This window comes from Bidens hawaiensis, unplaced genomic scaffold, assembly GCF_021521415.1.
Source record: "Bidens hawaiensis isolate Kalapana, Puna unplaced genomic scaffold, B.hawaiensis_p1.1 tig00020642_1, whole genome shotgun sequence".
Lineage (NCBI taxonomy): Eukaryota > Viridiplantae > Streptophyta > Magnoliopsida > Asterales > Asteraceae > Bidens > Bidens hawaiensis.
Window position 1 is genome coordinate 103,245 of NW_027493157.1, and position 72,089 is coordinate 175,333.

General features: G+C 35.7%; 4 protein-coding genes across 4 annotated transcripts; 2 read left to right on the forward strand and 2 right to left on the reverse strand.

Moving 5' to 3' along the window:
* Positions 1 to 21,899: 21,899 nt before the first annotated feature.
* On the forward strand, positions 21,900 to 22,580 carry LOC143561214 (uncharacterized). Its single transcript, XM_077049342.1, has one exon. It carries the CDS (start codon positions 21,900 to 21,902, stop codon positions 22,578 to 22,580), a length of 681 nt encoding a protein of 226 aa, XP_076905457.1.
* A 4,164-nt stretch (positions 22,581 to 26,744) lies between these two features.
* LOC143561215 (uncharacterized) lies at positions 26,745 to 27,384 on the reverse strand. Its single transcript, XM_077049343.1, has 2 exons — positions 27,339 to 27,384; positions 26,745 to 27,217 (listed from the first exon to the last, which is right to left on the reverse strand). Exons 1-2 carry the CDS (start codon positions 27,382 to 27,384, stop codon positions 26,745 to 26,747), a joined length of 519 nt encoding a protein of 172 aa, XP_076905458.1.
* Positions 27,385 to 29,754: 2,370 nt separating this feature from the next.
* Positions 29,755 to 33,833, reverse strand: LOC143561212 (protein NUCLEAR FUSION DEFECTIVE 4-like). Its single transcript, XM_077049340.1, has 3 exons — positions 33,501 to 33,833; positions 32,577 to 33,427; positions 29,755 to 30,420 (listed from the first exon to the last, which is right to left on the reverse strand). The coding sequence occupies exons 1-3, from the start codon at positions 33,828 to 33,830 to the stop codon at positions 29,943 to 29,945; spliced, it is 1,659 nt and encodes a 552-aa protein (XP_076905455.1). The 5' UTR covers positions 33,831 to 33,833; the 3' UTR covers positions 29,755 to 29,942.
* Positions 33,834 to 69,160: 35,327 nt separating this feature from the next.
* Positions 69,161 to 71,636, forward strand: LOC143561216 (uncharacterized). The gene is made up of 3 exons (XM_077049344.1): positions 69,161 to 70,020; positions 70,913 to 71,299; positions 71,414 to 71,636. The coding sequence occupies exons 1-3, from the start codon at positions 69,161 to 69,163 to the stop codon at positions 71,634 to 71,636; spliced, it is 1,470 nt and encodes a 489-aa protein (XP_076905459.1).
* Positions 71,637 to 72,089: the final 453 nt, after the last annotated feature.

The following is a 72,089-nucleotide window of genomic DNA, read 5'->3' on the forward strand; positions in this document are numbered from 1 at the left end:
CGGCAAACCATGGATGGTTATGAAGTATAAACCAGTCCGTAATTTAAAAGAAGTGCCGATGAAGGTGATGCCCAAGAATGTCTTAAAAGATTTGAAATGGTGGTACGTGGACTGTGAGACTGCTGAAGCAGTCATGGAGGATGAAGATGAGCAAGAGATTATGAGGGTGTATGATCCTATGCACTTAGTCAATCTGTCTCAAGCTGACTTGCAGGTACTACACGCTAAGAAGATTTTCTACATTCCTGCTTGGAAAGAGGAAGCTAAGAAGTACCAGAAGCTGGTCTCTGTATGTGTTAGACAGGGAGTGCATGCTTGAGGGGATGCAGAGAGAAGACGAGAGATTACAAGACACAAGCTATGAAGATCAAGATATGAAGCTACTGCCAAGGGGGAGTCTGTTGGTACATAGATGTCAGTAGTTCATAGTCTAGCGTTTGTAATCGAGTCTGTAATGTAATTGTGTTTAAGTTTATCTTTATGTATGTAAGCGAAGTTGTCAACAAGTTCGCTTAGGCGAACTTGTTGAACAAGCGAAGTTGTTGACAAGTTCGCCTAGGCGAACTTGTTCAACGAGCGAAGTTATTGACAACTTCGCCTGAGGCGAAGTTGTCGTGTATTTAAGTAACCTACGGGTTACTGTTTAGAGTTCGGTTTTTCTGGAGAGTTTGTTTGAGAGTTCGTGATAGTTGTGATCATTTCACGTGTCAAGTGTCGGTAATAGACGTGGTTCGAGTTATAATATAACGTGGTTTCGTTTGTATCGTGTGTTCGTGTTTTACGTATTCTACGCTCGTAACTACCTACGCAGGGATTCCGCACCTGCGTAGATAGCGATATCCCGTGTAAGATCCGTCCGGGAACCTACAATTACAAATTATAACAAAGTGGGTTTAATATACAAGTTATATTAACAAATTAAACAAAAAAATTAAATAAATACCCCCCCCTCCTTCCTTTGAGCGTCCCAAACAGCCTTGAAAATGACAAAAGTTATGTTGTGTGTTGTTGGAAGAGTAGTACACCCACTTGTCCATTTGTTATTGCATGAAAGACATTTGTCACAAATGTCTCATTATCATCATCCTTAGTCACCTACACACTCCACCTATCTCTTTCTTTCCCTCTCCCCAACACAAACCACCACCCACTCCTCCTCCCCCCTCTCCTTCTCTCGGCCGAATACACACACACAGACACACCTTTCTCTTTCTCTCTTACACCAAACAACCCATATACACCAAAAACCCTAAGTTTGAATCCAAGAAGATGAAGTAGGAGCTTAATAAGAAGGATTGAAGCATAAAAACTTACTTAGAAGCCAACAAGATTACCCTCTTTCATCTCCCTCCTAAACCCTTAGGTAAAAATCCGAACCTTAACATTGTTCATCAAGATTTGGATACAAAAAATTGTTCTTGCACCTTGAAAGGGTTCACACAAGCTACTAAACCATAAACTTATGTAAAAACGGAAGATTGAAACTCTAGAGTTTATGTGTGTATGTGGAATCCGAAACCCACATGCACAAGCAAACACACATGCATACCAAGCCATTTTCATCTTTGTTAAACTTGGTTTAGTGATTTAAAGACATAAAATATTTAAAAATAGAACTAAAGATGGAATAGGAAGGAGATGGAGAGAGAGAGAGCCGTGAGGAAGAGAGAGAGAGTATGAATATGTATGTGTATTGCATGCATGTATGTATCATGTTAATTTATGTCTAGTAATTGAATGCATGCATAAGAAATTGTAACATGAACATGGATCTTAAAGATGAGTTAATGTCACCATAATATTAATAAAAGAGTCACTTAGATTCATATAAAACCATATGGAAACACCTAATATATTCATGCATATCATACAACAAAAGAAATTACAAGCATGCATTATAAAAATTATACATGTAATGAATATTAAAGAATTTTTGAAAAGTAAAAATATAATAAGTGCATGAAGAATAAAATCTGAAATTTTCAAGGATATTAAATGTTTTAAATTATTGGAAGATGATATCTTAAGTATAGGTTTAAATGGATGACAAAAAGGAATGTTAAGGAAAATTTAATGCATGTTTATAATTAATGAAAATACAAATATAAGTAATAATTATAAATCTGAAAATTTGTAGATATTTATATGTTAGAGAAATTAGATTTAGTATATAATATGATTTACATGCTTTATTTGGTTCAAGACGAGTATCGGTTGCTTAACTAGTCGAAAAATCGGCTGTTTAACGTAAACCGACAAGGATTTTAAGAGCTGAAACAAAACAGCCCCTAAAATCCAAAATCTCAAATATATTACACAATATATTAAGTATAATAAGGCCAAGATGGTAAGACTTGGCAATAAGCGATTCGTGTCGCGAAAGACGACGCGAAAAAACGCTAAAAACGCTCGTTTTGTTAATAGTTGAACACAACCGACAAGAATACATTTTTACAAACTAACTTGTAATATATATATATATACACACTTTAACCATAAAGACTAAAGTTTTGCTTAAAAAAGATTGAAATATAATAAAAACATTGACCGAATTAACGTTTAACGAAAAACCGGCAAAAACGGTAAAATATCTTGAAAAACTTAAAGAACTATAAGTTTTGAAAAGACTTAATTAAATAAGTAAAGTAAAAAAGGTAATTCCATCATGTTCAAACTTAAAATATTATATTAATATTTAATAAGCAATTTTGAGGGAATTTGCTTAAGTATCTTAAATGCAAAAATTAATGCTAAGTACATTTAAGTGAATGTGATAATATAGAGACATATGCATATATACTTTCATATATATATATATATGAAAGTATATATGCATATGTCTCTATATTATCACATTCACTTAATATATGAAAGTGTATATGCATATGTCTCTATATTATCACATTCACTTAAATGTACTTAGCATTAATTTTTGCATATAAGATACTTAAGCAAAATTCCCTCAAAATTGCTTATTAAATATTAATATATACTAGGTTATAAACCCGTGCGATACACAGGATTGGGTACAAAAAAGCTTAACTTAACAACACCAATTATGTGTTAAATACATTGGCAAAAACAAACAATAAAAAATCTTGAAATTAGCAAAATGCAAATATGCCCATCGCCAGTACAAAATAGACGTGGGTGCAAAATAGACATTGCGGCAAAAAATGACACCATATCTAATACTTAGCATTTCTTGTAAATTTAGAAAAACATACCATATTTTTGTAAAACTCGAAAATATTTTCACGTATCGCTTAAAACATTTCCAATAAGTGTTTTGTTGGTCTTTTTCAGCTTGACAAATGATACAATGCTTGTTTTGGAACTATTCTTCGCGTTTAACGTCATAGCGGGTAGTTAAATAAGTATGTTTTCGTTTAACTGGTTTGCTATTTTTCTAAGACTATAATATCAATATGTTGGCTTATATTAAATGTATATCAATTATATATGCGCCCCTGAGATATCTGGGTCATAACCAGACCTGTTTGATTAATCGTTTGTTCGATACGCAATAAGCGGTTAATCGCTCAATCGTCATGTAAATACTGAGGTGTATCCAGTTTTGTCACAATGCTACATATATCTATATTAAAAGCCCCCCAACTTCAATAATTTTTATCACTCTAATTGCATAATATCAGCGCTGTATACAGACTAAATTCAAATGAGCAGAAGTAAACGCCTAATTTCCTATCATAACATAATCAAAACAACATAACTTTATCATATAAACATAATATTAAATATTAATCAAAATAAGAAAACTAACCTAGATGAAGGTCCACCAGAGAAGGCCACAAGGACTTTATCAGTGAGTGAAATCATAGCATTGAAAATAACAAGAAGCTTAAACTTCCCATACAGGTTACTCCGGAAGCAATCGGCCAGAATCTGCCACCACTGTCTTCGCATTTTCGATCAAAACCTGCAACCAGGAGGATTAGGGTTAATAAACCTGCAATCAAGATGATTAGGGTTAATCAAATAGATTGTCTATACTAAAAAAGGACTATATCAATATGTCATTCAGAAACACACAATAATTGATATTAACCCTAAAATAAACCTAAATTCAACAATAAATCCTAGATTAATCACTTAATTCACCGCAATTTATTAACAACATACAAGACCCTAGATAAAAAATCATAGATCAATCACTTAATTGACCTTATATTAATAATTAATTCGCAAAATCGTATGAAAAAATCGGTAATTAAAGTACGATAGTGGAGTAATAATGATGAATTGATTGATTACTTGTTACGGCGATGGTTGTTTCTGTTTGTAGAAGGTTTAATTGAACTGTAAGATGAATGTTGAAGAAGATTAATTAATGAAACCCTAAAAAGTAAGACCTGATGGAGGCTTTAGGGTTTTGAACAACAGGAGGTATAGGAAGGAGGGGTGCCGATGAAAAACATATGGATGTAATGGCATGAGAGGTTCTAACCCGTTTTGAACATATGGATGTAAGGACTATATCAATATGTCATACAGAAACACATAATAATTGATATTAACCCTAAAATAGACCTAAATTCAACAATAAATCCTAGATTAATCACTTAATTCACTGCAATTTATTAACAACATACAAGACACTAGATAAAAAAATCATAGATAAATCACTTAATTGACCTTATATTAATAATTAATTCGCAAAATCGTATGAAAAAATCGGTAATTAAAGTACGATAGCGGAGTAATAATGATGAATTGATTGATTACTTGTTAACGGCGATGGTTGTTTCTATTTGTAGAAGGTTTAATTGAACTGTAAGATGAATGTTGAAGAAGATTAAATTAATGAAATCCTAAAAAGTAAGACCTGATGGAGGCTTTAGGATTTTGAACAACAGGAGGTATAGGAAGGAGGGGTGCCGATGAAAAACATATGGATGTAATGGCATGAGAGGTTCTAACCCGTTTTTCTAATCTAGGTACCAAGACCCGTGGATACCACCCATAACCCATGAATTTTTTTTGAATTAAATCAATGAGAAACCATCATTTTCAAATGGAACAATCTAGTGACACGGGGGGGGGGGGGGGGGTGGCATGAGGGCTCCACATGTAGACAATTATATATATATATATATATATATATATATATATATATATATATATATTGGTTGATATATATTAAAAGGGGATTTTTTTCCCCTCAAACTACTATTCTCCTTTTTTTACTATTAAGTTTTAAGTCCCTTTCTTTTTACATATATTTGTCGGTTAAAATTTTCTTAATATTTACTTTCGTATTTATTATTGTTGGTCCTTAAAATGACCAAAACTTTTTTCATGATTTCAAATTACCAAAACTTTTTTCATGATTTAAAATTATCCCATAGTCACATGTTTTTATATCTGCGTTTCGATGTTTGATACCACACTCTTAAAATATGATGTTTTGGCTTACTAATTTATGTTTACCAATTTGTGCTGGTATTGCCGATATTATCTGAATTTGCATCGCTTCGTAACTGTAACGTGCACATTTTTGTTCTCAAATATGATAATTTTTTGTGTTTCGACATTTACAGGTTTATTTATATTGTTTAGTTTCAATGTCCTAACCCGATACAGACTGATTTCGCATCGACTCACAGAACGTTCGTTGTTTAACATTTTTACGCATATTTTTTTGTTCGGTTTAATGGTTACATAGCGTAGCGCGGGGTCCTAAATCTAGTTTAAGATTATGATGAGATAAGATATGATATTTTAAACAACATTATTTAAGATATTTAATGGCATTACATTGCATCATTATATCTATAATTATTTTTGCTTGGAACTTTTTCAACCTGTTCTAAATATGATTTCATCTTTTTTCTTAATAAATAAGTATGCAAACTTAAATTTAACAAACACAAAATTTAATTATGTACTGGTCCCCGAACTTGGGTATCTTACCGAACGTTGGATTTACTCTTAAATAAAGTTCTAGAAATCAATGTTGATAAAAATTTTAGCGGAATACTTAAATTTCAGTCATTCATTAAACATAACCATTAAAATTTACAAATATAAAGAATTCCTTGATTTAACATTTCAAACTGTAATTGATAAATCTTCATCTTCATTTGCCAAACATTTCATTCCTTATCGGTGTGCCCCTCAAGTAAGTTGTTTCATCCTATTTGTATGTATGCATATTAAAAGTCAGCTACATTGAATGAGTTCTAGTTTAACAGGCAATGTGTTACACATTCACATTCATTTACATTTATATCCGAAGATATACATTCCACACTTTAACATGTTATTCTTTCATTTATATGTACATACATACTTACTTTCTTATCATTCTTATTGTACTTAGCACTACTTATTCACAAATATTATAACGGTCTGTCACCCTAGCATACACATATATTATAAGGGTCCGTCACCCTAACATTCACATATATTATTAGGGTCTGTCATCTTAACATTCATGCATGCATTCAATATATAAAATATTTAACATTCAACATACCTTATGCATTAATAATTAAGTGATGTATAATAATTTATACATCTTTTTAGCACTAATATCTCCAAATAAGCGTAATATTGGCAATTATTAGAAAAATAATCATTAATGTTTATAATTTTTATCTATAGGTAAATATAGCCATAAAGAATAAAACGAGCTAATATACGAAAAATAACGAAGATAAACTATGAAAAACAGCAACACACCACATGGTGAATTAAGGCATGGTCATGTTAAGAACATACGAAGACAAATCAAAAATTAAGAATACATAAAATGACCATTATCAACACACCCCGTGTTAAAAGTACAAAAGGAAAAAGACAAAATAGAAGATTCTAAAGCTTAACATGGCCCATATCCAACCTAAGCACGCCCATGTTGAAAGTACAAGAGAAAAGACAAAAAAGGATATTTCTAGACTCACCAAGGTCGTGTTCAGAGGTCAGCACGGCTGTGTTCTCTCTCCTGATGTACCACCTGACAACGAGCAATTAATACAATACGGAAAACTGATCAACACGGCTGTGCCTAGCTCAGCATATAAATACCATGCCATTCTTCATTAAGTGCATGCCCATCTACACTTTCAATCACATTAAATTCTCTTTAACTACCTCCTTTCTCCAACATTAGTAAGGGTATTATCCTAATCATCCAATCTTTAAAGATCAAGGAGATTAAGCTCTTGATAAAAGTCATTAGTATCAAAGATTAGTCATCCAAATTGGTTAGATTATTCTAATTTGATCATGTTTGTATCTATTATTTGATGTATAACATTATGCTTACTATTGGCTAAACTTTCATAGTATCATATTGGTTCATAATGAATTTTAATTGAAGTTTAATAATATTGGTTAAACATGTGATCTGTTTATAACAAGTAAAGGTTATGTTGTAATTATCACTTTGTTTTGGTAAAAAATTGACAATGGTAATTTCGTAACCAAATTAGTAATTGGGACTAGGTGCTTGTATAAAATTAAAAGTGCTTGAACACAAGGATTTGTTGCGATGAAAAAACCTGTTATCCTTAGGATAACAAGAAAAAAACCCCGGGCGGTGAAAACTATCACCACCGATTTATTAATAATAAGGGCGATTACAATGGTGGAGCTCAAACTTGATCGTGATTACAGAGAGTGCGAGTACTAGTAAGTCTCGTGTGTCTAGAGTGTGTGTTTGATCCTTTGTTTTGAGCTCTATTTATAACAAATTAAGTCTAACAACAAATCCTATATTTAAGGAAACTCCTAGACTAAATCAATTAGTCATTAATTCTTCTTATCAGCACGTTTCCTTATTGGTCACGTTCTAATAACAGCAAGTGCGAGTTCTCGGGTGATCAAGCAACCGTCTTTGACCTGGTAAACATGGAAAGTAGCAAAGATCGTGTTAGTTATATAATGTAATTAGGATACCTGTACCTTGGAGGATACCGCATCTTGAATCTGCTTTGAACATAACCTTTGCTGAGGATACTGAAAATCCGTGTCCTAACAATTGTCCCCAAATTTTAATAGGTGTAGATAAGGATTATAGCTGTAAAATTTTTGAATTTTGAATTTGAAATTTCTACATGTGCGGTTGATTGCTGATGCACGTGTCATTCGTCCGTCCTTTGAGTAAACCCTAGGCCGTCCTTATAATTACCTGGATAAATAATATTTCTATCTGTCTTTCCTTCTATCCAGGTAAACTCTTTCTTCTTCTTCTTTATTCTAGAAATCATGGGTCCGAAGCTTCACCCCTCCGGCATTGAGGATTTCGTTTCACAGAATCTCCTTGCTAGTCCTGCAAGTGAAATATGCATTTTTGGTGATGCAAACATCGCCAACTTGAGGTCTCGAGGATGTTCTCCTCCGCGAACAGTTTTTAGGCCTTTTGACGCCATCCTATCTTCTGACCATGTTTCAAAAACCTGGATCTGTTTTCCTTTTTTGCCATTCAAAATTGGTTTTTCCTATCCATTTCCTGCCTTTACCACTGAGTTCTTTTCAAGAACTGGTCTTGGCTATGCCAAACCATGCCCATGGTTTGGAGTGTTGGGACTTATATTTTAAACCGACGCATCGAATTATTATTTTTATGGGTGAAAAATAATTAATATTGTTGGTCTCAACCAAGGGTGGATGGCTTGAAGACCAAGACATGCTAGACTAGTATAAATAGATGTATTTGCTAATTTGTCTAGTATGTGTGTATTGTGTATCTGGTGAGATCTAGGGTTTTATCCCTATGAGAGACCTGCCGCCTCCGGGATGAGCTCTTCCGGAGGTGGATGATCTTTCTTGTATGTATGAGTGTTCTTTGTGACAATCTTTGACTAATGAAATCATACTACCACTTCTTTATTTGTGTTTGATTACATGTTCATATACCATTCATGAGTGAGTACGATTCGATCCTTGCTCAGATCCGAGCTCCACCGTTAATAACGACCATTATTCACGCTTCCGCACCGGGGCTTGGTTTTCAAAAGTGGTATCAGAGCGAGGTTACCGAATCGTTCAGACTAACTGCTGAATCTGATTCAATTCGCTCTTGAATCCGCCATGGATGTTAAACTTGAAGTTCGTTGAAGTTTTGTGGGTTTTTGCATGGATTTGGATGAAGTTTGATGATTCGGAGATGATTTATGTGAATTGACGCTTGGGTTGATGATTAGTTCGGTGATTCAACATCAATTTCACGTCTATTAGTTCAAATTCGTCCAGATCTACAGTTTTCTGTTCGTTTTAGGTCGAACTCATTTTTATTCGATGTTCTTGATCTGAAAGTTTGATGAAATTGATGAGATATTGTTGATAGATTGATGTTTGTGAGATGTTTTGATGAGATTTCGAGGTTCAATTTCAGGTAATTTGTGCTTAATTTCAAATCTAAGAATTTAGGGTTTATTAGTTCAAATTTGGGAAAAGTGTTTCGAAGTGTTCGGGCTTGCAGATTCATGTTAGTTGCTGATATGTTATTAATCTCGAGTAGCAAATGATATAATATGTTGTTCATGGGTACATATTTGGGGTTCAAAAAGATGCATATGATGATTATGTGTTCGGGCATCTTCGGTTTTAAACAGTTTGCAACTGCTGACACACACTGCTTATTCACGAGTATTTGCACTGACTTGATACGAACAGATTTTTTATGTTTGCTGCTGCTGCAAAATTAAAATAAGGGCAGATTTGGAATTTGGTTGCTGTTGATATGAATTTGTGTGTTCAAACAGTTGTGGAATAGTCTCGAGTACCTGTTGGTTATTATCCCAATTAGTTGCTGATGTTATACGTGTTTGAACGATATGCTAAACCAGCGACAGTTTAGGCATTTATGTGACTGAGTTAACTTGTTTTCTGAGTATAAACAGTAGATTCTGCATAATGCTGATTCAACTCACTACCACTGCTGATTTTAGTGCTAAGTTTGTAATGGTTGCTGGTGTAGGGGCAGAATGGTACTTAACAGGGGTTGCATCGGCATTTCAGTAATTATTGCTGCTGGTATGCTGATTTGAAACGAGTAATTTGCTGCTGCAGCTGCTGTTTAGTTTCGAGGATATGATATACGTGAGCTTTTATATTTGCTGTACTATCTTACGTGTTTGTAGCTGATATGTGTATGGTTGCTGCACTATTTTACAAGCTGATATGCTGATAATGGGCCAAACACTTACGAGCACAAGTACTCAGTTGCAAATGACAATTATTTACGAGTAAAGATGGTCTCGAACAGATGCCACAGATGGGTAGATTTGGGTATTTATATCAACTTGCTGCTGAGGTGAACAGTTGTTGATCCTTTTGAGCAGCTTTTGATATGAAATTAACTAGGGGCTGTTCGGTAATTTGTATTTGCGGATATGAAAAGTTGCTGAATTGTTTGAGTAGTTGCAGCAGTTATTCACGAACACATAAAGTGGCTGCTATGATATTTTTTTTGGGAGTTTTACCGCTGAGTGCAGCTGCTGAACGGGCCAAAACACATCAGAGTTCGAGTACTCAGCTGCTGATCGAAAATTGTACAGCCTGTGTGCTGCTGATGCGATTTCCTGCAGGGGTACTTTAGACCTTTTGCAGCTGAAAATTCAAGTGTAATGCAAAAATGTTGTCTTTTGATGCTCCAAGCACATGATTTTGTTCCCGAGCACACCTTGTTTATTCGAGCACACTTTGTATTCGAGCACACTTTGGCTCCTGAGCATGCCCATGAAAAGAAGAAAAAGACAAGTGTTTTCGAGCACACTTTTGCTTTTGAGCATGCTCAGGAAAAGAGAAAAACTAAGTATTTTTGAGCATGCTCGATGACAGAGAAAGTATTTTGATGGCTAAAGAGGCGAAGGATGCTGGTCTGGACACTCCTTTCTGGGATGTAGCTGGTTGGGAGAAGATACTGGCTGAGCTTGGTGGGGAGAATGTGGAGGATGCTGGTCCTAGTGGAGCGGAGAAGGTTGCAGAAGAGGCTGCGGAGGTGGCTATCAAGGGTGCAGTGAAGGCGGTTGGTGAAGAGGTGCAATTGGGCGATGATAGCAGTAAAGAAAAGGCTTGAGCCCAATTTTTTATGTGTTTCTGTTTGTTGGTCTAATGTTGGGTTGTAATGGCTGTTGAACAATTTACTTTTTTCTGTCTTGAACAATGATATGTTTAGGATACTAGGATACATTGGTGGAGGGATCTTGACTTTCCAAGATGAAGCCCATGTAATCTTAACTTTTGAACATCTGGCAGTACTTGGGTGGAGGGATCTTGGTTTGTCCAGACGAAACCCGGGTATTGCCTTTCTAATTTTCTGCACTTATGATTAGTAATAGTATAACCTTTTGGCTTTAAGCATTATGTTCAATAACTTGTAATTTTTAGTTGGAATATTATATGTCTTTAGTTTTCTGAGACAAATTATTTTGATAATAATGTATCCTGAAAACATGGTTCTTAAACCCTTTGAGGATTATATATCTTTAAGACTTTTAATAAAACATTTTGAGAATAATGTATCATGATCAAGAAATGTTTTACTGATTACAAGTCTTTAGAAAACATAATCAAAAGGATTATTAAGAACCGATAAAAAATATCTTAGGGATATGTATTCTTACGCCCTGTGTGAGTTATCACAATCAAACCAAAAGATCATACCTTGAAATAAAAATTGTGTAATAAAACTAAGTGTAAAGAGTACCTTTGTGGAGATTATCCATAAATTTGATAGGCTTACATGTGATGTCCCAAATCGTTGACCTTTTTAAGTATCAAGCTTCTGGGATTTTGTTAAGTTAAAAAACAATTTAGTAACCTTCTTAGCAATCTGTCGAAACAAAGTTACACAATTCTGGCGACAAGGCTCATTAACTGGCGATAAAGCTTTTTTACTCGCGACTAGGCCTTTACTTAAGAGACATGAAAATGTCTAATCTTGAGATAAAACTGGGGAAGGTCCCAAACGCATGGGCATGATTATGCCAAGACTTTAGATAACACGAAAGTGTTATAAACCTTAGATAACATGAAAATGTTATAAACCGTTTGTGTGACACGTCTGCCACTTATCTTAAGGATTCGGTATATAGCCAACAATAGACGGATTGTCAGCTGGTCTGGTCAGCCTGCCTCGAAGTATACCCGAATCATCGTGCGCTCCAGGCGTCGTTAGAAAGGTGAAGACCTTTAAACCGTTTTAGATATCCGGGATATCTTATTCGTGCGCCCCTGGCGTTCCTTGGAAAGGTGAAGACCTTTAAACCTTGAGGGATATCAAGGATATCATATTCGTTTGGGTGATGATCAACCTCTAACTGTTGTCGAGATAACACATCCTTAGGATAACTGCAAAACACTAAGCTCTTGATGAGGGGTGGGTATTAGCCTGGCTAACACCCCTCCGATGCTTAATTCAGTAAACTTGATTTAGAAATAATAGAGTTAAAAAATGTAAAAATAGATAAGGAAACATACCTTCCTCTTGAGGATACCAACATACTAGTTAAGTATACTAACAGAAATACACCTTGAGGTGGATAGCATTCCAGGCTCTTGGTATAGGAACACCTTCCATAGTGATTAACCTGTAGGCCCCTTTACCTGCTTCTAAATCGATTAGGTAAGGGCCTTCCCACTTTGGAGCTAACTTTCCATCTGCTGGGTTAGTGGTATTCTGGAATGCCTTTCTTAACACCATGTCTCCTACTTGAAATCTTTGAATTTTGATATTATTGTTGTAGGACATGGCTATTTTTTGTTGGTATGCAGCCATTCTGATTCTAGCGAGATCTCTAAATTCATCAATGATATCCAAATCTTCGGTAAGATTTTTGTTGTTGGACTCAGTATCCTAGATGTTGGTTCTTGCTGTGGGGATCACCATTTCTGTTCAGATAACAGCTTCGGCCCCAAACAACAAGGAGAAGGGTGTTTGTCCCGTTGCATTTTTTGAAGTGGTTCTATCGGCCCAAAGAACAAATGGTAGTTCTTCAGCCCATTTACCCTTCTTGGACCCCAATTTCTTCTTCAGATTGTTGATAATGATCTTGTTACTGGATTCTGCTTGACCATTAGCTTTAGGATATACTGGAGTTGAGGTTACCATCTTGATTCCTCAACTTTCACAGAAGTTGGTTGTTCTTTTTCCGATGAATTGTAATCCATTGTCACAAACAATCTCAGCTGGGAGACCGAATCTTGTTAAGATGTTGCGTTTGATAAATGAGATCACATCCTTTTCTTTGACTTGAATAAATGCCTCAGCTTCGATCCACTTGGAGAAGTAATCCGTCATGGCTAGCATAAAGACTTTTCCACCAGGAGCCTTGGGCAGCTTTCCCACAATATCCATTCCCCACTTCATAAATGGCCATGGGGAGATGATAGGATATAATGGTTCAGTTGGTTGATGTAATATGTTGCTATGTCTTTAGTAAACATCACACCTCTTGGAGAAATCCATTGCATCTCTCTTCATTGTTGGCCAGAAGTAGCCTGTCCTTAGTATCTTGGATGCTAAGGCTCTGCCCCCAGTGTGGTTTCCACAATCGCCTTCATGTATGTCTTTAAGAACTTCTTGTGCTTCTTGATATTCCAAGCATCTCAGGTATGGACCTGCAAGTGATTTTCTATACAAAACATTATTTAAGACAATGTACTGGGTTACCTTCATTCATAATGCTCTGGGATTTTCCCCTTCTGGGATCTCGTTATCCTGAAGATACCGTATTATGGGATTAGTCCAAGACGCTGGGTTATCCTTAGAATTCGAAGTCTCTAAGACTTCGAGGTTCTCCTTTGTTGCTGGAGTCAAGATATGCACGATAGGTATCTTGACATCTCCTGGTATCTTGAGAGCTGATGCCAAGTTTGCTAAGGCATCTGCTTCAGTGTTCTCTTCTCTTGGTACCTACACTATATCAAATGTCTCGAAATACATAGCTAATTGCTTAACTATTTCTAAATATTTCGCTAAGTTCTCTGCATTCGCTGCATAAGAGCCATTGAAATGGTTAGCTAATAACAAAGAATCAACGTAAACTTGAAGATACCTGACCTTCATATCCTTAGCTAATTGCAAAGCAGCTATTAAGGCCTCATATTCAGCCTCATTATTAGTAGCCTGAAATTCACAAGATATAGATAGAGGTATAATGTCCCCCTGTGGCGATTTGAGCAGGATACCTAGACATGTTCCTCTTATGTTGGAGGCACCGTTAGTATGTAGGGTCCAACTTTCCTTGACTTCCAGTTGCTGAACTTCTTTTTCAACTTCTTCATTTATATCCTGGCTAAAATCAGCCACAAAGTCGGAGTGTGCTTGAGACTTGATGGCTGTCCTTAGCCCATACAAGATATCATATGCGCTAAGTTTTACAGCCCACTTTTCCATCCTACCTGACATCTCTGGTTTTCTCAAAACAGCCTTGATAGGGTAGTTAGTCTTTACGTGTATAGCATGAGTTTCAAAGTAATGTCTAAGTTTAGTAGAAGCCATTATAAGTGCTAAAATTAATTTTTCAAGATAAGAATACCTGGATTCAGCATCTAGTAGACTTTTACTTACATAATATATCGGATGTTGTTGACCTTCATGATCCTTAACCAAGACAGCACTGATTGCATTCCCGGAAATGGCTAGGTACAGGGATAATGGCTCACCATCAATTGGCATCATCAGGAGTGGTGCCGAGGATAAGTATTCCTTTAGAGATACCAATGCCCTTTCTTACTTCTCTCCCCATTCGAACTTTTGATTCTTCCTCAGGATATCATAGAAGTCTTTACACTTCTCTAAAGATCTTGAGATGAATTTGTTGAGAGCGGCTATTCTTCCGGTTAATCTTTGGACATCTTTGACATTTCTTGGTGATTTGATATCCATGATAGCCTTGATCTGCTCTGGGCTTGCTTCTATCCCTCTTTTGGTGACCATGTATCCCAGGAATTTTCCTGCTTTGACCCAAAAGTGACACTTGGCTGTATTCAACTTCATGTTGTATTCGTTCAGGATATCAAATGTTGTTGCCAAGTCTCTCAGATGATCCTCGGCCTTCTTTGACTTTAGCACCATGTCATCTATGTAGACTTCCATCGTGTCCCCCAGTTGGTCTTTGAACATCATGTTGATGAGCCTTTGGTATGTTGCACCTGCATTTTTAAGTCCAAAAGGCATTGCAGTATAACAGTATATACCTGTGGGAGTCATGAAGGCCGTGTCTTCTTGATCTGAAGGCTCCATTTGAATCTGTTGAAATCCTGAGGATGCGTCCATGAATGTTAGCAGCTAGTGGCCAGCAGTTGCATCCACCATTGAGTCAATGTGCGGGAGCGGGAATGGGTCTTTTGGACAGGCCTTATTCAGGTCTGTGAAGTCCACACACACTCTCCATTTTCCATTTTTCTTCTGGACAACAACTAGATTGGCCAACCATCTAGGATATTGGACTTCTATTATCATCTTGGTTTTGAGCAGCTTCTGCACCTCTTCTTGTATGATAGCTTTTCTCTCATGAGCAAACTTCCGTCGCTTTTGATGTACTGGCCTGAAAGATTTTTCTATACCAAGTTTATGAGTGATTATAGATTTAGATATACCTGTCATATCTTCATGTTTTCAGGCGAAGGTAGAAGCTCTTTTCTTTAGAAAGGATATCAATTCCATCTCAATATCCCCAGGAATACTTGTTCCTAACAATACTTTGACTTTAGTATCCTGATGATCCAAAGATACTTCCTTTACATCCTGCTCTCTTGCTTGCAGGACCTTCCCTGGTTGTTGCTGTAATTGCTATGCTTGAGTAGGCTTTGTAGTCCACTTCATTGATGAAGCATAACATTCCTTGGCATCTTGTTGATCACTTTCAATTTTGATGACTCCCCAGGGACTTGGGAGTTTCACGCACTGATGGTAGGTTGAGGGTACCGCCTTCATGCTGTTGATCCAGGGCCTACCTAAACTCACATTACAACAAGATAAAGAGTCAATAACGTAAAACTTTTGTAGGGAGTTAGTTCCTTCAATATATATTGGAAGTTTGATTTCTCCTAAGGTGTTCTTGGTTTTGCCACTGAATCCAACAAGAACTGAGGATTTCGGGATAATCTCTGTTTCTGGGATATCCATTTTCTTCAAGGCCTCCATCTGGATAATGTTCACAGAGCTTCCTCCATCGACGAGTATCCTGCGCACAAAACAGTAAGCTATACATAAAGTAATTACCAAACCGTCATGGTTGGGATCCACAAGGTCACATCTAGCTTCCTCATCAAGGATATGATTCTTTGAGTCATCAATGTGGAAGTACGGAGAGGTCTTTCTCCATTGTCCATTTTTGTTTCTCTGGAACGTTTCTTAGCCGCTGAATACGAGGTTCCGCAGATGTCAGATCCTCCCGAGATGAAGGATACCACCTTAGCTCCGGGTGGTGGAGAAGGTGCCCTTTCAAGTATCTTGACAGGATCCTGGCTTTTGTTCTTGTTTTTTCCAAATAGTTCCTTCAGGTGTTTTTTGCTGAGAAGGTATCCTATTTCCTTTCGAAGTGCTATACAATCATCAGTGCGATTGTCAAAGTCTTCATAGAATGCACACCATTTTGATTTGTCTTTATTTGATCCAGGCTTCTCATTCTTCTTAGGCCATCTGGCCTTGTCACCTAAATCCTGCATGGCACAAATTACACCACCAATATCAATGTTAAAGCAATATTCGGATATTTTAGGATATTCTTCGTCGTCTTCGTCTTCTTCCACAGCATTGATCTTGGGATTATCCTGCTTGGAATAAGGCTTCGGTCTGAAGAACTTTTGTGGAGAGTCGGACTTCCTGTTGGTAGACTCGTATTTCGGGATAACCAATTTTTCATGAGCCTTCTTATCATCCTCCAGCCGAATGTATCTTAGTGCCATGTTTCTGACTTCGTCAAGATTCCTGCATGGAGTCATGACGAGGTCGTCATAGAAAGGAGAATCATTCCTAAGTCCCATCTTGAAGGCTTCAACAGTAGCTGCCATATCAAGGTTGGGGATTTCCAAAGCTTCCCTGCTAAATCTGATAATGTAATCCCTTAGGGATTCATGGTTATGCTGAATAATTCTATATAAATCACCTGTCATTTTCTCAAAAGATCTACTACGAGAGAATTGATTATTAAACAAGTTAATTAAATGAGCAAAGGAAATGATTGTATTGGAAGGAATACTTAATAACCATTTGAGGGCCGACCCTGTTAGTGTTGAACCAAACCCTTTACATAGACAGGCTTCTTTGATTTCTGCGGGGATAGGGTTAACCTCCATCCTTTCTCTGTATTGAGCTACATGCTCCTCAGGATCCGTAGTGCCATCATAAAGTTTCATGTTGGGCGTTTGGAATTTCCTGGGGATCTCCATGCCGCATATGGGCCAAGTGAACCTGGAAAGTTTGTGACTGCCTGTTGGAACTTCAGCTATGGGACGGATTATCCTCGGGATACTGGAAATCATATCTTTCATCTTCTGTAATTCCCTGGCTATATCGGGGGATATCCCCTTGTCCTGCATAGATCCATGGTTAGTGTATAAATTAGAATTAAGTAAACTATTACCAGGATCTTGGTTAGGTCTCTGGTATCCTGAGCTTGGGTGGTTAATTCCTCCATTGATGCTATCCCCAAAATAAGGCGGTGCCTGCATAGGGATGTCATCTCCAACATGCACTTCCGAGGATATCATAGAGGATCTTGATGAGAATATGCCGGCAGGCACGGTTGGGCGAGGCCGCATGTTGATGGAACCTGGCCTCGTTGGTCCGAGTAACTCCGAGGATACCGAAGGTAAAGAACCCCAGTATCTTGATTGCTGCTGCGATGGAATCCTTGGTGATTGTGTCCCCAAGGATCCGGGATTCTGAAGGAAAGAAGATCCTGGAGAATCAAAATCAAGGACCCTGGGCATGATTGGAGTGGCCTCCTGCCCTAGTTTCTTTTTGATTCCTTCAATCTCCTTGAATAGCCTTGAGTTGGTCTTCTCTTGCTGCTCCATGTGCGTTTTAACCTGTTTCATCAAAGCAAAAATATCGTTGTTAGATATAACTGGGTCTACCCGTGTAGAGGATCCCGCGAATGGTGGAAGTTCTCCTCTGGGCTGAGTATTTTTCTTCGGCGGTGGTGGAGGTCCTGGGTTGACACTTAAAGCAGTAGTGACCACCGGAGCAAAGATTGAACTGGTTTTTGGTTGTGAGGCCATTTTAAAGAGAATGAAGGTGAATGAAATAAACGGATTTAATGGATTAAAGCACCGTTAGCCTCACGGTGGTCGCCAAATTGTTTTGGTCAAAAAATGACAATGGTAATTTCGTAACCAAATTAGTAATCGGGACTAGGTGCTTGTATAAAATGAAAGTAAAAGTTTTTGAACACAAGGATTTGTTGCGAGGAAAAACCTGTTGTCCTTAGGATAACAAGCAAAAAACCCCGGGCGGTGAAAACTATCACCACCGGTTTATTAATAATAAGGGCGATTACAATGGTGGAGCTCAAACTTGATCGTGATTACAGAGAGTGCGAGTACTAGTAAGTCTCGTGTGTCTAGAGTATGTGTTTGATCCTTTGTTTTGAGCTCTATTTATAACAAATTAAGTCTAACAACAAATCCTATATTTAAGGAAACTCCTAGACTAAATCAATTAGTCATTAATTCTTCTTATCAGCACGTTTCCTTATTGGTCACGTTCTAATAACAACAAGTGCGAGTTCTCTGGTGATCAAGCAACCGTCTTTGACCTGGTAAACATGGAAAGTAGCAAAGATCGTGTTAGTTATATAATGTAATTAGGATACTTGTTACCTTGGAGGATACCACATCCTGAATCTGCTCTGAACATAACCTTTGCTGAGGATACTAAAAATCCGTGTCCTAACACACTTGATGAGGAATGTTAAAATACTCTTAAAAGATACCCCAAGTGCCGAGCTTGAAGATAAGCCATGGAATTGGTGGTCTTGTGAGGCCTTGGTTAAAAACTTTAAAAGAGACAACAAGTACCGAGTTTGATGATAAACCGGGGAAATGTCATTCTTGTAAGGGCTTGGTTGAGAAAAAAAAAACATAAATCCTAATATGAACATGGACCAAAATGAAGTATTAGTAGTTATTGATCATTTTAAAATTTGTAACTATTGACAATGTTGTGAAAACGGATTATTGTTGTTCATTCACTAAAAATTGGTTAATTACTTGTCAAGTGAGTTTGCAACATAACCTATTTTAAACAACTCTTGGATTGTTATTACATGAGTTCTATAATTGTCTAAGAGTTGTATGGGTTAATACTTGGTAACTCAAGGTTGATCTTTTACAGCTTAACTACTCATAATTGGCAATTTAGTATAAAACAAAGATAATTTTTACTAAAAAATCAAGGACAATTCACTTAGTAATTTAATGGGTTGTCCATCTTTAGAGTAATTTATCTCATGAATACTTCTTATAAACCACTTGTTTACATAACATGATGTTTTAGTTGAGATCATAAAGTTATGCATATCTCTTTCTTTAATTATCATGGAATAATATGACTTAGGAATAATATGTTATTCCCACATTTAATCACTATAGCAAGCTCACATCACATGTTTACCATATAATTGTCAAACCAAGTTAAGAGTAGTTTTAACCAAGATGATACACTTTTAACCCTGATCATTTCTATAAAAATACAAAAACCCAAAAATATTGTTTTTAATTTATGCTTTCAAAATTTCTTTTAAAACTTAAGTATCAAACCAAAACTACTATGATGTTTACTCACGGTTAAAATAAATACAATGATTTAGTAGTAAAAATCAAACAAGTATGTCTGTGGATCAATACTTGTTTCTTACTTATACTTTACTACATATACGACATACACACTTGCCTATTTGTGTGTGGTTTAGTTAAGATAATATTCATTTCTATAAATTTAAAACTCAACATTGTGTGAAAAAACTTTTGAAAAAATTAACAAGCTTTTTCATACCCATTTCATGCACACCAAGTTTTTAGCGCCGTTGCCGGAGATACACAGTAAATTTTTACAAACAATCCAAGTATTTATTAAACCTTCTTTATAATTTATATATTTAAAAACTTATCAAAAAGAACGAAAATATTTTTCTATCTTCTTTATTTTTATTTTTATATTTTTAGTTTTATAAGTTGCGTATATTAGCTTAATTTTAGTTGGGCCATTAGTTATTTTTACTTTCCTAGTTAGTGTATGCCCTTTACATCTACTCCCGAACGTATTTCACCACTTTCCGAACCCGAACACCACTTTCACCATAGAACACACACTCGGGCACGAAACGCAACCGAGAGAGTTAAGGACGAACTGGAAGGAGATACAACAACCGAGGAGAACCAAGAAGAACCTATGATGGCGGAACTAAACAATGAGCTAACATTAGCCAATATTGCAAGCCGACACTCGACGGCTATGGCAATAGCGTTGCACCACCCGACATTCTTGCAAACTTCGAAATCAAATCTAATACCATTCATATGATTGAAAACTCTTTCCAATTTCATGGACTTCTCGACGAAGATCCTTAATCTCATATTTCCTGATTTCTTCGAATTTGTGGAACTTTTAAAATCCAAAATTGCTCCAAAGACTAAGCTAGACTTAAACTCTTTCCATTTGTACTATGAGGCAATGCCTTGGAATGGTTTGAATCTTTACCATCTGGTGCCATCACTAACTGGAATCAGATGGTACCTTCTAAAATACTTTCCACCTGTCGAAGCTGTCAAGTATCGGGCCAGCATCACAGGATTCCGGACGAATGAAGACGAGTCACTACACGCAACATGGGAGAGATACAAGACTCTTCTTCGATGATGTTTGCATCATGGATTGAACAAGTGGCTTAAAGTCCAAACTTTCTTCGATGATCAAACTAGCCAAAACAAACAAGCAATCGATCAGGTCGCTAGTAGAGATCTCGGAACCAAATCTCTGAATGAGGCATTCGAGATTTTGGAAAAAGCTGCCAAGAAAAGCTTTGCCAATAATCCACCTCGATCAACCCATCACACAAAGGCATACACAATGTTGACAACAGTACCTTTATCTTTGCACAATTTGAGGCCCTCTCGAAGAAATTTGAATAGCTTAAGTCTGAGCTGGTCAAAGTAAAGGTAAAGAGTGACAAGTGTGGGGGAGATCACAAGGTCAATACTTCCAAAGTATGACCATCGAAGAATGTGATTTCGTAAGCCGATTGAATAACATGTATGGAAGCACTTACAACCCTGGTTGGAGAAAACATCCTAACTTCAGCTGGAGGGATGAAGCCAACAATCAAGCTCCACCTGACTTTGATAAATGACCTTTCAATAATAAACCAACCCTCTCAACCTAAACCTCCATACCAGAACCAAGGTGCAAGGTACTAGCTAACAACCGAATGGTGGATCTTTAGTGGATACTCTTGACGCAACGCATAGCAAGTACTAACGCTTCAAAAAACTTGGTCGAAGACTGATTCCTGAAGAACGAAGTAGAGCTAAGGAACCAGAGGGCTTATTTGCATAACACTAAAAACCAAGTAGGCCAGCTACTATCCGAGAGACAGCTTGGAGGACTCCCTAGTAACACAATTACCAATCCAAACGCTCAAGCCAATGTCATAGCCCTAAGAAGTGGTAGAGCTGCTATAAACAACTCACAAGTCACACCTATCAAATCAGAAGGTGAGTCTGAGGTTTTTGACAGACCCAACAATCAGCCGAAACCAACTACTCCTAAACATGTCAAAGAACCTGTGGAACCGTATGTTCCACCAATTCCTTATCCAGCTCGACTAAAGCAGGAAAAGATGGAGGCACAGTATGGCAAATTCCTAGAACTCTTTAAGCAATTGCATATTAACCTTTTATTCATATAAGCCATTTCCCAAATGCCGAAATACGCAAAGTTCTTAAAAGATGTTCTTTCAAACAAAAGAAAGCTAGAAGAACTATCCCACGTGATACTCAGTAAAGAATGCTCCGCCATTCTCCAGAACAAGCTTCCAAAGAAGATGCCTGACCCTAGATGTTTCACTATCCCCTGCTTGACAGGAAACTTGTTTGTTAGCAATGCTTTAGCCGACCTAAGAGCTAGCATCAACTTAATCCCTTATATGGTTTTCTTCAAGCTAGGACTTGGAGAACATACTCCAACCCGTATGAGCATTCAGCTAGCCAATAGATCAGTTAAATACCCAAGAGGCATAGTTGAAAACATGTTAGTCAAAATCGACAAATTTGTCTTCCCATTCGACTTCGTGATTCTAGACATGGATGAAGACAATTTTGTACCCCTTACCCTAGGAAGACCATTCTTAGCTACCGCTAGAGCACTCATAGATGTTTGCACCTGCAAACTCACTCTCAGGGTAGAGGATGAGGATGTGACTTTCGACATAGGCAGATCTATGAAACATCCGCAGTACACTGATGATTTTGCATACATCCTGGATATGTGTAAATCAATAGTGAGTTATCATCTGCGTAAAGCAACTGAAAAAGAAGCGTGCGACACACAGCTTATTGAGAAAAAAATCACATGCTGTCAATTAGGGATTCTGCACCCTTAGAGTTCGTGATACTTCTATGATCAATCCATTCCAAGGACTTACAATTGGTATCAAAGCATTAAGCTCTAAATTGTGTGGTTCTGGAGTATCACACGTGCGTTTTACTTTGAATCATGGGTTTTTCACAAGTTTTACGTTCTAGCATACCCAAGAATCCATCCTTAGCCTACCTTCACCCTCCAAAAACCCTTACCGAATCCTACATTTGGAAACACAGTCGAAAAAAACGAAAAACCAAAATTTCCAGCCGTTCCAGCAAAGCTGTCACTAGGGTTTCCGTAGATCCGATGAAGTTATAACATGCAAAGTTAATATATGTGAGTTAGTTAAAATGGAAGTAGAATCTGGTTCTGTAACCAAAGAACCTAAGTTACTTAGAAGAACTGCCTTCGTTCAATGGAAAGAAAGATTTTAATAGTACATCAAATGGCAAGATGCCAAAATGTGGGTGTGTATTGAAGATGGTTTCATACCACCCACAACTAATTTTGAGGGAAGAGAACAAGTTAAAGAAATATAGTAAGATGGAAGAAGACGAAAAGAGGATGTATCAAGCTGAAAACAAAGCCTTAGCCACAATAACTATGTCTATGCCTCAAGAAATTCTTCACACATTTAAAAACTATAAAACTACTAAAGATATGTGGTAAGCCTTGGAAAATCACTATGAGGGAAATGTATCAATAAGAAATTCAAAGACAAATTACTAAAAACTCAGCTCTCTGTTATTAAGTATATGAAAAATCAGTCATTGGATGATATCATCACTCGTTACTACCATCTCATGACTGAAATCAACAATTATGATATCAAGTTGATTGATATGGAGATAGTAGAAAAACTACTAGATTCACTTCCACCTAAGTGGGAGTTATATACTGTAATGATCAGAGATGATGAAGACTTTGAGAAAGTTGAGTTGGAAATGTAGTGAATAGACTTAGAGGGTATGAGCTGAACATGAAGAGAATGGGGACAGTTGCTAATCAGGTTCAGGATCCACTAATGTATGGGGCCAAAGTGTCTTCAAGTTCAAATTCTGGGTCTGCAGCTTCCTGCACGAGTAGTGATGGAGGTGATAGTGGAAGTCCTCAAGTAGTGATGAACTCAGATGGGGATATTTGCTTTGTAGCAGGTAGAGCAACACCAACCAAAAATTAGTCCGGTACAAATAGTTCATCAGGTAGTCCACCTAGTGTAAACTACTCTTCAATGCCAATGAGAGTGAAATCGGTTGAACAACAATTTGCCTTGTATGCATACTTCATAGCCTCATATGAGAATTAAATTAAGTGAAAGATTGTGGATCCAACAACCTTAGATGAAGATTATGATTGGATAGATGCAGAACATGCAAATCTATAAAAACATCCAACGAGTTTTTATTTTTCAACCAGTAACACATCTGATGTGGTTTGTTTGAGGATATGAAGCTAGCTTCCTTTTTTTTTTTTTTTTGAAAAGCCAAATTATATAAAAGAAAACGAGGAAACCTAAGTTAGATACCAAGGGCCTAAAGTACTAAACGAATAGAAAATATAGACATCACATGGGACTTATAAGAGCTCCTGATACATTATGTTGCTAATTTCTTAATTTTAAACCTTCAACAATTCTCTAATTCTATCTTCAATCTTTTGTCTCGATTAGTAATCCATAGAAAAGAGACTTTCTATATGTCACTCACTACTTTGCTTGTTGATAGAGGTTTATTATTAAAATAATATTGTTTCTTGATTTCCACGACATTCACAAAGTCCCTACCGCTTGGATAATCACAACCTTTCTCTTTGTAGCCCGTTCTCATTTGAAATATCTAGCAACCTGCTAATTGATGCCTAGTCCAATGGTCCCGTTAACTTCAACCATTAGGATACCACAACCCAAATCAATTTCACACACTCACATTTTACCATTAAATGATCCACTGTTTCCACCACTTTGCCTCAAAACACACAATTTATATCATCAAAACGCATACCCCTCACCAATATGGATCTAGTGTTGCAATTTGATTTCGCAATCCGTTTCTACCAAACCTTATGTTTTTGGTTTATCTAAATTATCTAGCTATCATATATAGTTTAAAATGAAACAGTGGGTTAACGCCTACTACACATGGTTATGTGTGATAGAAGGGCCAACCTTATAACATACCAAAATGGTTAAAAGTCTATTATCAAGTCGATGTTGAGTGAGGTTAACAATCTTAAAGTTGACGATGTTATATTCTATTCATAGTTAGCCCCCCTACCCATCAACATTACCAACACCACAAGTGACAAAAGAGGAAACACACTAGCAACTGCAACTGCATTGTCCGTATTATTATTCTTTATTTCATGAGTCCCACAATTTATCATACTCAAGTAACAAGAAGTTAAATAATAAATATATATAAATGACAAAGAAAGAAATTGCCATTTTTAACCTTGATATGAAAGAAAATAAAACATAAGTTATACATTTAATATATAGAAACCAACATAATCGGCCTTTAATGGTTTGCTAGCTGGTTTTGGCCCCTATCTCCACCCCACCCCCCCCCCCCCCCCACCCCACATACAAACACAAGAAAAATCTTTCAGTTTTGTGGCGTAATCTTAAATATTCTGTTTTAAATAGTTAAAAGGGGCTCTTTGGAATTGACCAAAGAAAAAAAAAACTAGTTTCTTTGTCTATTTTTTCCACTACATTGTCACATTAGTTTAATAGTAATGAGATATTCTATTTGTTGTAAGTATGGTTATAAGGTTGTGCGTTGTGGTGTCCACGTAAGATGCAAGAAGCCTGTCACATCAGTAGGTTGGGCGTTACACACCACCACATAGGTGGCTCAACGGAGGCAGCGTGCAGGTGATATCAAGCGCTAGGCCAAAAAGGGTTTGATATCTGGTGCTAGAGCAAATAGGGTTTCATATCTTTTGAAGAAAAAAGAATAAATTGATATACTGTCAATTATTTCATTTTAATTCATCCCACTTCACACATTTCATATTTAATCCCATAACAAAAGATGTTCTTGGGTATGAAATATAGAACACTTAATCGCCTATGTGAGCCTATATGGCCACGCATTAAAAGAAGAAACTGCATCACTACTAAAAATTGTTAAAAGGAAATACATTAATTATTTAAAAAATTCATTAAAACAAGATTACTTATGAGACAAGGGAAAGTCGTATCTTTGTGCTAACTCATAAATATATTTGCTCTCGTTAGTTTAAATAGTCACAGTCGAGTCGAAGATTCAACGTGACCACGAAGGAAGTGTGGGCCGTGGAAAAGGCCGTTTCATTTTCGAATTTTCGAGTGATGAACAAAAATATTGGATCCACTTTTAAGCACCATAGATCATAGATGTAACATGTAAGAATTAAGATATTATATAATCCAAGCACGTGACATGACTTTTAGCAAATGACTAAATTATAAATTAATTCTTATTGGAACTGTCGTCTTGTTAAAAGACATTTTAGTACCATTTCGTACTATTGAAGGGCCACTTCGATCGTTAAAACAGATTCAGAATTTAAGTATTTGAGAACGAAAGACACGTCGTGATTTGCAAATGTCTCTAATACCGGTAAAAAGTTGTCACTATTAGACCTTACGCGCCTCTATAGTGCGTCGTTACTGTAACGTGGACATTGAGATTTTAAAACCCTAAGACTATAAAGCCTCGTTATGGTTTGAAGCCCCAATAAGATTTAATCTTTTCCTGATTTTTTTAACTAACACAATTAAATAAAACATAAATAATAATATAACAATACTTAAATTAAATTTGAAAACATCAAAATCAATCTATATAAAAAACTTACAACTATTTTAGTCGTCACCATTATTTTTGTTGTTCTTCCAAAGATGTTCAACCAAATTAGATCGAAGACTATGATTCGTAACAATTTTCATGTTTTTATTAAAATAGCAATTTTCTCATCATTATTTAGTGTTGAGATCAATCGGCTCCGGTACATCATTGTACTCGTCTTGATAGATAACTATGCTCAAGTCCTCAAATATCATATTATGTAAAATGATGCAAGCATACACTATGTTACTTAATTTATCCTTTTGTTGAATATGAGCCAATTGCTTAATGAAACTCCAACGTTTTTTTAATACCTCGAATGCCCCTTCAATGTCCTTTCTTTTGCCGACTCAGGTTTTTTTCTTGAAATATTTACATTTATCGTCATCCGGGAATGCAAAACTAAGCACCAGAGTTGCCCACTCCGAATATATATCGTCCACAAGATAATATCGATATTCGTAGTTCACATCATCTGCAGAAAATGAGAAATCGAGTGAAACTCCATCTATGATGTTGTCAAAAATAGGAGACGCATGCATGACTGCTATATCATTGTTTATGTCGGGCATACCAAAAAACGCATGCCATATCCAGAGATCAAATAATGCGACCGCTTCAAATATTAGTTTTGGACCATCATGATCGCTGGGAAGATGTTGCCTTTCCAAGCATTGGCAGCCTTCATATGGCCAGTGTGTGCAATTGAGGCTACCAAGCATCCTAGAAAAACCTTGTCGTTGTTGATGGACCTTGTATATATTTTCTATGTCACCTTTGGACGGCCTCCTTAAATATTGCTTACCATATTGTTCAATAATACCTAATAATAATAATAATAATTTTAACAATATTAATAATTTTAGCAATAAAAATAATATGGTTTAAAAAAACAATTAAATCACGGATATTATAATAACGTTAACAATAATACTAATACTCACCTTCGCAGAATTGGTAGGGGGCCTCGTAAGCTAGTTTTTCTGACATTTCAAGCGGAGGTCATCTTGTACATGGTTGTGACCTTTCACATTGATCGAATATTAGCAGGGCTGCCTCTCAAACCGTAACAAATATCACTTCATCCAATGAATCCGAATCGGGACGAGTGTCGGGCTCGGGGTAATAATAGTCGGGTGATGCACAAGACTTGGAGTTCATATTTTGGAGAAAATTTAAAGTATAGAGAAGAGAATGAGATGTTTTGGTAGCATGTTAAATAAAATGGGTATATACAAAGAGAAAAATGAAAAATTTTTGACCGCTGGAAACCAATATGCCCCACAAAATTCTCCCCATACCGTGTTCACACACCGCCCCACCCCCTTACGGCCCTAGCACCCCCCATAGGGGTGAAGCTTCTTTAAGGCCAGGGGTGGCCCCACCCTTTTTTTTTGCGTATTAGTGTAAGTTTACCCGTTTTTTGCCCGAAATTTTTATACATAATGCGAATGTACTCGCTTTAATTTTGAGCCTGATCCCCTTCGTTTATTATATTTTTTAAATACACTTTGAGTTCGCACCCCCTCCCCCTTTTGATCCAAGCTTCACCACCGGTCCCCCATACCGCCCTCTCCACGCCCACTCCGCATGTTCTTATTTAGTTCTTTTAAAATACCGGACCACTTGGTGACAGCACATTCTCTGTCCTCGTTAGAACAAATATCCTCACTAATATACCTGTTTGATTAACAAGTTTTAAATCAGAATTGAATCTTCTTAACGAACGAGGCCACTTTTCCCAAATATATTGTTAATAATTTACTAAATATTTGAATTTTTTATGAATATATTCGAAGTGTGATTCTGTTTTAATAAGGTTTCGATTTTGTAAAAGTGTAAGTCTCAAATGTATTTTGTGAATACTCATTCCACAAGAGATTTTATTTGAGTTGGTAACACCCTTTTATATCTTTGATCGTTTGAATCATAATGCCTTTTTAAGATAAAACTTTTAGGAAACTTTGTAAAAGGTTTTGATATTTGATCATTTATAGTATTTTGTCTTCTTGTCATAAGCATCACTACTTGGTACTTCATCATCCTTGAATTGAGCTTTGTAGTATTATTTAAATATGGGGTTTTCTATAGACATCAAACACTCTTTATAGGGTTATACGAAGGCCCTATACACCTCTTATAGCATCATACGGGACATATAGCCCCATATATAGCTATATATGTAGCGTGTAGGAGGGTGCAGTCTGGAGTGTCCTAGTTGGACCTTTTTACGGTTCACGGTCAAACTGTGTGTTAACTGTGGGGTTTCTGTGTCTCAAATCTCTGATCATTTGAGTCATACCAGACAAGTTGATCTATGTTTGGAATTCTTAGTTTGGTAAATGTTTTAGTAATGCTGATTAATAGTCGACTGATTAGTGATGAATTCATTTTGTCATTTCTTGATCGTTTTAATATCATGTTACGCCTTTTTGCATATGAGGGTGGCACATAATTATTTGTATGCAACATCATCTGTCACATATTATCATCATAAAAGACGATGAAGGCCATCTATGCACTAACAATTTTTTTTCCTTCTCTATGTATAGGAATCCCATTTTACCCAAACCGAAAGATTTGGTGAAACAATGGCAGAGTAGGGAGCCATAAAGGCCCTACATGCAACCTCATAGTGCACAATTTTACTTGCAACAAAAGGTGCCAACCGGAGATACTTAGACGATAATATATATGCATATGTATAGGTAAAACCATAAGGATAATCGTAGAAGAAGCCAATCAATACCCTACATTTGATCTTCGTTGTAGCAACATGGATTTCTGATATGCAAATAAATGTACGTACTAAACATTTGATTAATATACACATAACAGTAGAAGATGGCAGTTTTATGTAGTGTGTAGTGATAAAAAATAATGTTTTATAGCAAGTATTGAAGAAAAATCAACTATGAAGAACTTCAAAAGAGAGCGAAGAGAAGAAGAGTTAGACCTGAAGCTAGAAAGTATCGATACAAATTTTCTTTTTATCAGGTAGTACGATTTTCTTACTCGATGAGTTACTTGTGACTACATTTCAGATTTCCAAGTATAACCGCCTCTTTAATTGCAAAACTATATTAGTTGGTGTCAACAATTAATAGAAGAGTTCTTTATATTGGATAAAGTGTTTCACTCAAAAGAAATCACAAGAAACATAATACGAAAGAACGTACACTAGATGTAAATAAAAAAAATTACATACATTGATACAAAATCTCATAAAGTATTAAACAAAAATCAATAAACATAATTTAATACAACATCTTTAAAAAATGATGCATGCTTGAAACCTATAATATTGGTCTTGCCGTCCTCGCAAAACCAGGCTTAATTTTACAAACTTCACCACCACATACAAAGCCAAAAAAAAATATCCATAGCTATCCAATCCTTCATACCAAAAAAAATAATAGTTTTACATTTCAAATAATTCCATAATAAAGAAAGTGGAAATCAACACCCGTGGTCATGCTTTTAGGCTAAGGATGTCACCGGGAATTAACCATACCCATCAACCCTCACCCCAGCCCGGACCGCCATAATCAATGACCATTAACCGCCACCACCGCCTTCTTCGACTTCCTGTTCGTGTAAATCCTCGTATACAAAGCTTTAGTTCTAAAAGCCAACCAAACATCCAATGCAAACCCGACAGCACACACAATGGCCATTACTAGAAAAACAAGGCGGTAACAATGTGCACCGATGCAGGTGTTACCCCCACCAGGTGTGGGGGTAGCCTCTGCATCGTATAAGTATCCGGCTAGGAGGCCCGAAAAGAGGAAGGACCCGAGTGGGAGGTTAAGGATGATGATATTGTAGATGAGGCCATAGTATTTGAGACCAAACATTTCAGAGGCGGTAGGGACCATGATGGCTAAGCGGACCCCGTAGCATATACCGACTACTATGGAGCCGATGTAGAGTGACCCCGGCATGGCTATGGCCATCAGAACGTAGCCTACCGCCATTAGGATTTGTGATGCTGCGTTCCATATCGGTCTTGGTGTTCCGGCTTTTCTGTTATTGAGAGAAAATATATATATGTTTTAAGTACAAAAGATGCATAAATTTATGCTAACATTATTTATTAAATTTCACAACGTTTTATTTATATATAAATGTACAATGATTTTATTATAAATTTATAAAACATGTTAATAAAAAGAAACATTAAATAGCTAGTAATGAGTATTTAAGAATTATAAAACGATATTTTGGGATAAAATATAATTAAAATCATGTATAAGTTAGTAACTAATAATTTGACACATTTGAAGTAAAATATGTCATTTAAGTTAATTTATTTAGTTTAATATATTTGTTATATTATTTTTTATTAGTATAAATATGAAAGGATGAAATAAAAGAAGCTGAAAAAAATAGGTCCGGTCTCATAACGTAATTGTAGATTCATTATATATATAAATGACAACTTTGTTTAAAGCTATGGAATAGTTAAAGTCATACTTATACTTGTTTATTTAATAGCTTTAATTTAGGCTTGAGACGTTGGTTTATTTATTTGTGTACTATTTGAAGTTTATTTATTTGTGTACTATTTTAAGTTCATTGCTTCACACTTCAATTTTCCATGTTACATGTTTATTTTTCCAATTTTGAATATAGATGGTCAAAACGAGTTGGAACAAACCGAAGCATATGCCATATTATGTACGGCCATGTTTGACTATGGACAAGTCTAAAATTCGTTTTTTTGAACATAATCCCCCAATCCCCCACCCACCCACCCACCCACCGAGGACCTGCCACCATGGCTCCACTGGTGACAAAAGTAGGAAAGATGCGAGAAGTTGCAATTTAAATGTCCATTATGCATTATTTAATTTATGGTCCCACAAATATCTCATATTATCATGTGACAAAAAACTAAAAGCCCAAAAATACCAGAACCTAATAAAAGATTGTAAGTGACAAAAGAAACATAGTTAAGTGTGAACGTTGCCGGCAAGGAAGGCAACAGATGGTTTCCTAATTCCATCAAATGACTAAATGAGTGCCTTGTAAGACACTCAAAACGACTTCTAAGTAAAGACATGCACAACTTTAGCTGTGGTTCCCTTAAAATTAAGCAAATGTTAGCTGATTAGGTTTGGTTTCCACAAGACAAAAAGGTTGGTTCGTTTTAAAGTAATGGAAAATACAGTGAAACTTCCTTTATCTGTACGTACCATTGTTTATTTTCTGGTCTTTATTTAAATATCTTGAAAACAAACAAAAAAGTACTGAAGTAACATCCTTTTCAATTTTCAGTGTCACCTTTTCTTTTGGGTGTGATAACAAAGTTTAGATATTTTGGATCATATGTGACAACACCTAAGGTGAATTAAAACCTAATGATGATTAATTAATGGTTTACTTGTAATAATATACGTGAGATTAAGAATGTTGGGCCACACAATAAACGAAGTGAACCCACTTGCATATAAAAAATATCTACCGCATGAGCCCACTTGCAAGCGTGGTAGGATGTTTAATATATTTAATAAATTTACAAGACTTTTTAGATAATTATATAAAAGTTAGTGTAAAGAACTATATTATAACCAACTTTTTTCATATAATGTATTATATTAAAACCGGCCTTCCTTAGGCCATAGGTTCTGGTGAAGTTGTGTTCCCTCGATTTTTTATATAATTTTAGTAGTCAATCTTTGAAAAAGCCTACCCCAATTGTTCCATTAAAGAACACATCCTATAAAAATATATAAATATGTAGAAATAAAAGTCACCTTATGATTCGCACGTTGATTAATACCCGTTAACTTCAGCCGTTTAATACAAAATCAGTTTTAGTAAAGGAACCAAGTGAATCTTATAGTACACTGGTTATACATAATGTTTGTTAGATTTAATATAAGTTAGTGTGGTAAGTGTTACATAACCGTCTTATAAATCATAAACAAAATATAAGTTATAAAGTGTTTACTAATTGTCCAAGCATCCAACGCCCCCTACCATATGATCCCTAAATACAGACCTTATCCGTGTAGAAACAAATTCTATTTAAACTGGTTTTTGATATAAGGAGAATGATTTAAAGGTTCCCAAAACATATTGAAAGTTAAATATTTTAAATTGGTTTTAGAAAAGTAATATTATTACGATTTAGTTAGATATTTATATGTTTGAAAAAAGGTAGCAAAGAAACTTACTTCATGAAATACTCTGAGATCGACCCGGACCCGATCCGACCAAAAAAGCCCCAAATACTCGTCAACGAAATAAAAATCGACACGTCAGCATAACCAACCGCCAAACCCATTTGAGCCATATTATTCTGAACCGCTAACCCGGTTCCCACCCCACACAGAAACGATACGAACAAGATCCAAAAATCAACGGTCTTCAACGCCTCGAATATCGTGTGCTCTTCTCCGATCACCGGCGGTCGTTTCTCCACCACCGCCGGACCTCCCTTCACCTCCTCCGTCACCGTCTCAGCAATCACTTCTTCTTCTTGCTTTATAAGCAAAGGCTCCGTTACGGTTGCCGTTGCGGTTGCTTCAACGTCTAAGGTTTTAAGATCTGATCGGACTAGGTTTTGAACGGCAAGGTACGCCGGAATTAGTATCGGAAAAGCTAAGAGTATTAATAAAATGATGCAGAATATTCGTGAGAGTGTTGTCCCGTGTTCGCCGGTGATGTCGAAGACTAGTAAGTAAACGGCGATGATAACGGCGATGACGTTGAATATACCGAAGTAACGGGTTTCGGATTTTTCCTCGGTGGCGGTGGACGACGGCGGGATTTCTCGGAGGAAGATTACGGCGGTGAGACAGACGGCGAGTGGGACGATAGTGAGCATGAGGAGGAAACGTGCTGGGTCTTTGTTGAAGAGTGCGGTGCATATATCGGTGAAAATGGCGGAGCTTAACCCTAGGTAGCCTTTGAGGATACCCGTCACCGGGCCTCGGTTCTTCCGAAAGTTGCGAATGCACGTTACCAAAATTGCCGTGTTCATCCATGTGGTACTGTTTCCTCCCATACAGAGGAATATACACATCTGTATGGGAAAATACACACCAAGTGTTTAATAATAATAATAATACTAGCAAGTGTTTAATAAAATGTATTACCTGCCAGTACGGAAGCGGGTTGATTCGTTGGCTAACGACGAGCCATTGGACGCCATAGCCAATAACACCTTCTAGTGAGCCTATGAGAAGGAGGGCCGCGGGTGAGATACGGTCGGAGGCAAGGCCAGCGAGGATACCAAAAGCCTTTCCTACGTCTTTAGCGACCGAAAGGTTGTTAAGTTCGAGCTGAGTGAGCGCCATTAGGGATTTAAGGGCGTCAGAGTAGTTGGAGAACGTGTAGTTATTGCCGGAAATGGCTTGGACCCACACCGCAGTCACGAAGCCCATCCATTTACCCGCGGGAGACGAAGGAGAGATCAAGAAACCCATTTGGGGAATGAGAAATGTTGTTCAATTAATGAATTGGTTGCTAAGGCATGGGTATATATAGGGAGATCTTTGTATTTCTTTAATATAAAGAAATATCGACGTCGACTACAGAAAAACCATGTCCGGAAATTTAATGTCGATTTCAATTGTTGACAACAGATATACAACTAAGACAAACTAGTTTTTTTATTTTATTTTATGAATAATAAAGAGAAAAAGGAAATCACTGCCAGAAAGAAACTCAAAATATATGATAAAATCCTTAAAAATATATATTTTTTTTTTCAAGAACGGCTCATATTTTGGTTTTATTTTTTACTTTTTCATGAATTTCTAGTTTAGTCCAAGATTTTACCCATCGATAACATGTTTGATCTTTATAGTGGACAACTAGACAACCATTAATTTGTTTCTTTTCTCGTTAAATTGCTAGCTCACGAGGCACACAATTGCTATCAAAATTGTCACCAAAATTGGACTGATGGCAGGCAATGCAAACACACTCCGTAACGTTTCAATCGCTGATTATACACAAAAATTGACCAAGCGCCATTTCTAGAATTATAATTTCCAGAATTTAAACATTTGCGAAGTAGGTTGTTGATGGCGCCGATAAAAGAGGCAGTTAAACAAAAATAAATTTTATGCGTCTAGAGCTATGGAACATATAGAAAATTTGATCAACACATTAGCCCATACTTTTCTGTGCCCTACGAACTCATATATTTTGTCAATTTGTATGTTTTCACAATGTGAAATGCTGCCTTTCAAATTTTGATCGATTCACAATTTCACATACATACTGATGCCATCTTCTATGACAAAAGAAAAAATGATAGTATACACGTCGACATTTCTGTACACTATACACAAGAAAAAATGATATACACGTCGACATTTTTGTACACTATACACGACACTTTGGAACAATTTTGGCTAATTAAAACATAACAAATAACAAGTCATTTAGGAAAAAAAACGGAAAAACAAATATAGTGCATGCACTCCGTATTAAATAACTTTAACGTGCAATTTTTTTCCTTATCTTTCGTAACATTGCCCTATACTCAATATAGACTTTTTATAATTATCATCTAAAAGCAAGCCCACTACAGTTGGTTTAACGTTGAGAATAGTTCAGCGATTAGAACATATAAAATATGAAGGTTACAACATGTTTTCAACGATGTTGGGTCTAAAATCAACCAAAATTATAGAAATACCTGTTCCATAGGATAAATAATTAAACCTAAAGCATATATATGTGAATTAAGGAAAACATGTTTGACATGACATTATTGTATCCAACAATAAAATCGTAAATAAATAAATTTTCAAAAAATATTAAGAAATCTTATTTAACTAGCACATCTATAAACTTAAAATGCCTTTAAATTCTTAATAAGTTATCACGCTTAATGAGTTAATAGTCTTGTTGTTCAATAAGAAATATAAAGGTGACTGTAATTTAAAAGTTAAGCTTATTTTGGTCCTTATTTTTTTTTTGTTTTGATTTAAAAGTAAAATTGGTTATCTAGCTTGTTGCCCAATTCATTGATGCTGGTTTAACTCTAGGTCGACTTTCACACATGATTCATATATAATATATTCATCTTAGCTGCATCAATGTCATTGTTTCCCCTTTAATATATGGTCTTCTTCATTCTCCGCAACAAATATCTACCATCGACAAAGATAAACGATAAATGACAACATCGATAGCTCAAAAAACATAAAGGTTAAGACGTGTCAGCTCCGCTTGATCTATAAGAGATTTACCGTAACGTCATTTTAAATTGTATATTATTTTTATTCTTAAATTGAAATTTAATATACGTCTTGTTCCAACGCCTGACATGGATTTAGAATTTTATTCGCAAAATTTTGGGAAAATCATGATATGCTTTCATTAACTGGATAAAGTAAAACATTTATCGGAGCATATGAAAACAAAGTTGGATGGCGGCCGGCGGGCCACCAAAGATAGGCATGGCTTTATTAAACGATAATAATCAAGTGGCAAATCATAGGTTAAGAAGTCACTTTATAGTGTATGAAGAAGATAATTAGGGTCTCCTGTAGGTAATGCATATATTTTTTATGAACGGCAACCAAAAAGCAAATAATGTTAAGTGATTTTTTTAGGATCTTCTGTAGGTAATATTGTGCGTCGCGGTCACTTTAGTGGCCTCGCGAGTGGCTAGCGCGAGCCACGTCACTGGCGCACACCGCAACGGGCTGCCGCTAGCTAGCCGGCGCGACGGTGGTGGCTTGGGCTAAAGTGGACCGTTGGGGAGGAATGTGTTGGGATTTAGATTTGACCGTTGGGATTAATGCTTTTTTTTTCAATAATTACCTATATAAACACTATAACATACCAAAAAACTTATAAAAAGATACCCACCCATTCTACTCATTCTCTCAAATACACCCAATTACAAACCAAAAACATGCAATGGAATTCCTTTTCTTCGTCCGACTCTTCGGAGGAAGACGAACTTATTTTTGAAGCCGGGAGAATAACAGTTAACCTGTTGGCTGAACGGTTTCAAGGATCACAAAGACTTACAAGACAACCACCTCTTTGTCGTGATCGAGTGGGCGCTAATGAAACATTGGTACGTCACTATTTTAGCCCGTTCCCGTTTATGATGAAGAACATTTTAGGCATCGTTTTCGAATAAGTAGAAAATTATTCATGCGTTTATCAAATGATTTGCCAGATCGATATCCTTTCTTTCAACAAAGAGAAGATGCAAGGCATAGACCGGGTTTCACAACCATTGAAAAATGTACAGCTGCTATTCGTCAACTAGCATATGGAATTTCGTCAGGCGCAATGGATGAATACCTAGAAATGTCTGAAAATGTTTCGTAAGACTCGCTTCATTTTTTCTGTCAAGGTATACATATATACATATATGTTTCGTTTAGTTATATTTTATATATTGCCCGACGGTTTACTTGACAATGTTTATACATAGGGATCATATCGATTTACTCACGGAGATATTTGCACAAACCAACTTTGTATGATATCCAACGCATATACGAGGTGTACGATGAAAAACACGGTTTCCCCGGAATGCTCGGTAGCATCGACTGTACGCATGTTAGATGGGATATGTGTCCTACGGCCTGGCGAGGACATTTCTAACGACGTGATCACCCCGGCCCCAATATTATACTTGAGGCGGCGGCCTACCATGATCTTTGGTTTTGGCATGCGCTTTTTGGTGTTTCCGGGTTGAATAACGAATAAATGTTATCGAACAGTCACCAATATTCGATGACATTATTGACAGGGTTGAGCCAACTCAATCATTTTATGCAAACGAGGTTCAATTCAAGCGTGGCTACTACCTGGTTGATGGGATTTACAACGAATGGTCGACGCTTGTTCAAGCTTATGCATCTCCAATTGAAGACAAATGGAAGTACTTTAAGAAGAAGTAAGAATCGGCGTGTAAAGATATTGAAAGGGCGTGGAATTATAAAGAAAATTTTTCATTTGATTTCGAGGCCACTACGGTTTTAGTCAAGTGAGAAAATAATGGATGTCGTCTACACTTGTATAATTCTACATAACATGGTTCTTGAGAACCAAGGTAAGGCTATTTGTCAAAACTACTAAGGTCTTATATATCGAAAATCACCGATGATGAAAAACTCCAAAATGTCTTATATATCAAGAACCGCGAGGTCCACGGAAACCTTCATCATGAGTTGGTTGAGCATTTGTTGGCTAGATGCCACGATGATCTTGTACTATTCTAGTATTATTATTTGTTAATATTTTAATTTTAAAGTAACATTAGTTATTAGTCTCCAAATTTAGAAGAAAAAATTAAGTAAATAAATAAATCAGATAATTCGCTGAAGCCACTGCTAGCCTGGACCACAACAGGCTCACACAGCTTCGGCAGTGGCTTCAGCGAGTGTCCAGTCAGCACTACATGGCACAATATTATTGGATGAATTTGGAGCCTAAGTTCAACGACGACATACAGTCTAATGCATAATTAGGGTCTCCTGTAGGTAATGCATATATTTGTGTTAGTAATGATGATTGATTTTGTTTTAACGACTGACATAAATTACATTAAGGTATGTTTGGCAAAACTAGTTGGTGGCAAGAAGCTGGTAGCTGTCACACCCCGACTTAGGGCCTAGGCATGTGACTACCAGTTGGTACCTATTTTGTAAATGTATCAGAGTTTATGGGTTAATTTTAGCAGAAGACTTAAAGGTTAATATAATATTGATTTACATGGAAAATTTACTTGGGACTTTAAATACCTAAGCTGGTGTTTACAAAATATTGTTTTTATATTACAAGAATTTCATTAATAAAAATTGAGCCATCTATTATGTGAGCTTCTATCTCCACACATTATCAATACTTAGTTACCTGTAATGGGGAATAAAAATACGTCAGCTATGTGCTGGTGAATCGTTATGACTCTAAAAGCATTTTAAATAACGATTATAATACAAATGTAGTTTTCTTGACAAGCTCAGCAGAAACATTTCTATTTCTGGTATATGTAACACTGCCCTACACACACAAAATTTCTCCGAGCCACGTATCCTTTACCGGAGAACTATATATGACTGTTAGCCCGCAACCATGTAGCCTTTGACTGTTTAGGCTGAACAATTATGTTTTGGATCCAGACACATGTGTATTCGGTCTGAGTTGTTTTATTCTCTAATTTGTATTACAACGTTTTAGAGATCACGTAATCTCATGTAAACGTTTGACTAAGGTTTTGTTTGTTTTTTCTTAAAACATCTGCAAGAGGCTTATGTATGCAGGCACGCAGACATAAGCTTCTGAAGACTGTTTGTTTTTTTTTAAATAAGATCTGCAAACTGCTTTTATGGTTTTAAAAAATAAGCTATTGTTTAACTTCTTCACACTTCTTAACATCCTACCAACACTCAATGTCCAACACTACCACCACCCATCGTGTGCCGCCACCACCACCATCGTCCACCACCACCCACCGTCTGCCACCACCACCACCCACCGTCATCCACCACCACTGTCTATCGCCACCACCACCGTCCATCACCACCACCACCCATCGTCCGCCACAACCACCGTCCACTACCACCACCCACCACCACCACCACCACCACCACCGTCCACCACCACCACCACCCACCCGGCGGCCACAACCATCGTCCACTACCACAACCCACCGTCCGCCACCACCACCACCTACCATCTGCCTCCAACACCGTCCACCACCCACCACCATCACCGTCCATCACCACCACCACCCACCATCCGCCACCAACACCGTCCACCGTCCACCACCAACTATTTTACTAGTCTATAGACGTTAAATGACTTCTATCTATTGTGATATGTATGATAGGTAACTAATTTTCAGCTTATGCAGACGATTCTCAGTTTATAAAACAAACAATATTATATTTTCAGATTACAGACCTTCAGATCACATCTTCAGTTGCAGACATGAAATCAGATTGCAGAGAGATTTTGTCTTCAAAAACAAACAACACCTAACTCTATAAGACAAACAACTTGTCTATCTTAAAGAGTATAAATATGTTTGACTGTTTGTAAAGGTTTAACGTATTCAAGAGAGGTTTCAATGATGTAAGTGATATGGGAATCTGTCATATATACGTTAGACTTGATTTGATTTCCTTAATGTTCAGTTGCCATAAGAAACATAAAAATAATCAGAAGAAATCATATTAAGTATATATATGAACGGATAAGACCGTGAACCATAGAAGGCAGATTGGATACAAGTAGAGAGTCTTTAAATGATAAAGGAATTATATCTAAATATACCATTTGGAATAAGTTCCATGAATGTTAGTGAAATACAACTTCCAGTCGACCCATACTTATTCCTTAAGCCAAGTAATGTTTAGGGAATCTAACACATGATTTGAAATCACTTAGAATAAGATTAGATGAAAAATCATTCAAATCAACCATAACATGATTTCTCATGAAATTTTGTTTTAGTGGATGAAATTTATATGTCTACTTTGTCTTTTATTTAGTTCTCATTTGCATGATAAAAAAAAGTTGAGAAAATGTATAGTATCATCTAGTTCTATCTTATAAATGTTTCTATCTAGATATTGATAACAAATAATATGCTAATTTAAGGGAAGAGTGACTTTATGTTGGCTACGCAAACCTCACAACTGTCATAATGTAGCTTAAGTATTGATATTATGTTCAGATTAATCTCCAGAATCTGTAAGGTATCATAAAGCGTAATTAGAAGAAAAATTATTATTATTATTATTATTATTATTATTATTATTATATTTAAATTTGTCACTAACACTCATATTAGTTATTTTGATTTCTGGTGTCACGCCTCAACCTAAGACGGAAATGCCGGGGCGTGATCCGATTGCTCACAGCTCGAAGATACTATTATACATAAAGGGTGACAATATCTAATTAATTATTTTATTGAAAAAATACACACAATATTCAAATATAACAAACAATTTAAATACATGAATGTAAGCTCAAATAATGATTATCTTGTTTATATCCTAAGATCTTGTCTAAGTGTCCAACTTTAATCTTCAATACAAAGCATCCTGCATATGCGTAGAAAATGGAGTTTGTCAACATAAAGTTGAGTGAGAATATAACCAGCTTTGACACCACAATATAAATAAGCATAATGTAATAAATGCGGCAAAATGAATCAAACCATGAGCAAATAAGTTGTCGATTAAACCATTGTCAAGCGAATCGGGCGCCGGTAAATCAACCATGATCAAATAAAAATAAGACATTTGCCAAGCGAATCGAGCGTTGGTCAATAGCATGAGCACCCAATACATGGGAATACGATGGACCTCTCCGACAATGATTGAATATACACATAAAAAAGTAAACACATAACAAGTATATTTGATTAAGTCACACACAATTACACGTATGCATTTGTTTGAATATATATATATATATATATATATATATATATATATATATGAGAAGTATAGTTTGAAAACCCTCTTGAGTTGAGAAAACCCGTGAAATCCCTAAGTAACATTGGTTTTTTTTGTTACATTTAATATATGTTGTTATATTTAATACAAAACATTGAAAACATAAAAAAAATGTTTTGCTATTTTTTTTACATTTTTTTAGTAATTTTTATATATTTTTTCAGGAGAGAGAAAATGTAAATAAACTTTTACATTTTTTATTAACTTTAATTGTGGACCACAAGATTTAATATTTAATTAAAAACATGTGGTTGAGAATGAGTTTCTAGAGTTTCACAACTTAAGTGGGTTTTTATTCTAACCTAACCCTATATATATAAATATATATATATACACACACATATATATATAGTATGAAATACGGATAGGTACGCATATGTCCCCAAAATGTTTTAGAAAAACTTGGTAAAATAGGGGAATGAAAACTCAACTTAGTTTAAAGACAAGCGATTAATAAATGTGATTAAACGAGCTAACGAATAAGCGAGTCGTCCACTACACGTCAAACGATATAAGCAATTTAGAATCTGAGACTTGAAGATATGATAATATAAATAAAAACAAACTCGTTGCCGCTGGAATCAATCCAAACGGACGTTTGGAATTCAAGTTATGTTTGTTTTAAGATTTAAGCAGGCTGGCGCTGACCAGAATCCGAACAGCTAGTGCAAATTGGGTTTTGGTCAGTAGCCTTAAAATTACGTTACGAGAATAAAAGTCTTCTGGACCGAACATTGTATCCGACCAGAAGTATGAGAAAACATTAAGTCAAACAAGTTTACTATTTTGCACTTTAACGAGTTTTAAACGACTTGACCAATCAACACCCTTCAACCACCGAAATTGATTGAAGGTTATTCACTAGGAATGTATATTAATGACTTTACAGCTTACAACTTACCCGGTAAGTGAAGAAATCAAGAGAAACGATGAGTCAAAGCTTGGTGCAGCAAAGTCAAACGAATTAACTTGTATCTTCAACAAATAAGCAAAAACCGAAGAAGATGAAGCATAGAAGAGGTAGGTGACGGCTGAGATTAGTATATTAGGGTATGAGGAAGTTTGTACAGAGATTATGTCACATCCCGACTAGCACAATGTAAAACGGGAATGTAACAGACACCTCTGGTATCCACAACATTGTTTATAAAGAAACATTACAAACTAATTTACATTATATTACGTTGATCTATCTTTGATTACAAACTAGGTGTTACCACAAAATATGCTCGTAAGCTATTCTACTCGTACTAATAACCTTGCGTCTTTTCGCACCGCATCGACCACAATTGGTAACAGATAGCGCAAAATCATGAATTTTCCAACTTCGGTATCACACCTGAAAAGCACGTTTAAAATGGGTCAACTACTAGAGTTGGTGAGTTTCATGAGTATCAAGAAAATAAGTATGCGTAATCACAAGACATAATTTGTATATACGCATGTAAGTATATGTGTATGTATTTATATATGTGATGTAATTAAGCTAAGCTACAGTGAAGCCTGGACTGTTCGTGCTGCGTGCCTCCATTTCCCACGCTCAATCAACCATTGTGGCTCCCCTTCCGTCCACATTATGTCCCAAGTAGCTATGTTTAACACTTCGTAGCTGGTTTGTATAATTGTGGATATGTGCAAACGGGATAATGTCTCAGCAAACCGTGCTGGCCCCGCCTGAGTTTGTCAAACCAACAGTACTATTCACAAGCCACCGGTTCGAAATTAATCACTGTGTTAGTGGGGACTTTCATGTGTTAGCACTTAGATAATTCACATCATCACACGTTTCAGATAAGTATATAGATATAAGCAAACATGCTTTTCACCCCAAAAGTTCGTAAAACAGTTCAGAAAGTGGGGTCATGAAGCTCACTGTTTAGTAGGTAATCAACATTGAGTCAGCTCGCGGTTTGCCTAATTTGTTATCACTAGTTCCTATAATCAATATTATAATAATATTAATATTTTAATACTATTATAATTTCAATACTATATAACTAATCTGGGTATAGCTGGAATGCCCAGAAAGTGGCAATAGGCATAGATTGTGATGTTGTTCAATGTCTAATACTTAAAACCGAACTTGGCTCAGTTTTCCGTTTTCCCAGCTGGGCCAAGTTGTTCGTTTACGCGTTCTGAAAACAGTTATTGGGAAATAAGCTTGGGTAAATGTGTTGGTTAATAAAATGATTAAGTGAAAAAGAAAGATCAAATATTGGGGTCCCGGATTAGCTACGGGGCCTATTTCCATTTATTCAGTTTGATTTGAGAAGAAACGTGTACAATCTATCCAGATTGTTCAGGTTTATCATAAAAAAATTTGTTTTTACTTAATTAATCCAAAAATATAATTTTTGATCACTCTTGGTGTTTTGATATTCCCGCAGGTTCGTTAATTGCGAACTTGCCGGTTTTTATTAAAATTGAATTTGTTTAATCTTCAAATTAGCATAATTAATTAACCAGTAATCATTAAATTATGAAAATTTAGCCACTTATCAAATAAAATATGTATATTTTTATAAAAATATTTCTAGAATTATTTACTAATTTATTAATTTATAAAACTTCATTTTATCAGCTATATTTTGCCAGAAAATCGTCCGTTTACCCCAAACGATCTCCAAAAATTCCGCAAAAATTCTTGAATACTCAAATTATATCCCAAAACAACCTGTATTAATTCCAGAATGCAATAAGCTTGTTCACTATTCTTTTCCGCCCAAATTTGGCTATAAAAATTCATACGAACGCATATGTAGAAAACACCCATAAACTTTTCCAAATGATCCCAAATTTTATATGTGATCAAAATATACCAAATCTGAGTTCCCCACAAAATTTCATAAATTTTCAAGTATTTTAACTATTTTTCCCAAATAAACGTCCCAATTCGGTATAAATTCGCCAAATATTCTCGGATGGTCGACAAATTACCAAATTTGAACAGTGACTCAATGACATGGTCCCCAATGTCCCTAAAAAATTCAAGGCCAAATAATATGCACATCACAATCTTAACCTAAACAACCCGTAAACGAGTGTTTCATCATTACCTTAGCAGTTTCGGTTCGTTTCCGCCTTTCTAATTAACTTTTCAAGCTCTTGTGCGCCTATGTAGACTAGATACAAGTCCTATATCACAAACCAAGCAAGTTTCATCAATAGAACAGCTCTTTAACTTAGGGTTTCGGCTAGGGTATAAAAACAAACTTTTGAACCGTTAAAATGCCGTTTTAACCCTCTAATCCGTGTTTATGGCCAAAAAAACTATCAAACCAGGTTCCTTACCATGTGTATGATCAAAACATGTTTATGAACCATTTTTATGATTTTCACATGGTTAGGAATGATTTTTGGCAATTAAATCATGTTTATATGGTTAAAACTTAATTAAAATGGATTAAAAATAGTAAAACAAATCAAAATACCTAATTTTCTTCTTGAGGTTGCTGGAGAAGAAGAAGTACAAAAGTTTGTTTCACCAATTTTGATGTAAAAATATCTCAAGTTTGTTGAAATATAAAAAAAATCAAGAGAAGGGGGTTCCAAGGTTGCGGCCGGGATTGGGTTTGGCCCTCCTTGGGCCCATTTTGGCCCAAATAACTGATGCTAAAGGCCCAAAAACGAAAAGCCCAGTCCAAATTTAGTTCGGGTTCGGTTTTTGACGCGAAAAACTTATCGAGTGTGTTAAACAGTGCGAAAACGAGTGTTTTTGGCTAGTTTTGTGTAAATTTATAAAAACATACTATATATTTGTAAAAATCGAAAATATTTTCACGGATCGCTTAAAACATTTCAAATAAGTGTTTGGTAAGTCTTTTTTAGCTTAACGGATGATACAATGCTTGGTTTGTAACTATCTTTCGCGTTTAAATCTATAGCGGGTAGTTAAACGAGCATGTTTTCGTTTAACTTGTTTGCTATTGAACTTAGGCCATAATAGTAATATGTTAGCTTATATTAATCGTATATCACTTATAGATGCCCTCCCAAGATATCTGGGTCGTAACCCGACCCGTTCAGTTAATCGTTCGTTCGTTACGTAAAAAGCGTTTATTTGCTAAATCGATAAATACGTACTGAGGTGTGACTTGTTTTGGCTCAAATGTCACAGATTATGAGGATTGTTTATATAGAAAACACTAAAACGAACCATATTTAGTAAATTCACTCGTTTAGGAAACCGAATATGTATTTAACGACTAAATCAATGAAATAAGTTGTAGATTTCGTGTATGATCAGTAATTTATGAATATGGACTTGCATTTTAGTTATAATCATTTTCTTAGACCTTAATTCACTCGATTTATGCCTAAAATAAGCAATTTTCATGCCAAAAACGAACTAGGAAAGGAAACCGAACAAGAATCTTGTGCAGGTCACCCATAGCGCCGCATGGTGGGCTAGGTGCCTCCCATCACGTGGTGCTCCGGCCTCCTAAGGGTGAAGTTTCATAATTTGACAGTTTTGGTACTTGTGGTTTGAGAATTGGTTAAATAATGAATCTTTTATGCATAAATTAAGAATTAAACATCATTTAAAGTATGAAGGGCCTAAAGTGAATATTAGAAACTTAAAGTCTTATAAATATTTGATTTTTAATTTATAATAAAGATCCCAAAATACTCCGGGTTGGGTTAAAGCAAACGAATACGGGTTTAGAAAATCCTAAATGTTACATCTGGTAAGGAAATTATAAAACTAAACTCAACACATCATGTGTTAATTGGAATATTATAATTAGCATACTTAAATATCAAAAATATATGGTTGTCGATTTTAGCCAACTGCTTTTTTAAATTATGGATAGTTTCGTTGCTTATGCCTAGTTTTATGGCATATTTATTGTCACAGCCCCGACCCCTATACCCCGGGAGGGGAGCCGTGAACATTGAGTGGTGGTATCGATGTTTATTAAAATAATTTGTAGCGGGATATTTCATCAGAACCGTAGTTAGGAAAATTAAACAGAGTTATCAAAACACCATAATTCTTATTTCATAAACTGGGATAAAAACCCATTTTTATACAAACAAAAGTTTTATAGGGATAAACCCTAATTTACAAAACACGTTTCTTTATTCCGGTGACAAGCCACTTATTTAAGCTGGAAGCCCGCAGGCATCATTCCTTTGTCTCTAACAAGTCACCTGAAACATGTTTAAAAATATTTGATCAGCAGGAAATACTGGTGAGTACATTCATTTATAAATGACACATTTTACAGTTACAGCATTAAGATGTTTTTACATCTGCCTGCTTACAAATTACCGAAATGTACTTGTCACTCGACCGTATCTGTGAGTGTGGTCATATTACTTATTGGCTAACACTTGTCCAATAAGTAACGCGTAATAGCCCAGTAGGCAAGCCTTGTATACAAAACCCCACAATACCAGTAGTAACCATCCCGTAAGTCTACAGAGACTTAATCACTGTAATGTAGTTTAAATCCTTTGAAAATATTTAAACTATCCGTCAAGAGTTTGATGGTTTTGGAAAAGCATCATGACAGTGTTGGAAAATCAATTGTATCACGCAAATGTGAGTTATGCAAAAATTTCAAATGTCTCACCTTGCAAGTTTATATTTAACAAGCCTTCTGGTGTTAAGCACCTAGATCAAACACAATGTAGTATATTTCTATTAGTATAAACCCATAATCATAACGATAATCACGAGACATGAAACTTTACACGATAGCACAATGTCATACCTTTGTTTAGGTAGAGCTTTTTGATTCGTGTTATAAAAGTTCCTTTCAATCGGAGAGGTACCGTTACAATTCTTGGTATAATACTAACCTTATATATAAGAAATACGAGAGAAAGTATGATTTTTGGGACGAGTTTGTGAACTCCAGATTGCTGCCATATTTATGCTTGAATTTGAGCATCTTCGCGTATTGCGAAGTAAATCTTTGCGTATCGCGAAGTTGCGGTACGGTTACTGAGTCAGCCCTAGCTATGCCACATGGCGTGACATGTGTCAGGCTACGTGTCAATGTTGCGTAGCTTTCACGTCACGTCTTCGCGTATCACGAAGATGCAAAAACACTAAGGCGGCCCTTAAGCGGCTCGCGGCGATCCGAGCGTGCGAAGTGCAAAGTGCGCCATCAAAGCGCCACATTGCGCCCGAGCCCGTTCCCGTGTGCGTCGAGTGCTTCGCACCCTCCGCTAGGACGACTGGGTGTGATTTGGCACATAAGAATATTATCATGTGAACTCTCTTCCTTATAAAGAGCTTACAAGTTTTGTAATCGAGCGATGTGGGACAAGAGTTAGAAATCGTATTTATACCATGGTGGAAGCCTTCCATTTTCTTCCCTCCACCAATGTGGGATGGAATTTTCCTTTACATTTTCCATTCTTCTTTTTACTTCTTCTCTTTTCTTTCTCATTTCTTCATTTCTTTCTTTGATTAGTTTATTCTTTATTATGGTTTGTTATTGTCTCCCCTCCTTATTTTAAATCTCTTCCTCGAGATCTATTGAAATAGGTGTGGGTACTTCCGCTTCATTTCTGATTCTAATTCTCAAGTATATTCAGGTCCACATTTTGAATCCCATTTTACTTTAACCAGAACTATTATTTTATGCTTGAGACTCTTGATCTTCCTATCTTCAATTTGTAATGGTTTTCAACGAATTTCAATTTTTCGTTTACCTTTATATCTTGAAGGAGTACTTTTAATGATTCTTCAGCTAGACATTTCCTTAGGTTGCTTACATGAAATACATCATGTATACCGGCCATTTCTTCTTGTAACTCCATCTGATAGGCTACTGGTCCAATTCTTTTAATAATTTGGAATGGTCCAACAAACCTTGGACTTAACTTTCCTTTCTTACCAAATCGGACTACTCCTTTCCATGGAAATACCTTTAGTAGCACTTTATCTCCAACTTGAAATTCTAATGGTTTGCGTCGATGATCTGCATAACTCTTCTGACGATCTCGTGCGGTCTTTAATCTTTCCTTGACTTGAATTATCTTGTCAGTAGTTTCTTGTATGATTTCGGGACCTGATAATTGTTTTCATCCTATTTCTGCCCAACACACTGGTGTTCTGCACTTTCGTCCATAAAGTGCTTCAAATGGGGCAGCATTAATACTTGTATGATAACTGTTGTTGTAAGAGAATTATATCAGTGGTAAATGGTCATCCCAATTTCCACCAAAATCTATCACACAAGCTCTTAACATGTTTTCCAACGTTTGTATGGTCCTTTCACTTTAACCGTCAGTCTGTGGATGGTATGCTATGCTCAAGTTTAACCTTGTTCCCATGGCTATTTGGAAACTGTTCCAAAAATGAGAAGTAAAACGGCTATCCCGATCAGATACGATGGATAATGGAACTCCATGTAATGAGACAACTTTGTCTACATACAATTTAGCTAATTGTTCCATTTTAAAAGTTTCCTTCATTGGTATGAAATGAGCTGACTTTGTTAATCTATCCACAATCACCCAGATTGTGTCATTGCCTCTTCTCGTTGTAGGTAATTTAGTAACAAAATCCATTATTATTAATTCCCATTTCCATTTTGGCATTTCTAATTGTTGAAGTAATCCTGATGGTTTTTGATGTTCAGCTTTAACTTGCGAACAAGTTTTACATTTCGAAACATAATTAGCTATGTCCTTTTTCATTCCTATCCACCAATAGGTTTTCTTTAAATCTTGATACATTTTATCTTTTTCGGGATGTATCGTATACTTGGTTTTATGAGGTTTTTCGAGAATCCTTTCTCGTAAATTTCCAATGATTGGTATCCAAATTCTATTCCCCATTCGGAGGATCTCATCATTTCCTTTTGTCAGCTGGTCAATTATACCATTTCTTTTTTCATTAGCAATGTTATTTCCTTCCATTGCTTGTTTTTTAGCATCTTTCACTTCATCAATTAAATTGATTTGAAGTTCTATTCTTAGAGCTCGAACTCTTTTAGGTTTCTCGTGCTCTTTTCTGCTTAATGCATCTGCTACTACATTGCCTTTCCTTCACGATATTGGATTTCACAATCATAGTCGCTTAAGAATTTCCATCCAGCGTTTTTGCCTCATGTTAAACTCCTTTTGCCTAAATATATACTTTAAACTTTTATGATCTGTAAATACAGTAAACTTACTGCCATACAAATAATGTCTTCAGATTTTTAGGGCAAAAATTATTGCTCCCAATTCTAAATCATGTGTTGTGTAATTCTCTTCATGCTTCTTCAATTGTCTGGATGCATAAGCAATAACTTTTTCACGTTGCATTAACACACATCTTAATCCTGACTTGGAAGCATCACAACAAACTGTGAAATCTTCAGTTCCTTCTGGTAATGCAAGTATTGAGGCATTTGTTAACTTTTGTTTTAAAGTTACAAAAGCTTCTTCTTGCTTATATCCCCATTCGAACTTAACATTTTACATGTTAACTTTGTTAATGGAACTGCTATTCGGGAAAAGTTTTGAATGAAGCGTCTATAATATCCTGCTAATCCTAAGAAACTTCGAATTTCTGTAGGAGTTTTAGGAATTTCCCATTTAATGATCGCTTCTATTTTGGCAGGGTCAACATGAATACCTTCCTGATTAATCAAGTGACCTAGAAATTGCACTTCTTGTAACCAAAATTCACTCTTTGGGAATTTAGCATAAAGCTTCTCTTTTCTCAATAGTGTTAAAAGTGTATGAAGATGTTTGACATGATCATCACTAGTTTTGGAATAAATAAGTATATCGTCTATAAAAACGATCACAAATTTATCCAAATACGGTTTACATATCCGATTCATCATATCCATGAATGCAGCTGGTGCATTGGTTAAACCAAACGGCATAACTGTAAACTCGTAGTGACCATATCTGGTTCTAAAAGCAGTTTTAGGAATGTCTTCTTCCTGTACCTTTAACTGATGGTATCCTGAGCCTAAATCGATCTTTGAAAAATATCGAGCTCCTTGAAGTTGATCAAATAGATCATCGATTCTCGGTAAGGGATACCGATTCTTAATTGTGACCTTGTTTAATTCTCTATAATCGATACACATACGCATCGATCCATCTTTCTTTTTATCAAACAGCACTGGTGCTCCCCAAGGTGATGAGCTTGGTTGTATAAAACCTTTTTCTAGCAAATCGTCTAATTGCTTTTTCAATTCTAACATTTCTGTTGGAGCTAAGCGATACGGCGCTTTAGCAATTGGTGATATTCCTGGGACTACATGAATTCTGAATTCTACTTCATGATTAGGCGGTTGTCCCGGTAAATCTTTTGGAAAGACATCAGAATATTCTGATACTACCGGAATTTCTTTTAGCTCCCTTCCTTTGGCGCTAATGATGACAGAAATCATATATACTATACTCTGCTTTCTTAAGAAATTTGCCGCTTTCATTATCGATAAACTTCGTAGGTCAAAGAACTTTATCTCCTTGAATTGTAATAATCTCTCCCGTTGGCGTACGAATCTCAACAGAATTCTTATTACATAGGATTCGAGCATGATTGGCTGCTAACCAGTCCATTCCTAATATAACATCGAATCCAACCAAATTCATTGGAAGCAAATTTGCTTTAAACTTGTGACCTAATAAGTCTATATTTTCTCCTTGAAGTACTTCATGAATATAAGTGGAATTTCCATTGGCTGTTTCTACTATGCAAACTTGTTTAAGTTTGGTTAATGGTTGGTTTAGGACTTGGCAAAAATTCTTGTTTATGAAACTTTGATTTTCTCCGGAATCAAATAGTACTTTAGCGTAAACGTCATTAATAAGAAACGTACCCGCAATGACGTCCGGAATCATTGCTGCCTCTTGTGCAGTAAGCTAAAAAGCTCGTGCGTTCCTCTTAGGTCCATCTGTATTCTTAGCTTTACTTTCAGGCACCTTTATCAACTTGGGACATTCTGGACGGATGTGGCCAGGTTCTCCGCAATTATAGCAAACACGGGTTTTTTTTCTTCTACACTCTTCATCTGTATGACCAGCCATCTTGCAGTAGTTGCAGAATTTGGTCTTTTTAAAAGCACATCTTCCTGAATGCCTCTTTCTGCAGACCATACAGAAAGGCTGAGCATAGGATTGCCCTGCACCTTTCTTTCGTAATTCTTGAGAAATCTTCTGGGCTAATTCCTTCTTTTTGTTTTCTTCCTGTGTTCAGATTAATCCGTCTGTCATGGTATTGGCTAGTTCAACTGCTTCCTCAATAGTCTGAGGTCTAGCCGATATTACCAGATCACGGATTTCACTTACTAATCCCCAAATATAACGAGAAATTAGTACTGTTTCTGGCGAAGCCAGAGCTGGTACCATTCTTGCATATTTAAAGAATTTTGTCGTATACTCACGACATTTCACACCTTCCATCTTGTGGTTCAAGAACATAGTAGCAATCTTTTCTCTTTCATGTGGAGGACAAAATTTTCTTTCTACTATTTCTTTGAATTAACCCAGGTCATAATGTAAACTATGTTGCTTCCTATTGCCTGGAGGACTGTATTCCACCATTCTAATGCTTCATTAATAAATAGATTAGAAGCATATAATATCTAATCTTCTTCAGCTTATTTACTAATTCTTATAACAGCTTCTGTCTTTTCTAACCAGCGTAGTGCTAAAATAGCTCCTTCATTTCCAGAAAAGTCGGTTGGCTTACAGGCCAAGAAATCCTTGTAAGTACAACCATTAGTTTTTAACCTTTTTGGTTATTTATTTTTATTTCCTTCATTCACACTATTACTAGCTTCAGTGTCAGATTTCTGTTTATTGCTCTCGGTTTTATCTCTAATGACAGTTACTGGTTGTCTAATAGCTGCAGCAATTTGTGGGATTGCTTCAGCAATTCTTTGGGCTATCATATCATCAATAGTATTCATATTCAGAGCATTTTCTTGATTGGAATTTTCGTGATTATTTTCATGGTTGTTAACAGAAACTTGATTTGACATCTGAATTTCAAACAAGAAGGAATATTAATATCATAATTAAATAATAAAATAAGCAAGGTATTATCCACACATAAGCACAAAACATGTTAACACATAGGCACAGAATATGTCAAAATCGTCGAGCTTTGCGACATTTACTCTTTTTTTATACATATATTTATACATATGCGTCAATATATTCTATATCTACTCTATATATATATGCATCACTATATTTTATACATACACACCATTTTTTTTACAAAGAGGAAATTACGGTAATAAACATATATATATAAATATATATATATATATATATATATATATATATTAGTTATATTATATATATGGTTCTCTATCGTAAAATCGCCAGATCAGGCTATCCCCGATGTTTCTCAGTCGGTTGGCGGTTTCATTAAGTTCTTCCCCGTAATGACGGAGTTGTGTGGTTAGCTCCAGTGTCATTGTGGGGTAGTTGGCAGTTTCCGGCTGGAATGGTGCGTACGGGTTTGTGGTCATTGTGTGGAATTGCCAATCGTTTGTCCACCATTCCTCAAACTGAGATTGGTTTATGAGGTTATGAGGGGGAAGCGGGTTTTCTTGGTTTTGGTTTGGATTGGTCGAGGTTCCTGCTCCCATGTTGTTAACTATTGGTTGGAAAAACTCACACTGATCTAGGCATCGGCCTAGCCTTTCTTCCATGGGAAGTTCAGTGATGGGTTGTGTTGGAGGGGGTTGTGGTTCAGTTGGTGGTTGAATTTGTGGTTGTGGTTTTGGTTTTGGTTTTGGTTTTGGTTTTGGTTTTGGTACTGGAGTCATAACCTTTCTTTTTTGTTTTATCATTCCTTTTCTCCAGTCCATATATCGTTTTCTTCTTTTTGGTTGATTTGGGGTTGAAGTCGAGGACTGGGCAGTGAATATCATTGGTTCATTTGGTTTTTCTTTAGTTGTTAGGTTTACTGTCTCCATCTCTTCCGTACTGACCGATATGTTCTCAAAAGCCTCTTTAAGCTCAATCATGTTGTTTAATCAAAAACAATAAAACAATGACTTCCAAAAGAAAATCATATTATTTATATTTATGTGTAGTTAAAATTTCATCCATAAAGTTAACACATAAGTTAACACATAGGTTAATACATTTATTTCCTAACACTTAATTAGGTATTGTTAAAATACCTATATTGCTTAAACCAGTGGCTCTGATACCACTTCAGCTGTCACAGCCCCGACCCCTATACCCCGGGAGGGGAGCCGTGAACGTTGAGTGGTGGTATCGATGTTTATTAAAATAATTTGCGCGGAATATTTCATCAGAACCGTAGTTAGGAAAATTAATCAGAGTTATAAAAACACCATAATTCTTATTTCATAAACTGGGATAAAAACCCATTTTTATACAAACAGTTTTATAGGAATAAACCCTAATTTACAAAACACGTTTCTTTATTCTGGTGACAAGCCACTTATTTAAGCTGGAAGCCCGCAGGCATCATTCCTTTGTCTCTAACAAGTCACGTGAAACATGTTTAAAAATAATTGATCAGCAGGAAATACTGGTGAGTACATTTATTTATAAATGACACATTTTACAGTTACAGCATTAAGATGTTTTTAAATCTGCCTGCTTACAAATTTCCGAAAGGTACTTGTCACTCGATTGTATCTGTGACTGTGGTCATATTACTTATTGGCTAACACTTGTCTAATAAGTAACGTGTAATAGCCCAGTAGGCAAGCCTTGTATACAAAACCCCACAATACCAGTAGTAACCATCCCGTAAGTCTACAGAGACTTAATCACTGTAATGTAGTTTAAATCCTTTGAAAATATTTAAATTATTCATCATGAGTTTGATGGTTTTGGAAAAGCATCATGACAGTGTTGGAAAATCAATTGTCTCACGCAAATGTGAGTTATGCAAAAATTTCGAATATCTCACCTTGCAAATTTATATTTAACAAGCCTTCTGGTGTTAAGCACCTAGATTAAACACAATGTAGTATATTTTTATTAGTATAAACCCTTAATTATAACGATAATCACGAGACATGAAACTTTACACAATAGCACAATGTCATACCTTTGTTTAGGTCGATCTTTTGGATTCGTGTTATAAAAGTTCCTTTCAATCGGAGAGGGTATCGTTACAATTACTTGGTATAATACTAGCCTTATATATAAGAAATACGAGAGAAAATATGATTTTTGGGACGAGTTTGTGAACTCCAGATTGCTGCCCTATTTATGCTTAAATTTGTGCATCTTCGCGTATCGCGAAGAAGCTTAAGCATACTTCTTCGCGTATCGTGAAGATGCAAAAACACTAAGGTGGCCCTTAAGCGGCGATGCGAGCGTGCGAAGTGGAAAGTGCGCCATCAAAGCGCCACATTGCGCCCATCGCACTTCGCCCGAGCCCGTGCCCGTGCCCGTCGGGTGCTTCGCACCCTCCGCTAGGACTACTGGGTGTGATTTGGCACATAAGAATATTATCATGTGAACTCTCTTCCATATAAAGAGCTTACAAGTTTTGTAATCTAGCGATGTGGGACAAGAGTTAGAAATCCTATTTATACCATGGTGGAAGCCTTCCATTTTCTTCCCTCCACTAATGTGGGATGGAATTTTCCTTTACATTTTCCATTCTTCCTTTTACTTCTTCTCTTTTCTTTCTCATTTCTTCATTTCTTTCTTTGATTAGTTTATTCTTTATTTTGGTTTGTTATATTTATGCAGCGAGACTTGTCTTTGGAGCACTTAAAGCTAAATCTAATACTTGTATTTTGTCCATGGACCTTATAACTATTCTCTTTTAGGTTTTTGTAGTAGCAAGGTGAATAACATCTTATTTCCAGTTCCAGACATTTCTTTTCTTGTACATATGTTGCTTTTCAACATACTCATTTTTCTTTGGTACTCCTGAGTGTAATAGTTGATTCTTAAAGCATCAAATTGTACTAGTCAAAATGTAATGCACTGGAAAAGTGTAGTTATTTCCATGTGTAAGCCCTTAATTTTATGGGTCATGTTACTATACATTATGATGTATTCAGGGATACCATATATTTAACTTTATAGTGAGAATTTAGAAGGAATGCAAGCATATTAGGAGTTATTTTGATTATTTCTCATAAAATATGTTAGTCTTAGGAAAAACTGAATATAGAATAACTCTAGTGATAACATTTATTTAAATGAGTTCTTGATTATTATTATTATAAGAGACGTTATGTTTGACACATCCAACTTGTCATGCTTTAGTTTTCTTCTGTAATACTATTATCAGAAGGAGCGGTAGAATTGTCATATCATATCTTGAGGGATAATCAAAAGCCAATAAGAGCAAAACTTATGGAAAATCTTTCGCAAAACATCTCAGGTTTTGTAGATTAGAGTGGATGATTTAGATGTGATAATAATTTATAGAAGAAAGTTATGGTGAGTATTATTATGGGATATTGAAATAATACAGATTAAAAACTTATGATCATTATATTAATAAATGATCATTAATGTGAGGATCACTATATTAAAATTATACTTAAACAAAAAATAAATCACCTTTGGGCATAATTAAAATTTATTTAAGTGTGTGCAAAAAATAATTGTAACACATCACTGACAATTATTTTAAATATGCACGGGCTAGTTTTGCTAAATAAAAATGTAACACATCACCTTTTGGGCAGAAGTGATGCATTTGTATCATACAAGGCAAAACTAACAAAGCTTGTAGTTAGACTTGGATGATAGGGTAGATTTAACACATCATCTTTGGATAGAAATGATACATCAAAATTCATTCAAGATTTAATTGTTTAAAAAACTTTTAATTAGGACAGTGTACGAGAAACTTAGAGTTCTCGAGGAAGTAGTTCTCAAAAATTTTGGTATTGTTAGTTTCCAGGAAATCCGAGTTCTTGGGAATTTTGAGTTCTCAAGAATTTTTGGTGTCCGTGAATTTCGAGTTTTCGGGAATAATGTGGGTTTGCGGGTTTTAGTTTGTGAATTTTAGGTTTCTAGAAAAAGGTTAGTTTTCGGGTTTGAGAGGGCTTTCATGTTTTAGAGAGTTTTCGAGTTTTAGAGGGTTTTCAAGATTTTGGTAACCCGTAAACCAATTTAGAAAAAAACCAAAATCTAATTTTAAATCTTAACCCGTAAACTATTTTAACTCATAGATTATTTTAACCCATAAATCATAGACCCGATAAAGATAAAATTGACTCTTAAGGGATTAATGTTATCCAAAATATGTTTAATTTTTGAAATATATTTTTTATTAATTTTTCAGATTTAAAAAAATCATGGAGATAAAGTTTAACCAATGATTAAGGAAAACCATATCAAATCCAGATTGTAAACCAAATTATATGTACTTTTTTCAAAAATAATTTTGAACACGAAAAACATCATAGAAAAAATAACCATAAAATTAACCTTAAATGTATGAAATGAAATCTTTAATGATGATTTCAAGAGATTTCGAAATTCTATTATGGTTAAAATATGGATTTTAACGAGTTTAATGATTTTTTAACAGTTTGTATAAAAAAACCTGTTTTGTTTAGATCTAAGAACAATAAAACCGTAAATAAGGTTTATCAAGTTTTATTTCGTGCATTCTGATTTAGATCCTGATTTATGAAAAACATGAAGAACTGATTAATCAACCAGTCTCTAATACCACATATTAATCAGTACTTCATGTTAGTAATGGAAAAACATGATAATATGATAAACCTATTTTATCTGCGTACATATTTCAACATAGAGAGTAGCCACAGCAGATAAGTAAGATCTAGATGACATGGTTGTCAGCTTGGTCGAGTATCCATTTAGGATGCACAGTTAAGAATGGGGTTAGGGTTCTTGAGAGGAACCGATTTTGGGAGAGAAGAGGCAAACAAAAATATTATGTGTGTGTGATTAGGTTAAGTTATGATGCTAAATATACTCTCCATATATATATATATGTGTGTGTGTGTGTGTGTGTGTGTGTACCCAAAGGGAAACACTTTATTTTCAAGTAAGGGCAATATGGTTCATCAACAATTACCAAGCTAATATATAATATGGTATAATTAATTAGTTTGATCTACTATAATATAAATGATAATGATGCCTAATTAATGACTCAAATTTTTTTTCTTGCACTTCTCACAAGATCCATCCCATATATGTGTGTGTGTGTGTGTGTGTGTATAAACACATATATATGGGATGGATCTTGCGAGAAGTGATATAATAGCGAGAAGTGCAAGAAAAAAAATCTGAGTCATTAATTATGTTTGATCTATGGTTCATAATCATAATGGCATTCTTAATAAATATGCAATCCACTTATAAGGCTTTTATTAGAAAATGGTACTTTGGTCTTATTCAACCATAACAAATGTTTAAAATCAATGAATTCCCTAAACATTTGCTAATAAATCATTTAATGATTAAAACTAGCATAATATTCCTATCCGAATTTAATACCAAGGTTTGACTTCATTTTTTTTTCTTTCGTTTCAAATATTGAAATACATCAAGATATAACTTCAATTTGTTGTTTTTTCTTTTCTTTTCTTTTGTTTCAAATCATAAATAATGTGATTTATGAAATTATTTTACAAACTATTTTACACAAATAATATTGTGTAAGTTCATATATGTACTGTGTAGGTGACATGACGAATGTGTATTTAAAATTTTTACAAGTGTAGGTTATTAGTGATGTGCTAAAAGTAGTCTAATAATTATTAACTAAATTACGCTAATCTAGACACTAAATAATAAATTATAGACTCTTATACATAACTAAACTAATAACCGGAAAGTGAACCGGTCGACTCTAGTACAACTAAGTAAGTCTGGATATCGAACCCACGAGACTCTTTTAATTACGTATACTAGCTAAATTAAACTCAACTACAGACACGACTATTTATTTATTATTTGTTTAAGGAGGGTTTTACTAATAAACTAATTTTAAACTAATTAAGAAAACTAAAGACGACTAAACTTAGAACTTTGACTTAATTCATATGATAATGAACAACCACCTAGGATAGAATCCCCTAAGTTTCAGTTATCAATTAACCGGGAAAATATTTATTTATGGAACTGGGATCGTAAAATAGACACCTAAGATAAAACCCGATCAAGACCCCTGACCCTTCTCAAGAGACACCTATGAGTTTCTAATAAGTTTTAACGCACACCAGTATTAAAAATCAAGTTTCCTTACGATCACCAAATTAATTACAAACTAGTTCCTTTATACGAAATCCTACCTTACAGCGCAGAAATCAAGGGCAGTCTAATATATTCAATTGACTAGATAGACAAAGTTAATCAATCAAACCTATACGGACTCCTTACGAAGAATTAAATCTAACAATCCTGATCAACAAAGACCTATCAATAGCCTAGCACTTTACAGATATTTAGGTTAGCAGCACACTTAGGTTTATTAATTAACTAATATTATTCCTGTGATCATATTTGAAATCAATCATAAAATAGACAAAAACACAAAGTAGATGACCTAATAGCAATATATCATAATGACAAACAATAATCAAGGCAACTATGGAATAATAAAACTTAAAAAACAACCCTAAACACACATATGCATCAATTTAATATAATTAAACCTTTTACTGGTTCCTAAAACCATAATGATAAATAAATCCCAAGTCAAAATAAAACGTCAACAAAGGTTCATCATAAGCCTAGGCAATCTATAAAGTTTAGCCTAACATCATAAAAGCAAACAAAACGATAATAAAGGAAATCATGGCGAAAATAAATAAGAACAGAAGATTAAAGACGATAAAACCCGTGGTCTTCGTTCTTGGATGATAAGCACTTCCCCGGCTAATTCCTAGCCTTCAAACCTACCAAATATTGCAATCCTAAGCTCCAGAAAACTCCAAATTTAGCTCTGGTTCGTAGGGTATGCTCTGGATTAAGTTTAGGGGTGTTTATATATGTTTCATGGGCCCAAAACTGATAAAAAACGAAGAAAATTCGAGAATCCGGGTCCCCGTCGCGCCGCGCGGCAGGATTTTGCCTCCCGGTCGCGCGGTGCTCCGGATGAAGGGGGCTGACCGGTCCAGTTCAATTTCTGATGCTCCGGTTCACCGGTTTGGCTTGTTTTAGCTCTTTTTGGCCCTTTTTAACCATGAACAAGTCCCGGAACCTACATTATTCAATTATGTTAGTAGTATACAAATCCTAATAAAAACCAAACATAAAATAATAAAATATTATATAAAATATACAAGGGTTTTATATATATTAAGCATTATATCAAATAGCATGATCTGCTATTTATTTTATGTAGCTTAATGTAAAAAATAAATAAAAATTATTTTGTAGTGTGTAGGCTCATATATGTACTGTGTAAGTGGTATTTTGAATTGTGTATGTGTAAATTATATCTTGTGTGGGTAAATATATGTATTGTGTGTGTTGTATTTCGAATTGTGTATGTGCATATTTTATCGTGTGTAGGTCCATATATGTACCATGTACCTGGTATTTCGAATTGTGTATATGTTATCGTTTGCAGTTAACTAAGTTCATATATGTACTTTGTAGGTGGTATTTCTAATTGTGTATGTGTAAATTTTATTATGTGTAGGTTCATTTATATACACTGTATTTCAAATTGTATGTGTAAATTTTATCGTATGTATGATCATTTATGTCCGGTGCATGCGGTTTTACAAATTTAGTATAAAGTTGAAAATCTTCCTAAATTTGGTTAAGTTCGAAAAAATTAAAATGAACGAATTAATCATAAATTAAAAATACAAAAAAACAAACAATTTTAAAGAAAAAAAATAGTTTGTAACTTAGTTATATTTGCTGATAAAATGGAATTATGAAGACCGATTATTTTATGGTAAATGAAACTAGTTATATGATAAAAATATTTAAATTAAAAACAAAATATATGTAACTTATCCCATACATAAGTTGTTTGCCATATATGAGAAAAGCTTTGTACTAAGATGCCCCTTCTACTAAAATAAATAATAAATCAAAGAAAAATTATGATTGGTTATAATTACTTCTCGCATTTCTTACACTAAGAAACACTTTTGAAATGAACCTAATCATATATATATATATATATATATATATATATATATATATATATATATATATATTATTCTTACATTTTACTTTAAAAAACAATGCGATACCATTGTGTTGGCCCAGAAGGAACAAACAATCAGATCAAGCGAACGGACATACAAACAAACACGAGATATTAGGGTGACAACCTTGACTCTATTTATATAATCAAACGAACTTCACGAACATGCGAAGATAAATACTTCTTTACATAAAAAACAATAACCTAAACCCCTATTTATAGTCATGCTAAACTTGCTCTCTAAGTCAATTGCTAAACTTTCTCTCCAAGACAAAGCATTTCCTAAACCTATTGTAATTCAATTAACTAAAATAAAACAAAACAAAATAAACCCTTCACTTTATTAATAATTCAAGATTTACCTTAATTCACCCCCTTAATCTTGAATTATTCATCTTCTTGATTTTGTTCCTTCTTTTCAAAGGACTATAACATACATGCGTCACCGACTCTTCAAATTTAGCATTCGTTCCTTCAGTACTATGAAGCCATATTGCCATTTTATTTCTCAACTCAATTATTCTCATCAATTTGTTCTTGACTAATACTTTCATGAAATCCAAACGAAACGTTTGGGATCGTTCCAAACCGAATTTTCATTACTTTCATAATAGGTTTCACATCATGAATTTTTTTCTTTTCAACTACTAAGTGATTATGATTACAGTATAGTTGAAGCTTGATGTTGTACATTCTATCCAGATTTCTTTGAACCTTCATCAACAATCTTCCTTTCTCATCATGTTGCCTTAATATGCCATTGGCTATTCCAATCTTACGTCCTTCTTCATCCAATTGCCCCAAGCTAAGAAGATTAGTCTTCAACTTAGACATATTGAAAACATCACAAAACGTTCTCTTTTCTCCAGTTTTACTTACCACAGTCACATTGCCTTTATCTTTGTTTTCGATCTCGGTTCCATCACCAAACTTCACATGACCCGAAACTCGTTCATCTAAGGTAGTGAAAAACTCTTTCTTTCCAGGCATATGATAACTTGCACCATTATCAAAGTACCACGTTCTTTCATTCATTTCATTCTTTTTAAACACAGCAGGGATAACTCTGTCTTCTTTCAAGCGTACTTTCTTTGTTGGAAAAACTTCCATGTGTAAAGTAGGATCAGCACATATTCTTTCTTTGTCAAATTCACTTCTTCATTCCCTTGTCTCGGTTTGTTACAGTTGTTCGAGTAGTGCTCAATATTACCACAGTTGTAGCACGTTGTATAATTCCTTATGTCTTGCCATTCTTCAGGGTTTCTTTTTTTCGGTATTCACCCCGTTGGTCATTATCATATTCACTATTCAATCTTGGATTCCCTCTTCCTCGTCTGTTGTATCTTCACGGCCTCTACCTTGTCCTTGGTAGTTTTCCGCTTTCTTTTCAATTTGTGTGAACAAAAGCTGACTTTGGGATGAACTTTCATTCAAATTCTTGAACTTGTTTCTCTCTTCATATGCATTTAAGCGCCCAACCACATCTTCATACGCTATTGTTTCAATGTCTGCGAAGTGGCTCCATCGAATAAACAATAGGTAAATACTTATTCGACACAAAGTATAAGAATTTTCTTACCAAAACCTCTTTTTCAAGTACTGCTCCTAAGCTCTTATACTTTGACTGTACTCCACACAACTTCGCTGCATATTCATCAATACTTTCTGCTTTCCTTTGCACCAAGATAACGAACTCTTAGTACTTCCCAAACATCTTTTGGTTCCGAATACTTTTCCATCTTAAGCGTCACAACTTCAAGTAAACTTTGGAAGATAACACCTAACGCCATAAACTTCTTTCTTTCTTAAATTCCTGCTCCTTTTTCCTTATTAATCGCATCTTGCAAATCGTTCGTAACCAAGACAATTTTCATCATAATCGACCATGACGCATAGTTGGTCGAATTTAACTTCGGCGCTTGTTAAACAAAATCACCCATAGATTGCTTCACTGTTCCTGAGCTCCCTGGATTCCCTTCTTTATCATCGGTCATGCCACAATCCTAACGTGGTTGGCGGCACGAAGAATTCCAGTTGAAAAACGACTCCAAGGTTTTCAAGAAACAAATCTATTCCATAAAACTAATGAACACAAAAAGGCGCGGCTCCAAGGATTATTAAAGTCAAAACACCATTGCAAGTTTTAAAAATAAAAAAAACAAACAATATGATTGTTTTTCTTTGTTGCCAGAGACGACAACATGAGGGAATAAGTTAGCAAATCTTTTGACTAACAAATTAATAGTCAAGGTTTTACTCTACTAAAATTCGTGCGGAAAACTTTTCCTTGCTTCAAGGTTACGAGATCTCTTAACCGAACAAAGCCTTCGAAGTAAAATTATGCCAAACTTTACGTGAATACAAGCTGTAGCTCTGATACCAGTTGTTGGCCCAGACAGAACAAGCAATCAGATCAAACGAACGAACGGACAAACAAACAAATACGAGATATTGTGGTGACAATCCTCGACTCTTTTTATATAATCAAACGAAGTTCACGAGCATACAAAGAAAGAGACTTCTTGACATTAACAATAGCCTAGACCCCAATTTATAGTCTTACTAAACTTACTCTCCAAACTAATTACTAAACTTGAAGAATATGAATAATGAGGTATATCTTGTCCAAGTAACAATGAGCAAGATATGCTATGGTATATATATGCATTGTTGAACAATATGTATGTTTGGTGCTGTGAGCCTATAACTCTTATATGTTTGATTACAAACATATAGGCCGTAAATGTTATACGGCGTGTAACACGTCGTATGACATATACGGCCGTATATGTTTGTCTACATATATGATTTCTTGTTTGTTGTTTTGATGTAATTTTAATTTTGAGATAATAAATTTTTTTCTCTGTTTTATTTGTTTTTCTTTCTGTGTTATCGTTTTCAATAATTACAATGAATTGATGCTTAATTAATAATATGATGGACATGTAGATCACGTTGCTGAACATTTTGTGTCTCTGAATGCAAAACTGGTCCTACACGTGATTTTGTCAATGAGTAATTAATGGGAAGGCTATATTAGATTATTAGTCAATACGACTAAAATTATTACAAAGAAAAGAAATACCACTAACACCAAATGCTATTAAATTCTAGAAGCTATCATCTCATTTCTTTGGAATTGTTAAGTGCGTAAGTGGTCCTTCCTCAAACGGATGGTTAACGTGTTTGAGAAATGTTATAATTGTACGATATGGGAGTTGACCAAGTTATTGTATGTTGTATCCGCATACTAGAGCATAACATTGAATGGATAGGAAATGGGTCACTAGACTTTTGGGATACATCTGTATTATCATTAACTTGAGATATGAAAATTGGTCTACTCATTTAATGCTACTGGTTACAAAAAAAAAAAAAAAAAAGGTGGCCAATGTTTTAGAGCATTCTTAACAACATCCGTATCTCAATTTTTACTATTACACTAAAAAAATACTAAATTTTTTTCTATTTTTTAATTAAATAATATTTTTTGTACTTTTATCATTATCTTTTTCCCCTCCTCTACTCACAACCATTTTAAAAAAACATTAAAAATTATAGAGGATGAACAATATTTTTTACAAATTTACTCATGAAAAAAAGTTTCTCTATCTCTTCCACTCATAATCACTTACAACTATTATATAGTATAGAGAACCCACTAGCAATAAGACTGTTTGTTGTTGTTGAATTGATTCTCTGAATTCATTCAATAATATTGTGTCATGCAGTGTTGACACTCGCTGAAGCTACCGCTGAAGCCGCCTGAACCAGGGTTCAGCGAATTTTCTGATTCTTTTCTTTTTTTTAATATAACTAAAAAAACTAATTTGTATAAGAAAAAAAATTAAACATCCTAAAAACATTTAAAAAAATTCAAATTAAAAAAAGATGAAACATCCTAGAAACATAAAAAAAAGTTGGGCAAATTTAATAAAAAAAACTGAATACAAATTTATTCCCCATCTCTGCCGTCTCTTTTTCTTCGCCTTCATCCTTGATCTGCTTTGATTTTCTCTAGAACAAGCGTCTATACTTGTTCGAATACCTCTCGGCACATGGGATCGAGGTTGTTAAAGTTCTTGGTAAGAAAGTCTAACTTTCTAAATCTTTCTTTTAAAACTTTCACCTCAGCTACCACCTTGATACCACTCGATATTTTGTGAAGTTGGTCATTTTTAAAATTAATGAGGTTTATATAGGTAAAAACTACAAACAAAAAAGAAAGTTTTTTTTGGGACTCCTTCCAAGCCCGACGGTTAAAACACTCCCCCCTAGGCCCAACATCTTTTTACCCCACACCGAGCCGGCTAACGGCCGCTCGCTCGCGGGGTGCGGTCACGGTGAGTTGTTGCAGTGCGTGAGGCCTACGTGGCTCGTGCCAGTCGCTCGTGTGTGACAACGGATAGTCTAACACCAAGGAGCTGTTGGGAATGGTTGTAGTGCGGTTCTTATCAAATGGAAGATAATTTTTTATGAAAATGAAACATATTTGCATGAAGTCGTATCACAATTCCAGTACATGCAAAGGGAAAGGTGGATGAAAGGAGTTAATAACTTGTGCCTGTTAAAGCTAGCGTGTTCGTGTCGAACGCTTTGCTTTAACTATATCTTGTAATAAATAAATAAATAAAAACCATCTACATCGTTTCTATTACCGTACTGCTTTAAAATAAATTGTTGATACGGGGGTATTCAAAAAATAATTTAAACGTGGCACACCTTTTTCACTTTTTGGCTTCAAGAGCTCGTCGGTTTCAAACCCGTAAAGGTTTTGACATTTTCATTTGTTTTTCCTTTTTTCTCTTTTATAAATCATTTAAAATTTTAATGCAAGTTGATCAATACAAAAGGAATATTATAGAAATAGTTAATAATTACTAGGGTTAACAAAACCGTCCATAGGTATGCAAAATTGTATCTGGTTCTTTTTTCAAATCAAAATTCATAGATGGTTTCATCAATGTTATGCGCGCTACAAACACGAATTACTAATTTTTAATCTCTCTTTCTAAAGTTTGACTGGAAATTTTTTTAAAAGGATGAGAGTATTTTTTTTTTAAAACGCCCAACAAAGAAATTATATTAAAACGGTAAGCCGCTAGGCATTACTACAAGCACTAATCACCAAACAAAACTACAAACACCAAAAACTAAAACACCCAACTACAAGGTTTATACTCTAAACTGGCACCAATCTTAAATAGGTGATTTTAATATCAATAAATATGACATTTCGTAAATTCTCATTCCATTTTTGCCAACTTTTAAAGTTGAATGACCAATTATTATATATTTTATTTTTCAACTTTCTCTACACACTGATTTTCACTGTTTCTTTCAAAATAAGCTTAAAATGATTGTATATGCTGCACTGGGTGTTGTACTTTTTTGGTTCACTTTAGACTCTTTCACGTGTGTTTTCCTTTACAGGTGTCTACTAAACAAGCAATTAGGTTTGGATGTATTTCTTGGCACTTCCACGTGTGTTTTCCTTTACAGTTAATAGGAATGGCAAAAATCCCCGAATCCGACGGGGAAACCCGAAAACCGGCTTATTTCGGGTCGGGTCGGGTTTTGTTTTTTCGGTTTCGGGTCGGGTTTCGGAGATTGTTTCGGGGATTGTTTCGGGTTCGGGTTCGGGTTTGGGTTCAGGTACCCCCGCCCCGACCCGCCCCGATATAATATATAAATATAAATATAAATAATATATATATATATATATTAAAAACCAATAAACCCTAAAAAGACATCCAGTCCGCCCCCGTCCCCCCGATTCATATCTGCTTTTACTCTTCCGGCAATCCAGCAATCCAGACTCCGGCAATCCAGACTCCGACAATCCAGCCCCTCCCCTGCTGCTGTTACTCTTCCGCCACCATCACCATCCACTCAATCGCCGTCTGCACCACCGGACCACCCTCCTCCTCCTCCTCCTCGTTTTGATCCCAGCCGAAGTATGTAATCTCACTCTTTAATCATTTGAAATTGAGTAATTGATACACCGTTCTCTATGTTTTCTCCCGTTTGTTTTGAGTCTCAATTAAACTATTCAGAGATCCAGATCTATAATTCGTTAAGATACAGATTGTTTTGAGTGAAAAAGAGGACATGTCTTAAATGGTTGATGCATTCAAAATCACACATCATGTTTTGACTACGAAGTGCCTAGATAGCAGAACATGTGATATTGTTTGTTTGGATATGTTGATGAGATTTAACAGATTTTTTCAAATTAGGCTAATATGTGACTATGTGTGTTTACAGTTTCTTGATCTTATCTGCATAAAACAAAATACTTTGATTTGATGTAATAATTTCTTAGATAATTTGTGGATATGATTGTATTATTTTATCGAGTTCACATATGTCATGCTTATTAATTTCTTAGATAATTTGTGGATATGATGTAATAATTTCTTAGATAATTTGACTGCATTTCTTGTGTCTATATGGGCTGCACTTAGACATGATTTTATGTTTATTTGACTCCTGAATTCTGAAATGTCATATTTCCTTTGGCACCTGTTAATAACACACCCTGCTTCAATATTCGTACAGCCTATACGAGTCGTATAGATATCCGTACACTGACAACTACCAGCTTCAATATTCGTACAGCCTACACGAGTCGTATAGATAACTACTTGAAAGAAAATCTTTTGCCTGATGAAGTAGAACTGGATTTGTTGCTTTGGTGGAAGACAAATGGAGGTAAGTATCCGACACTTCAAAGGATGGCAAAAGATGTATTGGCAATTCCAGTTTCCACCGTTGCCTCTGAATCTGCGTTCAGTACAAGTGGAAGATTAATAAGTCCTCACCGAAGTCGACTTCACCCAAAAACTTTGGAGGCTTTAATGTGTGCTCAAAGTTGGTTGTTGAATGAGATTCGAGGTAACGCTATATTGAATATTACATTATTACTCATGTTATTTATCTTCATAATCATGAATATATGTTTATGTTATTACTATTAAATATAGAAACTTGTTCGGAAGAGACCGAGGCATATTGCCGCACCATTGAATATGAAATGGATGTGGAAGAGGTAATAATATTTATAAAATTTACTATTTTTGTAACATAGCTTTTATTCTTTTAACTTAGTTGATTTATTGATAAATATTCTTAATGTAGGTAGGTACTAAAGAAAGTGGCACGACGACTTTGGATGATTTGGTTTGATTTGGTATTTAGATTTGGTCGCAAGTTTGTAGTTTGTGTATTTGGCATGATTTTTCGGCCATGTAGACTTGGTTTTATTTCCTTTGTAACACATTGTTTCAGCTTTCATGTGTGTGATGCAGAAGTTTATTTCGATAAATGTTCAGTTATGTGATGAACCAATTTCGGGTCGGGTCGGATCGGTTTCGGGTTTTCGGGTTCGGGGACGGGGCGGGTCGGGGAGGTACAAAAAACCAAACGGGGAATCCCCGAATTAAACCCGACGGGTAATGGGGCGGGTACGGGGATGGTTTTTGGTTTCGGGTTCGGGTTCGGGTTAAGCAAAACCCGCCCCAAACCCGCCCCGTTGCCATTCCTAACAGTTAACTGAAAGGTTGCTGACTTGCTGCAACTCTTCGATTCTGATTCATTGTCTCCGGCGAGGACGTTGCGGGTAAGTATTTTCTGTTCCCATGTCTGATGTATTATTGGCACTTGACTTTTTATTACATAAATTGGAATCTTGGATTGTCGATGACAGAGTTTTAATTACATATTTCATTCATATCAATGACTCACCGGCGCTCATTGCGATGAATGATGATGGTGGCGGTGGTTATTGTTGGAAAATTTTTGTGAAAAAAAATATATATGTTTAAACGTTGAATTATTTTATTCAAGTTTGTTAGTCAATTAGTCAAAGCCATTAAAATGTCCTTTAATTTGGTCAAAAAAAATTAAAGTTTTGGTTAATGGTTTCTTTAATTTGGTCAAAAAATTAAAGTTTTGGTTAATGATGGTTGAATGGTTTCAACTTTCTACTAGTATAAATACCAAGGGAGCTCCTTGGTTGTAAACACACAAAAAACACAAAATTAACACATTCTCTCTTTTTTTTCTCCAACTTTCTCCTTAAAAAATTCCAACATTCTTGATCATCTTCATCTTTTTCTTTAAAGTACTATTCAGGTGCTAGAGCCCTCCCCGACAGCACATATTGCTTAGGCCGTTGTACCCTGGGAAACAAAACGGGGAGAGACCCGGAATTTGTTTTAAGGGCCCGTGTAAAACACGATCCTCGGCTACAAAAACTACGACACCATTCTTCTTCTACACCTTTCTTACATTATTTTATTTCAATTGTATTGTAATCTTGATTTTTCTGGTGTAATTCATATTGTAATTTACTTGCTTTCCTAGATAGGTTTGATTCCTTGTATTGTAATCATTTTATTAAAAGTGTTTTATTTTTATACAGGAACGGTTTCCTACAATCTTAAAACAAATTTTTTGAAAATCACCGTTCGTGTATTCAAAACATTCTCGTGTGACTCAAAACTAGTTTTGTTTCACGCGGTTATGTTTTGAAAAAAACATTTTTTTTCCGTTTCTATTCAAAGGAGCGACTTTGTAAAAACGGAAACCGGTTACAATTCGGATTTTTTAACGCTAAACTCTTGGAAAAACCCATTGTTTGGTCCCTTCAAAGTTGGACTTAGAACACCTTCGGTGGCTTAATTCGAGAGTTCGGATTAAAAAGTTTTACGTAACTTTAATTTAGTGGGAGCGGCCACTATTAATATTTCCGAAAAACTAACTTGGCATAGTTTATTTTTCTGAAAAAATGGCATCACCGTCATCGAGCAAGGTTACCGGTACGCCTTTTTCCGTTATGGTAGGAGCAACTACCATGGCTAATCACGCTAAAAAACCCGAGAAGTTGTCGGGTTTGCACTTTAAACGGTGGCAACAGAAGATGTTCTTCTATTTGACCACCTTGAACCTTGCGAGGTTCTTGACAAAATCCACTCCCCTAGCCACTAACGCGGAGGGGGAGACCGACGCTCAAACTTTGAGTGCGGTAGATGCGTGGAAGCATTCGGAATTCTTATGTCGAAACTATGTGTTAAACGGTGTAGTTGACGCGTTGTATAACGTGTACTCTTCAATAAAGTCTGCCAAAGAATTATGGGAGTCTTTAGACAAAAAGTACAAAACGGAGGATGCGGGAACAAAGAAATTTGTTGTCACCCGTTTCTTGGACTATAAAATGGTTGACTCTAAGACTGTAATTAGTCAAGTCCAAGAGTTGCAAGTTATACTTCATGACATCTTTGCTGAGGGAATGACACTTAGTGAGACATTTCAAGTGGCAACGATGATTGAAAAATTGCCTCCTAGTTGGGTTGAGTTTAAGAATTATCTTAAACACAAGCGAAAGGAGATGACCATTGATGATCTTATTGTTCGACTTTGGATACAAGAAGACAATAAGAGAGCTCAAAAGGGTAGCCTAGTGGATGTTTCCGCCAAGGCTAACTTAGTCGAGTACGATCAATCCTCCAAAGGGGGAAACAAGCGCAAAGGCAAAGATAACAAAGGGAAAGTGAAAGTGGACCTTGGTGTGAAGAAAGGGGCTATGAAAAAGAAGCCTCCACCTTTCCAAGGACCATGTTACCACTGTAACGAGATGGGGCACCGGGAAAACCAGTGCAAGAAACCGAAGTGCGAGCGTGCGCATTTGGTGGACGAGGATGGCACTCCTCTCGTGGCGATGATTACCAAGGAAGCGGATTTCATCGAGGAAGTCAACGTTGTGGGAGACGCTCCCAAAGGGTGCTACGTTGACACCGGCGCAACCCACCATGTCTGCGGCGACAAACAACTCTTTAAGAATTTCAAAGAGGCAGCGGGTGACCAGAAACTTTACATGGGGAATAAAGCGACTGCGGAAATCATGGGGGAAGGCGATGTGGTCTTGAAGTGGACTTCTGGCAAGAAGCTCACGTTCACCAAAGTTCTCTATGTTCCCGAGATTCACAAGAATCTTGTCTCGGGATGGATGCTCAACAAGCACGGATTTCGCTTGGTGATTGAATCGGATAAATTTATTTTATCGAAAAATGGATTGTTTGTCGGTAAGGGTTATGCCGACAATGCTATGTTCAAATTGAATGTAATTGTTGTAAAAAATTCTATGAATAAAATTGCAACTTCTATTTACATGATTGAGTCATCAAATTCTAATTCTTGTATTTGGCACGGTAGACTAGGACATGTAAATTTTAATTCAATTCGACGTTTAATTAAATTAAATAGCATTCCATGTTTTAAAATCGATTCAAAATATAAATGCGAAACATGTGTTGAATCCAAACTAACGAGAAATCCTTTCAAATCGGTTCAACGAATAACCGAACCCCTTGATTTAATCCACACTGATGTGTGCGATTTAAAAGCCACTCCCACAAGAGGTGGAAATAAGTATTTCATCACGTTCATTGATGATAGTACTCGGTATTGCTATGTATACTTACTTAAAAGTAAGGATGAAGCAATAGACAAGTTTATCTTGTATAAAGATGAGGTTGAAAATCAACAAAAATGGAGAATAAAAACTTTGAGAAGTGAGGGGTGGTGAATATGTTTCACTATTTGCGGAAATATGTGCAAAAAGTGGCATAATACATGAGCGTTCCCCACCTTATTCTCCACAATCAAATGGCATTGCTGAACGAAAGAACCGTACATTAAAAGAGATGACGAATGCCATGTTGATTAGCTCGGGCGTGAGCTATGACTTATGGGGGGAGGTTATTCTCTCGGGCAATTATATCTTGAATAAGATAACGGATGTGACTCCGTATGAGTTATGGAAGGGTAAAAAACCTTCATACAAATACATTCGAGTGTGGGGGTGCCTTGCCAAGGTGACGGTTCCGCCGCCAAAGGCACTAACGATATGACCTAAAACCGTGGATTGTATATTCATTGGATATGCACACCATAGTAATGTGCATAGGTTTCTTGTACATGAGTCCAAGAATCCCAATGTACATGAAGGCACTATTGTTGAATGGAGGACCAACGATTTTTTCGAAAATGTGTTTCCCTGTTTAAGGAAAACACATGCGAGTTCATCAAGAGCGGTTGATGAAGAAAGTACATCAAGAGCGATTGATGATACTGTTCATGATGAGAGACATGAACGACCCGAAATTGAAGAAGGTGAGCTTAGACGAAGCAAAAGACCAAGGATTAAAAAATCCTTCGGTCCTGATTTCGTGAGCTACATGGTTGAGGGTGAGCCCAATACCTACCGTGAGGCGGTTACCTTCGCGGAATCACCTCAATGGAAAGAAGCAATTAAGAACGAGATAGATTCTATGTTGCAAAATCATACTTGGGAGTTAGTAGATCTTCCGCCGGGTTGTAAACCCCTTGGATATCGTTGGATATTCAAAAGGAAGATGAAAGCCGATGGAAGTATTGATAAATACAAGGAAAGGTTAGTGATCAACAGGTATAGACAAAAAGAAGGTCCAGACTATTTTGATACTTACTCGCCGGTCACGCGAATAACCTCAATAAGGTTGGTTCTTGCAATCGTGGCCTTACGAAATTTGGAAATTCACCAAACGGATGTAAAAACCGCATTTCTAAATGGCGATTTAGATGAAGAAATTTACATGGAGCAACCCGAGGGTTTCTCCGCCCCAGGGAAAGAGGCCAAGTATCTAAACTAGTCAAATCATTGTATGGTTTGAAGCAAGCTCCAAAATAATGGAACTTAGAGTTTGATCATGTCATGCTTGACAATGTTTTCAAAATAAACGAGTGTGAGAAATGTGTCTATGTGAAGGACACGCCAGGAGGTTATGTGATTTTATGTCTTTATGTAGATGATATGCTTATCATTGGGAGTAATGATACTATGATTAACAAAAGATATGTTTAAAGCGAGGTTTGACATGAAAGACTTGGGTCTCGCGGACGTGATTCTTGGGGTTCAAATTACTAGAACTCAAAATGGTCTTATCTTTAGTCAATCTCACTATGTGGATAAAATTCTTGAGAAATTCAATAAGAATGACATGCGTGTCGCGTCAACTCCAATTGAAACGACCCACCATCTATCTAAAAATAGAGGCGAGGGTGTTGCTCAGTTAGAGTACTCAAGAATTATTGGTAGTTTAATG

Coding starts and splice junctions, on each gene's coding strand:
- LOC143561214 (XM_077049342.1), top strand. CDS start 21,900: ATGCCGAAATACGCAAAGTTCTTAAAAGATGTTCTTTCAAACAAAAGA.
- LOC143561215 (XM_077049343.1), bottom strand. CDS start 27,384: ATGTCAGAAAAACTAGCTTACGAGGCCCCCTACCAATTCTGCGAAG. Junction 27,218..27,338: donor CCCCTACCAATTCTGCGAAG/GTGAGTATTAGT, acceptor TATTATTATTAG/GTATTATTGAACAATATGGT.
- LOC143561212 (XM_077049340.1), bottom strand. CDS start 33,830: ATGGGTTTCTTGATCTCTCCTTCGTCTCCCGCGGGTAAATGGATGGGC. Junction 33,428..33,500: donor ACCCGCTTCCGTACTGGCAG/GTAATACATTTT, acceptor TTTCCCATACAG/ATGTGTATATTCCTCTGTAT. Junction 30,421..32,576: donor ATCTCAGAGTATTTCATGAA/GTAAGTTTCTTT, acceptor TCTCAATAACAG/AAAAGCCGGAACACCAAGAC.
- LOC143561216 (XM_077049344.1), top strand. CDS start 69,161: ATGGTTGACTCTAAGACTGTAATTAGTCAAGTCCAAGAGTTGCAAGTT. Junction 70,021..70,912: donor ATTTTATCGAAAAATGGATT/GTTTGTCGGTAA, acceptor TAATGTGCATAG/GTTTCTTGTACATGAGTCCA. Junction 71,300..71,413: donor TTGCAAAATCATACTTGGGA/GTTAGTAGATCT, acceptor AGTGATCAACAG/GTATAGACAAAAAGAAGGTC.